This window comes from Argopecten irradians, chromosome 4, assembly GCF_041381155.1.
Source record: "Argopecten irradians isolate NY chromosome 4, Ai_NY, whole genome shotgun sequence".
Taxonomy (NCBI): Eukaryota; Metazoa; Mollusca; class Bivalvia; order Pectinida; family Pectinidae; genus Argopecten; species Argopecten irradians.
Window position 1 is genome coordinate 3,542,100 of NC_091137.1, and position 72,089 is coordinate 3,614,188.

Below are 72,089 nucleotides of genomic sequence, written 5' to 3' on the forward strand. Positions count from 1 at the left end.
ACATTTAATTGCATTTGAATAGTAATAGTAATGTCAAGAGTGACAACAGCTCAAAAACGAGCACGGACATATGTTTTTTCTCCCATTTTCTTCTATGGTATGGACTCCTATTTCCAAAAATCTACTTAAAACAACAAATTATTCAAAATGATATTCCAATTGTATTTCTAAACAATGGTATCAGATTCATTATATCGCGATTTTACCTAAAGCACCTGAAAGTCGTCATGTGTATGATTTGCCTTGTACCTCGACGACGCTTTTATACCTTAACATAGCACATAGATAAATTTATATACGGGTTTATAGAAAAACAATATCCGGGAGATGATGCTTTCGACATACCGATTATAGATATAGCAGATAAGATACCAGAAAAACCTGACGTTTCACTGACCGACCTTTCCGTTATTGTTTATCTTTCTGTTTGGCGTATTGCCACATAATTGACTGAAATTTTTCCTTATTATAAACAAACTTTTTCTTGCGTTTGTGATATTATAATTTATTTTAATTTCTTTCATGTAATGATACATTTCATCCTAAGGTTAACGTTTTCATAATTCTGTTGGGCTAGATATCAGTGGCCATGTAGGAACCCGCGTTGGCCGAGTGGTTATGATGTCCCGACATAATATTTGGTTTTATTAGTATAACGTCCTATTAACAGCCAGGACGTGCCAGGTTTGTTGGTTAAGGAAAGTCGGAGGGCCCGAAGAAAAACCACCGACCAGCGGTGAGTACCTGGCAACTGCCCCACATGGGATTCGAACCCGCTTCCCGGAGGTGGAGAGTTACTTACCCGACCTAATACCACGAGCAATATACCTCTGGATCTCGAGTTAGAACACAACAGAATTGTATCATTTCTTTCGATGTTAGTTTGTGAAAAAATGAGAGATATATACAAATAACCCCATCAAACGTTGATCTCAATTACAACGACATCACCAAGGACAAATAAATAGGGAAAAATGACAATTGCCTGAAGCAAGAAAGACTGTAGGGTAGATATTCCAATAAATATTCCTGGTGTTGTATAAGTATAAGTGGTGCAAAGCCATTTCATTTAAGCATTGGTGTGTAACATACATTGGTTGTCATATATTTCACATGCATTGGTGTGTAACATACATTGGTTGTCATATATTTCACATGCATTGGTGTGTAACATACATTGGTTGTCATATATTTCACATGCATTGGTGTGTAACATACATTGGTTGTCATATATTTCACATGCATTGGTGTGTAACATACATTGGTTGTCATATATTTCACATGCATTGGTGTGTAACATACATTGGTTGTCATATTTTTTCACATGCTTTAGTGTGTAACATACATTGGGTGTTCTAGCATATCCAGTGGTGCGCGTTAGATAAGTATCCGTAGTAACTACAATAATGACACAAATATTAGAAGATATCTTTAGTGAACCTTATTTCAATATATATTCCATTTTTCTATTTCATTGATATACTTTCTCATAAAAACAACAGATTTAGTTTTGAGAGCAGATATGTCATCTACTTATTTTCAAGGGCTACATCACATGTATGATTATTTTTAATTACTGTTAAATAAATACTGGAATGACCTATCTATTTCTAAATATCAATTTATTAGATTGCGATTGTTTTTGTTACGCCAATGTATGTAATTAAAAAAAAGAATGCGTGTAGATCTATTTATTTCAATTTATTCTGAAATCGCAATAAATCACAAACGAAAGAATATAAAGATAATTTAGATAATTATAAGTTGTTTTATACACGTGTAATACTGTTACTTCTTAAGGTATATGACATCAGTTACAGATATTTACATTAACAATAAACAACATAATCACCGCATCCTTAATCTGTCACGGAGAAGCTGAGATACATAGTATGTCTAATGTAGCGTCAACTTACAGACACATATTAATGTTGTTGATTTATTCAGTTTGGTAGTTTCAGTTTCGTGAAAATGGTGTAAAACCCGATTATTGAAGGAATTTTCCATTACCAAAATCTCAGATGCACTTTAAAGACGTCACATGACTGTACAACTGTCATTAGCAGCCTGTCGTCGGCGTTGTCTATTCCTAGCCTCGATCTGGTTCTTCAGGGTTTCTAACGGTTCCAAGTAATATCTTCTCAGCCACGTCATTTTAAATGTCATAATCTTGTTAACGCTTCGATTGCGACCGGCGATCATGATACTTCGACTCACAGCGAATCTGTTTTGCACTGCTGTGATTTTGTAAAACTCGTTGTTACTATTTCCGCACATGGCGTCGTCCTGGAAGATACACTTGTTTATCAGGCCCCGCTTGCACAAAAATTTCTCAAACTGAGATTTTATCTCTATCTCAAATCTGGAGATTTTGGCTCACTAGAGAATTTTCTCAAATACGACTTCACGAAAGATCTCCACTCAATTCTGAGGTTGGGTCTCAACTGAGATTGTGTTTCCGGAAAGTGAAAGTAGATCCTTTAATGGGTGTAGGAGAAAAACGCTTGTCTCGCACGATTATTACCCGGAGCAATAATATTCCTCATCTGTCAAATCGGCACCCTTTCACCTGTCAAATGACGTCCCACATGTGTCAGTCTGCATCACCGTGTTTGTGCTGAAAGCGGAGCGAGGATGAAGGCAACAACAAGAGGAACCAACACTGGACGGAGCGGGAGAAGGTGGTATTGGTAGAGGAAGGTGGTTTGCGTGAGGCTGTTGTTTGTTCGCAAAGTTCCACGGAATGTCTGTCACATCTGAAACCAAAGCAGACTGCATTGGGAGGCAGTTTGCAGCTGGTGTAAATGCGTAAGTATGCACTTTGTATTTCACACAAATGAAAATGCATTGGTTTTGTCATGTCCATCATTTATTAAAAGTGTACAGAGAAGTTTGCGAGCATACGATGGTACGTAAAATGTATTGAAAGTTCCACATCTTCTCGAAGCAATCATGAGCTGTAAAAACATATGTACAAATGCTGTCCTGGCTTACATGTAGAATAATATGTTCACAATCTGTTTATCCAATGCCAACTTAGCAGCATTTTAAAATGCATGTTTTTTACAATTTCCGCATCAGTTTTTGCAGTTGTCCGTGTTTTTTTTTCGTGTTGATTTTGTCAAAACTAACGCGCAAGATTAGTTCAAAATCGGCATGTATTTAGTTTAATATATTTAGTATGTGACCCAATTAAGTGAACAATAAGTATTCTACATTCTCTTAAGTAATGGAATAATATAACTTATAGCCAATAAATGCATATGTATCATTTGTATGCCTATATCAATATGAGATCCTGTGACAGATCGATAATACTGTGCATGGGGTGTCTTCGACTACGTTCGAGCAGTTTCCTTAAAATCAGGCTAACACTAAAAGCAGGATTCGGCTCTGGATAGGAGTGAAATACTCAAATATGCCAAAAAAAAAAAAAAAAAAAAATCCTTTTCATTTGCAGTGGGACCTTGGATCCTTATATGTGTGCAATCAACACATCCAACAACATTTGGGAATCCTGTAATTGAATTCATTATTTTCATTTCTCATATCATTTAATCATTTAGTGCATGTACCATAAATGATAATTATAGTATATCAAGTTCTTATTTTAAACATACATGTAGGCTAAATACATGTATACAAATATTGTCGAGAAAAATATATATGTAAATATATACTTGAGGAGCCAATTATTATAATTTAAATGCATATAATTGTAGCTGTGATAGATTTTCAAAGGGACAATCGCAATAGTAGGTTTATTTTATTTTGATATTAATATTGTAAAGGATCATTATAAATCTATGTGTAAAAATTGTATTTTACCTACAATTAAAAAAAATGCAAAAAATTGTACATTCAGTTAAACATGTCCACATGCAGGGCCACATATCTAGATTATCAATTCTCTATCAATAAGCAATGCAAGATCCTTATATATATAAAGTGCTGAAGCGGTTTCGAGTTTCTTCTTGGTAAGATTATTAACTTTAATGAATTCTTCTGGATGCTTTATAGCAGTATAGTGGGTGCTTTTTAGGTGGACCATACAGCTGAGTTGCACCCCTTGATTGTAGGCGTGCTTGTTTGGTGTGTTCCGATGACATTTTAATGTACTAGAAATATTCCTTGGAGACGTTCGCATGAACTGCGAATGTAAGTGTATAGATAGCAACACTGGCTAAATTAAAACATATTTGGTATCTATAATAGCTTAATTTGAAGACGCATTTCATTCTTATGTCTGTCTCAATTTTAGCGTTACAAAATTCACTCGGTGAATCGATTATCGATGTCAAACAAGTGCACCTATATTTCGTTCAAGGCCGAACGTAGCCTAACGAAAGTTGTGAAAGACTTACTGCTCAAGTTGTAAAACTCCTGTTTGGTTTTCAGAAGTTGTCAATCTGTTGGAAAACTTATGTAATCGCCTCCCGATTCCCGCACAATGTGCTGATGGCCACTCTATGTACACCCCGAGACACTGTCGCCTCTTGACAGACCAACAGAATCTCCAATCAGTCGAAAGAAGGATCCAGTCGCGAAATACCGGAGAGCAACCAAAAGTTGCAATAATGGGGAGACATGCCTTGCTGCGTCTGTCCATAGTTATCAAGCTCGGACGAAAATAGATTGTAGTATTACTGAATGTTTATAAGCAAAAATCTATACCTTTCCCGGAACTCACGCACACACATAGATTCTGACATAAACCTGCACCTAAATGTTTCTTTGAACAGCATCCGACGTAATCGTCGCCCTCCTAATAGCATATCAATCGCATCTTGGAATGTAATGAGACAGCGTTGAGACAGTGTTACAGTCTCAAATATTTTCAAAGTTGAGATGAGATTTTCTGATTTAAGTACTTTGAGAAAGCCAATTTAGAAAAATCTCACTTTTTGAGATCTATCTTGAGCTCAATGCCAAGTGAGATAAATCTCAGTTTGAGAAGTTTTTGCAAGCGGGCCAGACATCAGGGGAAATAAGCAAGCAGATCATGGAAAGTTTTGAAGTCTTGCCACTTCTTTTGAAGTCTTGCAAACGCTGCCAAGTCTTGCAAACGCTGCCATACTTTGTAAGTTTAAAAGTCAAATTGTTCAAATGATATTCCAACTGTATATCCAAAAACTTTACTGAATATAACTTTTTTCTGGTTCGATCTCATCGACCTGAAGCTCGCCCAACAAATGAGTTATGCCTAGCACCAAGATAGCGCTTTTATACCAGAATATAAGGAAGTTTTAAAAAACATGTTAGGTACTCGGGTATTTACGCTACCCGACGGATTCCCAGAACACTATCGACATGTCATTAATAAATATAAATAGATCAGACTAGATACTAAGAAATGATCAATGTTTTGTTGACCGACATTTAGGTTTTCCCTTTATATCTGTTAACAAGGCGTCTGCTCGTTATAAGTAGGTGGTTATCATGTGAAACGGTATAAATTTGACATGTTTTAAGCTTTGTTACCATTCATTTAACTCAAATAGACGGAATGTCAGTAACCAAGTAGCTTACATATGTGCACGGGCCGTCTATAATTAAGGGACTTATGACCAGAAACCTAATTTATTTGCAAATGTGCTTTTGGTAGGTATGCTCTAAAACCGCCCACGAGGAAAATCGATCCTTTACCTTATGCCTTAGTAGACATCTCTCTCGTGCCACCCGTAATTCTACAATTAACTACAATTCAGGAGTTTTTATAGTATTATTTGAAGATCAAATTACATTCGCCGGTAGGTAAATAAACATAGGGTTAGCCTTGACTTGTAATGATGAAAAGTAAGGATATACAACGACAATGTACCCCTTTTTTCAGTATGATTTGAACAATGTAATTCACCTTTCATTACATATACACTAGCAAACGGATTTTCATTATTTATGAATATCTATGTTTAACCGGTATATGTACATGCACTAGACTCCCCACCGAGATACATTTGTATATTTCCATGAAAGTAGACTGCCAACTACTTTTGATATTCGTTTTCAGGACTAGATACCAGCAGTATGCAAAGAGGCAAACACTAATACCCATCTGTAAAGCAATAGTTTCAAGTTATTTCTGCTAAGAAGAACTAATTTAAATTGCAGTTTAAAAAAATGTTTATTTGTCTAAACAGAATATCTTGTTGTTTATCGATTTTGTTTAGATTATCAGCAAGTATGCCGCCGAGGTATAAGCGGTCCGTAATGTATATGAGCTATAGATTACCTCGTTATGGTATGCTGTATGATATATTATCAATAAAAATATATGTATATATTCATGATATCTTATCTTAAAAGGTGTTTATACATGTATTACAGTTCATTCGGTATTTTTGCGCTTTAGTCAAGTCATTTTCGATTAAACATCGTTGAACATGATGACTACTAGAAATAAAATAATGACATAGAATATTTCCCTACCTAGAGGTGTGACAACGAATGCCTTTAATTTACAGCAGTATACAATGTATCATCTACATCAAGTAGTATTTACATAGTGAATAATTTACGGACGACGGAAATTGACACGGAAAAGGGACCATGACTGTAAAGTTAAATTATGAAATTACAATTAGATTCAGGAAGGCTATAGAGAGATGTGTTGTTGATCATGTGGAATACACGGGTGAGGTTATTGTTGATGTGAATTCTATGCCGCTTATTTGAAGATAGAAAAATAAAAACAGAGACAAAAAAAAAAAAAAAAAAAAAAAAAACATATCTGTATCAATCTAGCGATATTAATTATTATTATTATTATTTTGACAACAGCAATATTAAATATCCCAATACGTTATTACATTGGCTTAGAGTCGAAATATATAATTTCGTTTAATTCGCAATAATTTTCCAAAAGTAAACATTGTTCCAAGGATACATTGTAATCCTAAAAAGTAGGTGCACTTCAACAACTGTCCGTCCAATGTCACTGTTTTGTATCTAGCTGATGTTTCGTTGTGTTGGAGACCTTTCACTGTCTGTATTATTCAAAATGACAGCAGAAACGACTAAGAAAAAAAAACCATTATCTGGTGCTTAAATGTTGCACCTAAACTGATGGAATAAAACAACCGCCAGGCAATAGATGCATTTAATAGATACATATTCTAACTCCTCTTTGTCCATCTCCCGGCAATGGCGGAGATGTCCCATCGCGTTTACATTGACGCATGTCTATAGGGAAGTGTTTGCCATGGCATTGCAGTTTACGGTCTATATTCGACGAAGAAAGGTTCGTAATGCCATCTGGTTCTTCAGCATCACTATAGGCTCCAAATAGTTTCGTCTTAACCATTCCATCTTAAATGTCATGATCATTTTTACACTTCGGTGTCGACCAGCGATCAGGATGCTGTTACTGACAAAGAATCTGTTTTCTGTGATCGTGTAGAACTGGTTTGTGTTATTTCCACACATAGCATCATCCTGGAAAATACACTTGTCGATCAGAATATCTGGTGGAAGGAGCGCACATATACTTATAAGTTGGTTAACTTCATTCTCAGATAAGGAAAGATAGTTTTGATAATACTTTAGCCGATTGATCCTTGTCCCAGGTTCGTTACCAATATCTAACACTGTACAGATTGAGTTGAGGTAGTACATGAGGCGAGCTTTGGGGTTGTTTGGGACGTTAACTGTGAATCCAGTCCTCCGAAAGTTCATCTGAAGTCTGCCAAATGCCGCCATCTTACTGGTTCAGTTGACGGTGGATCTATACGTCAACAGACAGCTAAAAGCTTAAAATTAAATGTTAAAGGATAGTTTTATACCCTAAAAACGTAATGTCATTTCTAAATATAGAATCACTCCACGAAAGTTTCTCAGAACTCGTAAAGTCAACGACCATAAAACAAAATATAGGTGTACCATATCAGGAAGCAATGCAATGCTTGTATTTCTCAGCTTGTTTTTTTTTCAACCATTTTATGCAGTTTTATTGATATATTGACAACAAACACCTTAACTGTTTAGTACTGTTCCTATTTTCTACAATCGTCTGTATTGCTGCTGTTGTCTGCATATTGCTTAATTGTTATGGATCTAGGCCATCAATGATGACCTAAGATAATTACTAGCCATGACTAACTATACATGTACTTAATATATTTGAATAAATCGGAAATGTAGGATTGAGAAATAATATAAATACTGAAAAATCTTGCCATGTGCTAATATGTAGATTCATCATAGAACATTCATATGTACATAATTTATGCAAGTCTTTCTTCGCTGATTTTTTTTTTCGAAAATAAACTTGTTATTATCAACAATAAATTAATAATTGCACTATTGGTCTCAGCCAGTGTCCATTTTGACCATGTTAAACAATGAATGTTCTCCAAAATAAAATCTGCTAGTTGGATAAGGGCAATATGATTCGCTAAGTTCATACTATCTCTAAGCTGTTATTATGTGTTAATAAAAATATTACTTTCAAATCAGCTTTCAATTAAATCTTGGTGTGTTTGTGGTCTATATTTATATAGTATATGATTTATGACTTTCTTCAGGAGAATTGGATTAGACCTATTTTATATATGTAGTTATTAGCAACGGGTTCCAGAACAAGCACTGTAGATTTGTAATACCGGGTATGCATGTGGTTAGCCCGAGATACTCTGGGCTTGACACCAGACTTAGACATTATGACGGATTGATGTCAAAATGTCTAAAGTCTGGTGTCAGGGCCAGAGAATCTCGGGCTAGCATGTGGTAGACAGAAATATGGCGTCAGGTATTTATGGATTGAGAAATGTCGTAGAAAGGATATATGGAGAGAATATATCCGTTGTATTGACATATATCCTTCGATACTGGTCATCAAGGTTTTATCTTGTCAGGACACTCAGATCGCAATAAACAGTGACACATAAATAAAGTTATTGAAGTTATTTTATTTTGATTCCTTTCACTAAAAACGTATTTCGAGGAATATTCAGTACATGTAAATCTGATAAGTTTATCCAATGGATCTTTCGTCGATCGGGGCTAAGTAAGCAAATACAGCCATGTAGTTATTCAAATATAAGTCAATCATTTATATTTACACGTTGATCAACCTATTGATAGACGAGGCGGGAATATAGTATTTTTTTACAATTTGCTATCATCCCGACCCACTAAATCGCTTTATACGATACGTCAATGATCATATGTCATGACATTTAGGTCGAGTTACCGGTGTTCTGTATACAGAACAGGAGTTGCCAATTACATCCATGTACAATTTGAAGCAAGTATCATTATTTGCTAGATAGTCAACTTACATCTAACTTTAATACCTGTCTATTAACTCTTGCCAATACAATTGTTCGTTACAAAAACGTATCATTTGTACGCTTTCAATGTAAATTTATATTTTCATATCCTACACAAATTCGTTTGTAAAGTAAGAATCTCGTGTTACCTGGAAGATATTAATGTATATCGTTGTCCTATATATTTACATTTATATATAAAAGTACATTCATTGACATGTTGCCATCAATGTTACAAGCTGAATCCATTGGGTAGTGAAGTTGCAGACAATACATTGAACACGCATAATAAATAAGATGCATTATTGGTTATATGTGATATAGCGTTAAATGCAACGTTTGACCAATGATCACCTTGAATTACACAGTGGATATATGGAAGTTTTTGATAATGAAATATCCACTATGATCCCATTTGAAAAGAACATATAACACCAGCCCTTCTATTTGGTTTAATTTGTGAATGTACCATGATCATGACGTCACTATTGTTGTTATGTGATTGATATACGATTGTATTGAATTGTCCTACTAGGTGGAAATAACGTTTTTTTTTTTTTTTTTTTTTTTTTTTTTTTTTGTAATATAAAGCTTTTCGGCGTAGTAACGTCAACAGGTCTTATATAGATCGTTGTATATTATTCTCATGGTTGATGTTAAATATACGTCATTTTATACATAGAATCAAGGGAGTCTTTATTTTTAAAATGAAAACTTAGTCACTGTCATTCTTGCGCAATACATAGTCATTGGAGGCATGGTAACGCTAGTATTTGTACATGCATATCGTTTATGTCGAGTAACGGGTGATTATATCTGTAGCTATTTCTTAGAACTCTCGGTAGGGTAGGTATTTGATGCCAGGAATGTGCGTTATACGAATACAATGTACCTACGCTCTAGAACATTCATATAGAAGTAAATTTACTGGCATATTGCCATCAGCATTTTTACTATGACGGTGATGTATTGGCCACTAGTGACTTCGCTGGCAATATATTGAAAAATCATTACAGTTATATGTGCAATGTTATATGTGACATAACTTGGCTTCATGTTCGGATCGTACGTACTCATTTTACTGCACCCTTGAAGTAAATATAATGATTATTGTCAGCTCGTAATTGTAAAATTTAAACCTTTGCATAGTAAGTACATTTGTATGGAAAAATGTTGGTAATTTTATGTATTTAATTTCTTGATTCGTGAGTATAACAAATTACGCACATCAAACTTTCAAACAGTGCCTATCACTGCTAATGGAGAAAAGAAATTATTGCAAACCATTATTAAACGCTTGTTTACATTTTATCTTATTTGTTTTATATCACTTACCTACTTGGCAATAAAACTGAACCGTATAAAATATCAAATTCACAGCTAGACATTATTTTGTTCACATATAAATATGATGGCTTTTTCGCAGGAAACTTACACGGCAAGTCTACAAATTATGAATTTGACTTCTTATAAGTGGTAAATTAGATATTAAGAACGGTCATTATGTTTGTTTAGGACAAAAATAACATATAAATGCATGCATACGCTTAAAATAATTGGGAACCTGCAACTAGGTATAGAAAACTGTGCCCGAGTGATTGTCTGAGGCAGTGCTCCACTACGACACATCGGCACCATTTCGTACCCGGCCGAAAGGTATAGAAGACCGGGTACGTATATTCGTTCTAGAAAATTTACAGCCTGCATGGATTATCTGTAAATTGAAACACAGTTAGCGTAAATCCCTTTGTTCTTTTTGTGTTATAGTTCATGGAATATAAAGAATGTAGCCAGAACTGGTCTATACGTGACCTGTAGCCGTTTGGACAGCTGCCCGGTTTATATGTTATCATTTTTTGACAGTCACTTATAAACCAGTTATAGGTAAATCCTGAACACAGCCAATTGTGTCAAGGCATAAATAATTCCAAAAGAGTTTTAAAACACTTTTATAAGAAATAGATGTATACATCTTGAAGACAATATTGACAATATTCAGAATTTTAAGCTAAATATAGCAATTTCATCTTCAAAATTAACCTTTTCAAAATGCATCCTGCACTGTTTTTCGATGTTAATATTTTTTTAGGGCTGAATGTACACTGTCACTTCTTCTGCAGCAAAGCATGCACACGAGCGTGGTCCATGTTGCACACACATTGTACATACATACAACATTGGGTGATCTTTAGCAATTTGCATTTCAACATTTTCCCACATTCACTCTGACACTTTGTAAGCCCCTACCAGCCACGTCTGTTAAAATAGTTGAGTATAATCCTGTAAACCCAATGAACATAATTATCGTAATAGCAAACTCTTTGTTGGGGTTAATCAATTCTCACATGTTGTTTACTTTACCAACACATAGATAAATATCCTGTTTCGAAATACTTGCAATATCCTAATACTTTAAGCACTTATTTTTTTTTATTTTTAAGGTATCCAAAAATCTTATTCATTGCCCATTACTCTGATATATTAGATTTTAACATCCAGTTTGTCATAAATACCTTATTTTTGCGAGTTTCTTTCAGGTAAAGCAAAACTGATGTTTGTTTTACCCGATCAATTTCTTGAGCATTTTTTTTTCATTTTGTTTTGTCATGTATGCAATCAAAATACTATATCTCATATTGTAAATCCCTTTCAGTTTCTAGATACAATGTTTCACTAATTATGTAATCACCAGTAAATACGTTGTTTTGGTAGAGCATGGCTATGTCCATCCTCGGAAGATATTTTAGAAATGAATAATATTCGAAGGGGTGACTATGGGTATTTTAGGCTCACCAGGTTTATATGTGATGAATGCGTTTGTATGGTTGACTGCACTCATTAACACTTGAGTGAAAATGTGCATGTTTACCTGTGATGAATAGAATGATATGGATGAATGCACATTGTTATTATTTTCAGCTACCCACCTGGTTTATAAGTGATGAATGCTTTGTATAGTAGGGTTTTATTAACACAAAGAGACAAAACTCAAACTGTACTATATGTGTGAGATGTTCCACAAACCATCCACGAATATGCCTGCTCATAAATACTTCAAATACTTCAAACCACGTAAACCGTACCCACAAACAATGCATAAAAATAGTATAGGGTTACAGTCGTACACCAGCTTAATGGGGATTGTATATTAGGAAACATCTAACAACTTTATGTAATAAAGCTATAACCAATATTGTGGGAAATAGCCTTATGATATTAACGCGTGATTGCATTGTTAGGGACACGTTGATCAATCCTACCGAGTAACCCTCGGGTCATATAATAATGATTGTAATCATTGTAATATTGAAACTTTATGGTATGTTTTGCCAAATAACGATGGAAGGTACATATTAGGTCTTCATTGTATAGTTACCACCCGGGACTTTTCATGTACGTGTATCTATAATTATATTACCAAGAACACGGGAGAGGTCCTGTTCTACTGTTGTTTATAACGTGAGGTTCCCAGAATATATGGTCAATATACTAATATGATTTAACACGTAAATTTAAAGCACCTGTTTAAGTGACGAGTCGGGGATAACAACCTAATCCAAAATAGACTAAAAACAATGTACCAATTATTTCCAAATGCTTAATTTCTGAAATGCAATACAAATGTACATTTAGAATACGTTTGGATATCGGATGCGATATAAATCTCCAGTAATTGACCTTGTGGTGTCGACATTTACATTACGACATTATCATTAATGAAGCTAATATGTTTGAGTACAGAAACTATTGATGTACCATCCCTGTGAGTGACATTGTTTTTTTATATCAGCGATGTTCATTTATTAGAGTTCTCTACAGTTATACATTTCACGATATTTATTTCTTCTGTGACATTCAAGTCCATAGTAACATTCGTATTTAATAATAAGATGTGTGACTCTCCATGTTGAACGTTTTACGTAACAATTCAGAAAAAGCAAAAGAAAGTAACACAGAAGTAGTTAGACTAACTGAGATTTCAAAAAGTGGTTGTCAAGTCACTTATGACGTGACAACAAAGAAAAGGTAGTTCGGTCAAAGTTCACCGTGTCAGCCAATCAGAATGCGTACAGAGTTTATACCACGTGTGGTATAAACAAATTGTTAATCAACAGCTGCACTATTTATTAGTTGCCCTGAGAGTTTAATAGCACCACCCATTGTAGATGAAACAAGTATAAATAGCAGACGGTTCCTGGAACACCCCACCCATTTACTTGTTATATTTGTCACAGGGCAATGTGTTCGACCAATGCGCAGATATATCGTCTGATGTTGTACAGCTATGTGATAAAGTAGTTTTTTACCTAACTATAGGGATCCTACTCTAAAGGTTTCCGATTCATTGGCAACTATGATGATATTATAAAAAATAAAACACCGTACATAAATTGTCAGCATGTATAAATCAAGTATTTATTCCTTAAAACCGACCAACTATGTAGGTCAATGACATATGTGGTCTAGAAACCAAATGAGCCTAAATGACCAACGGTCACGTAAATAAGTTTATAAGTTATATTGTTCTTCTATAGGAGTCCTTGCATAGCAGGATATCCCAATAGACCTTTAGTAAATAATGGGTAGTATTACTAATTCGGGAAATATACTATATAGTTTCAAAGATACTGATATATACAATGGTGTATTATTAGATTTAAATCGGTTTATCATTGCATTCAATGTTTTCGTATAACTCTGTCAAGTATCCAAATATGAAACTGATCCAGAATGCAGTTGACTGGTTTATAGACGACATTCTTATTCACATGTGCCTTCTTTTATTATATCATTCAAAATGCAAACATTTTTCTGGTAAAATGCCTTATAGAAAACAGCTTTTCCACCAATCTTTATTTTACTATTGTACCAAATTGGGACTTTGAGTATATTTTTTTTAATAAATTTATCGTGGTATTTAGCAGTCAGATCATACCAAGAGTTAAAGACATCTATCCAGAATCTATTTGTACACTTATTGATGCATACTTTTATATATTCTAAACCACAATTGGCAAGACGGTCTTCATCTACATAAGTTTTTACTATATGTTGCCACTTCTCATTACTTTTGAAAGCCTTCTTATCCATGTCAGCTTCAGAGAATTTATAAAAGCAGTAATATTAACCATTTTCAAACCACCATTACAGTAACTTTGAATAATTACCTCCCTTTCAATTTTGTCTGGTTTTCCGTTCCACAGAAAAATCATATATCAAAGAGTTTAGTTTCTTAACAAATTTGTCGTCTGGGTTTGGAAGAGATATAAATAGATGATTAAATTGAGATATAAATAACGATTTTATGATGTGAATTTTACCAATAGGTGTTAAAGCCCCATTATGTTTTGGGGTGAAAAAATATCGTCATAAAGTACCAAACTTTGCTGAATAGTAGAGCATATATCCTTATGAAAATATCTGCTAATAAAGAATGCCCAACATTTCCATGTTTTTAAAAAACAATAGAAAACCCCTCTTCGGAGAGGGGAAAATCCGTAGTTCCGCCCCAGAACCAAAACAATCTAGTACGCATGCGTAGGCACAAAAAAGTGGAATTTCCCTAACAAACTTCAACATCGTGCATGGCGAACGCACTGATGACTCGCCAAATACGTGTCAGCGAACACACATGGGTCCGTTCATCACCACTTGCACGTTCCTTCAAACACGACAATTTAGCGGTCAAGTTGCATTGCTCGTTCGCGATCGACTGCACGTTACGATCCCACGCATTCCACGCGTGGACCTACAAATACATGTTGTACATGCATGTATTTACATGTAGTTTCTATATAAAACTAGGCTAAAACTATTCAAAAAGTGTTTGTTCTTGAATGGAAAGCAAGCAATTAACAAAATTATATGCTGATCTTATGTATTTTGTAATAAAGATTTATATGCCTATAGGGTCTAATCTAGCTTTGTTGAAATGTACATGGAAACCGAACACACGTTTGTGTACATCGAAACCGAACACACGTACGTTTGTGTTACCTGATGAGGCCTCCCACGGGATGACTCGCCAAACTCGTAAACAAATGAAAGTAAACACAAACACGCCATGTCGTTACCTGCTATATAGATATACATACATACAGTTCTACTCCATCGCAGACCGATCGCGAGCATGTACATGAAACTTAGACCAGTGTTTGAGACAACATGTAGGGTCAACGACGATATCGGCATTATCGGATATATCAATGACAAGTGATCATGATCATGAATTACTAACATGAGTACAATCCACATAGTAGCATAAGATCATTATTATGAACTTTGTGATTACTACATGCAAAAACATATATACATAATATATTTGTTTATGCTACATGTAAAGATACATGTCATATGAACCACAGGTGTTTGGCTCTATAGACTTTTTTTCTCTATATATGATATATACATGTACAAATGTATATGTAATACTGTGTCAATATATAAAGAGAGAAAAAATGTCTATGGAGCCAAACACCAGTGCATGAACCACATATGTAGGCCAATGTGATTCATTTTATCTCAAAATTTCATTGCATGCATGGGACAGTTAAAAAAGGAATGCATGTACAAAATGTAGAATATTTTGGTTTAGATTGAATAGTACTATTAAAAAATGGAGTATAAAAAAACAGTCCGTTAATGATTTCTATACAGTTCATCAAGTGAAGAAGATCTGATGGAAAAGTATACCAAAACAGCTAAAGAAAACCTGGATCAGTCCTTCATTAAAAGCAGAGAAAATGGGGAAAAATATCCGTTTAAATAAGACTGGTAAAGTCCTAGCAGGCATCACGAACTTATTTTTTCTCACATATTTTATACAAATCGAACTTTTCCTATGAAAACAAATGGGCTGAATGCTAATAAACATAATTCACGTTCAGCGTAAAATGGAATGCACACTCGTGAAATTAGAGGAATTTCAGTTTCAATTTCCTTTTCCTTTTTACTACGTACATATAAGAATTACGTACCGACGGCAAATGATAGTCCACCAGGTAGTATCAAGGTCAAGATAATATATGTTGTGTCTTTTTAATGATGAAACTCCAATAGTCTGACAATATTTATATCCCCTTAGTTCACTCTAATCACATGTACTGAACGTTTATGTACTAATATAAATGCGGAGTCTTTGATTAGTTTAATTCCGCTCCGTTGTACATAAATTGTAGGCCTATATTTAACAAGAGCCCATGGGCCTTAACGGTCATCTGAATCATGGCACAAAACTACAAAGTCACAGTATAAAGTATTGGTTAACGATTAATATAAACAATACAAAGGAACTCCCTTAGTTGAATATGTTAAGTTTCGTGAAAAAAGGTAAATGTCATTTGTTGTTGAACAAACTTGTACCTCCTTCATCCAAATATAGGTCGAAACCGCATTCAAGGATTAATAAAAGGAGGAGTCAGATTTTAAAGCCAAATTTCAGCAAAGCTCCCATTATTTGGACCTCGGTCATACTATCCCCCATGGGTCTTACCTCGGTCCTTTATAAAATATGATTGTCCTTACCTAAAGTTCCCCCTTCTGAATCAATTTAAAAAACCCACTATAGACCAATTTTCATTAAGATCGGAGACTGAAACCTTAAAACAGGAAGTGGGCCAGCGGCCATCTTGGAATACCAAAATCTTTAAGAAATTTTTTGCATGTTTGTTCGGCATCAATTAAAACCCCTATAGACCAATTTTCATTGAGATCGGAGACTGAAACCTTAAAACAGGAAGTGGGCCAGCGGCCATCTTGGAATACCAAAATCTTTACGAAAATGTTTGCATGTTGTTCGGCAATCAATTAAAACCCTATAGACCAGTTTTCTATTGAGGTCGGAGACTGAAAACTTAAAACAGGAAGTGGGCCAGCGGCCATCTTGGAATACCAAAATCTTTACGAAAATGTTTGCATGTTGTTCGGCATCAATTTAAAACCCCTATAGACCCAATTTTTCATTGAGATCGGAGACTGAAACCTTAAAACAGGAAGTGAGCCAGCTAAAATTAAGAAAATTTGCCCTTTTGTGGCCCCACCCCTCAGCTCCTAGGGTTCAGACCAGACTCATTTTATATAAAATATAATTGTGTTTCCCCAATGATGCTTCACACCAAATATGGATAAAATTCATCCAAGGATGGAGGAGGAGTAGGATTTTAAAGCTAAAATTAAGAAAATTTGCCCTTTGGGGGCCCCACCCCTCAGCCCCTAGGGGTTGGACCACGCTCATTTATATAAAATATGATTGTCCATCCCAAATGATGTTTCACACCAAATATGGATGAAATCCATCCAAGGATGAAGGAGGAGTAGGTTTTTAAAGCTAAAATTAAGAAAATTTGCCCTTTTGGGGCCCCACCATTCAGCCCCTAGGGGTCGGACCAAGCTCATTTATATAAAATATGATTGTCCTTCATCAATAATGTTTCACACCAAATATGGATGAAATCCATCCAAGGATGAAGGAGGAGTAGGATTTTAAAGCAAAAATTAAGAAAATTTGCCCTTTTGAGGCCCTGCCCCTCTGACCCTAGGGGTCGGACCAAGCTCATTTATATAAAATATGATTGTCCTTCCCCAATGAAGTTTCACACCAAATATGGATGAAATCCATCCAAGGATGAAGGAGGAGTAGGATTTTAAAGCTAAAATTAAGAAAATTTGCCCTTTTGAGCGCCCGTGCCCCTCTGACACCTAGGGGTCGGACCAAGCTCATTTATATAAAATATGATTGTCCTCTCCCCCAATGAAGTTTCACACCAAATATGGATGAAATCCATCCAAGGATGCAGGAGGATTAGGGTTTTGAAAGCTTAAAAATAGAATAGATTTGCCCTTTTGGTGCCCCACCCCTCAGCCCCTAGGGGGTTTGACAGGACTCAATCTATATAAAATTTGATTGTCCTTCCCCTAATGACTGCTTCAAACCAAATATGGATGAAATCCATCCAAGGATGAAGGAGGAGTAGGCTTTTTGGTGATAAATTAGTCTTTACGCACGACGCAACGGCCGCCCCTGCGGGGACGGGCGGACGGCGCCACGGTGCGCACGGCGCACGACGACGGACGAAACACGATGACATTAGGTCATTTCCTGACCTTCGGTCAGATGAACCTAAAATGTCCATACGATAATTAGGACTCATGCACCTGGTAATCACTACTTGATGTATATAATGATCCTTTTCTAATACACGAAACGTAATCGAAAAACATTTAATTAGCAGTTAATTATATAGAAATGAAATCTCGACAGGTATCGGTATATAGATACAACATACAAGATGTATCTCGACTAGCGTCGATTCCAGTGATTCTTTTCATCTATATGTACATGCATGTACTATCACATATTTCATAGACGAATATCGTTATAAAATAACCCAAAGAATAAATAGAAAGCAGTTATAATACCATGTGTATATAGTAAGCTATTAGTCCACCTCTTTACGTATGTTCTAAGTATTTAGAATATACTGTGCTCTCCTTACTCTCAAATTATGAATAGATTAGTAGCATCATGGTATTTATTTATCTATATATAGTTTTGGATTAATACTGTATTTATCTCAAATTATTACACGAGAGGAAAGAAAATCAACCGATCATCACCAAAAATGACACGGCCACGTGTTTTTTATATATTGTGTACGATAAAATTACCCCATATGGTGCCCCATGTATGCATTTCACTATTTACATCCACTACTTTTTCGATTAATACGTATTTTGTATTAAGCTTTATATAAACTATATGTAACCTTTGACAGGACACATTTATAATCTTTGGAATCTAATATGTATCATATACTAAAACAATTATAGAACATTGTATTGCTCACCGTTTCCTCAAAACGTGCCCTCTGTCTCGGCCATGCGCGTTTTGTTTACTATATCCGGTGTATCGAACACATACGTATACACGAGGTATTTTTAAATATGCAAATCAACCCGTTCTATTTTAAGAATTTCTTTACTAATTGATTATTGCGTAACTGATCTTCATTGTAAAGAAACCAAATGAAAAACCTTTCATAAGGGTTGTTAATGTATATTTTAGCAAAGTTTGGTGAAAGCATAATGGGACTTTAAAGACCTCCTTTTCCAAATCTTAATTAGTGATTTGAGTTTTATTAGTTTTTTGTCATAATTAAGTCTAGGAATCTCATGAAGATTTACACTAAATTCTATTCCTAATAGTGTGAATTTCTCCTTCCCCCACTGTAAATTTAGCTCAGATAAATAACAGTCTTGACTGTACTTTTTGCTCCCAATCCAAACTACCTGAGTTTTTTCTACATTCATCTTTAATCCTGAAATTATTGCGAATTCTTTCAGTTCATTAACTGATTCCTTAAGTGACCTCTCATTTCCGTCTAGTATAAGTGATGTATCATCAGCGTATTGTGATAATAAAATAGGACAGTTTTCAATATTCATACCCTTTATATTTTCATTATTTCTTAATTTTGTGGCTAGTACTTCTGCACAGAGTATAAATAGGTATGGTGCCAATGGGTCCCCCGTCCGTCTACAGCCCCTCTTAATGTCAAAAAATGAAGATAAGTTACCCCCCTGATTTATTGTAGAGTGAACGTTTTTGTGTAAAGTTTTAAACCAATGGATAATACTTTTGCCAAAACCAAAGATAACAAGAGTTTTTTCAATAAATAGCCAAGAAACTGAATCAAACGCTTTTTCAAAATCAATCATCAGTAGCATACCCGGTATATCATTTTCTTCAGAGTATTGCATAATATCATATATCAATCTTGTGTTCACACCAATATAACGTCCTGAAATAAAACCAGTCTGATCATCATTTATCAATTTATTAAGAACAGTTTTTATTCTATTGGCTATAGATCCAGATGCAATTTTGCAAACAATATTAAGAAACGAAATTGGTCTCCAATTTTTGATAAAGTGTCTAGGTTTTTCTGCTTTAGGAATACAAGTTATAATTCCTTGTCTCTGCGTAATTGAAAGTTGCCCTGTCTGATACCCAAAATTTATCGACCTAATAATAAAATCACCTAATTTTCCCCAAAAACATTTAAAAAATTCAGTTGTGAAACCGTCCGATCCAGGGCTTTTATTGTTTTTCATATTCTTTAAAGTATTACCTGCCTCTTTAAGCGAAATTTCCCCTTCTAAATCGTCAGAATCATTTTTGGTTAGCTTTGGAACATCATAATGATTAAGATACTGATTTAAATTAACATTGTGTGCATCAGTTGTATTTGAAACATTATATAGATTTCTATAAAAAGAACAAACTTCTTCCAGTATGTTTTCCTGTTTAGATATAATGTCTCCATTATCAGTTTGTAGTTTTGGAATTATTTTTGATGTTAAGTTTCTATTTTCTAGATTGAAAAAATAACTTGTGGGTTTTTCCCCTTCTTCTGTCCATTTGGCTCTTGCTCTTATGAAACTTCCTTTAATTTTATGGGATCTTATTTTTTCTAACTCTTTCTTTTTTTCATTTAACTCATCCAAGTTCATAATTTCCTGTTCCTCAAGATCTATGATCTTTTTCCTGAGAGAATCTTCCTGAAAATTTTGCTGCTTTTTCTTAAAGGCTGAGTATGATAATGTTTTTCCTCTAATTTCCATAAGTAGTGTTTCTAGGAATAATTGATCAGTAATCGTAAATTGGATCTCAGAATTAGAAATAGTTTCAATGTTATTTAAATCATAAATAGGTAGACAGTACTGTTTCTTGACATCATCAATACAATCATTTACCATTTTCAAGTATTCTAAATCATGTGTAAGTGAGTTATTAAATTTCCAAGTTCCTTTACCTCTTTTAAAATTATTCAACTTCATTAGTATTTTTGGAAATGAATGATCCGATCTGTAGCCAGGGTCTATACCTGAATAGTTAACACTGGATAATAAACTTTCTGAAACAATAAAATAATCTAAACGTGCTTGCTTAATCGGGTTCTTTTTACTCCATGTAAATCTCTTGACATTTTCATGTTGTTCTCTAAACACATCAATAAGACCAAAATTGTCAATTATTTCCAAAATTTTATCTCTAGCTTTAGGATTATTAATATTTTTATATGTGTTGTCATAGTCAAGATCAGGGTTTAGAACAAGGTTAAAATCACCACATATAATAACATGTGCACAGTTGAATTCTTCTAATATATCAGAAATTTTTGCATAGAAGTCAGGGCTGTCCTGATTAGGACCATATATATTAACAAGTAAAATATGTGAACCTTCAATTTCTATCTCAAGTGCTAAAATATTTCCAGTCTTGTCAATCTTTTCTTTATGAACTTTAAATTCGAAGTTATTATTAAAGAGAATGGCCACACCACGAGAATTTCCACGAAAAGATGAAAAATAAGCATTATATCCCCATTCGTTTTTGATGAACTCTTCTTTATCTTCGGTGAAATGCGTGTCTTGTAAACAGAAAATATTATAATTAGAATTCCTTATGTATGAAAAAAAACATCTTTACGTTTTTCTCTACTCGATAGCCCTTGCACGTTAGCCGACATAATCATTACACCCTCCACTTATAGATGAAAATCAACAAATTCAGTTCTGCCAGTTCGCACCAAACAATAAAGAGACTTACCAGGGTAGAGAGAGGGTTTGCTAAGAAGTAGTGCACTAGTACTTCATACTCTTCGTTACAGTGAGAAAGGAAAGGGGAAAGAGTAAGAAAGAAAAACGAAAAAAAGATAAAAACGAACATTTGTGGTCAAAGTCGTACAACTACTAACTCTCACACCTTACTTTCACTTGATTCCACACCAATACCGCCGGAAGTGAATTTAGAAACAGGAAGTCGCATAGGAATATTTGAATCAAAAAGCGGTATGTGGAATCCGGAAACATTATTTACCGAAAAAAGAAAAACATTTTTTATATATCATTGCAAAAATTACAATACTACAGTAAAGTTAAATTGATGCGTTAGTTTCCTTGATATTATATCATACCTGCATATTAACTGATTAACAAAAATAATTTTATATGTACAGCCGTAACATTAGTTAAGAAAAAAAAAACAAATCACTAGTATTTGACCTTACCTGTATTAATAGGGAATATATACTCCTTTTCACACAAGTAATTCCTCGTAAAACTCACATTTACACAGAATAATGACACAAAATTTTAGCACGCACTGAGTCTCCTAAGAATGATAGGAAAAGTAGTTATCGGCGACCGGCGGATTAAACCCCGGAAAAAAGTCACTGCCGATATATTGAATAAGTCTCAGCTCTATATAGCACGTTTTTTGATAAAGTTTGAGTCATCTAAGAGGTAATCCTCATCCAAAGGCGTGTTTGGTACGATTCGGCGAATTTTGTTTTTATCGTTTTTGTTTTTTACTTTTAAAACAGCGAAAAGTTTCCCGTCTGTACTAAATGTGTTCTGTACACATTCCAGCCCATAAGCCCGTCGTAATGTGTCCTGGTTTACTTTTGTAAGGTCCTCGGATACAGTATACTGCGAGTTCTTTAGTATGGTCCTAGCTCTCAATATTTCGTGTTTTTCCTTCTGTGAGTGAATTTCGCGATGACTGCCCTAGTGGTCTTCTTAGTTGAATCAAATGTCCCGAGTCTGTGGGCGATGTCAATATCACAACTCTGTAATGGCACCTTCAACTTAGAGTTCACGAAATTCACAATCTTTTCAACACATTCTTCCACTGTTTCTTTTTTATCTATATCCTCCAGTCCATATATACGGATTGAGTTTTTCCTGCCTTGTTGTTCAAGGTCATTGTATTTGTCGTCATTTTCTGTCTGCTTTTCTTGGAGTACCAGTACCTGGTTTTCTAGGTCTCCAACCTTTTCTGTCAGGATATCGTTTTCTTCTTCCAGGTCCGCGATCCGGGTTTTAAGAGAATCGATGAGTTCTCAATTTTCCGCTCTTATATCAGCCTTTAGGGTTTCTTTGAGATTTAAAAGTTTTGTGTCTATATCCGATTTGGTGACCATGCAGGCTAGCATTTTAGAAATATCATCCAAACGCTCACTTATTGAATGTTCACTGTTACAAGCTGACGTAGACGAATTTCTCTGATTCTTGGGTCCCTTTGTGATAAGATATTACAACAACAGCAGGTAATCCACAGGTACAGAGTGCAGGTAAACCGGTTTAGCAGGTACTAGTATACAGGTGTGTCCGTTAGTAGTTGTCACCGCGGTAAGGCACTATGCCATATTATATTTTCTATGTCCAAAAGTCACTTTCCAAATAAAATCACAAAATTCTACCAAATCGTGATGACGTCTAAAGATGTTGACAATCCATGACGCAAGTTTCAGGTTTTTCAAAAAAAGTTTTTGGTAACAAAAATAAGGAAATTTAGCGGAGCTGAAAAGCTGGTCGACTAGCTCCGTCCGCGTCACCTTGACCTCATCTCTTTGGTCACTTTTTGGCCCAAAGGTCAAAGGTAAAAATGCACATGACTTAAAATAAGGATAATAATGCTATAATTATAATGTACTTTATCTTCATTCGATTGCACTTTGAGCCAAAGACTCTTCTCACATGTTGTTGAACATCTACCATGTACAATATTTACAGCATACCTGTAGTTAACTGTAAATGGAAAATTGACCTACTTGGAAATGGAAACGTGATAAAATACTGAGAAACCCATACATGGTCACATGTGCGGTACCAAACAAGGTTTCAAAAGTAGAACATGTAATATAAGACTATTTCATATGTGGATATGAAGGATAGGGATATTCTACCCGAGGGTCACAAAATGTAGTAAAACCTGAGGCTTGCCGAGTTTAAAATTATGTGATATTTTCAACAAAAATTTCGTTGTTTGCATCTTTTATAGTAAAACCAGTCAAGTTTGTGAAAAAAAAATGTTAAAATTATACCAAGGAAATAGAGATTTTGTTGACGCCGTGACGTCACGAGGCTTTATTGCATGGTTAAGTCATACAATACAGCCTCAGGCGACATGAGTGTGTTGCCCTAGACCAACCAGTATTACACCCGTAGGTATGAAAGAAATAATGATATAATATATGGCCTTTAGCACTTTTCTATAAACTGTTAACAGTTTTATTAAAAACAACCCACAACAACATTCATTTCACAATTACACACAATTCACAATCACCATGTTTGTTATTTAAGGAGAATATTGTCAGGTGCAATTGATCAAAGACAATACCGACGTCTGTATTCTTTACCGAGGTAGGGCCGGGTAATATGGAAATTGAAATCATTTATTTTTCATATATGAATGTGCAGCAATTATTTTACCTTGAAATAAATAATAATGTTATGTATATTATAATTTACAAGGATATTGTTGTTTATCACATACCATGATCGGTTTATGGCCTCAAAACAATTTTTTTCTTATACTTGATAAGATAATTTGTCAATTATTTCTTAATGTGTCGATGTAAAAGTTTCCTGCATGTTTTATTATCACCATCGTCAAATATATGAGTAAAGTTTATAAATACCTATACAGGTTTATGTTGTTGTCATAGACATTTACACTAAGTGCATGTACCAATATTGGATATAAATGCTTACACAACCTTTAGAACGTTTGCGATTAAGCTTGGCACACAACTTAATTTAACTTAGAGCACAGACATGCTGGCTGATGTGAAAGAAATGTAAGGAAGATTATTCTTTATAACAAATTGTGTCATCATGATGCATAAAAAACATGTTTTTAATGAGAGCATTTTCTTTCTCTGTTTTCATAGTCATTTATATCAGACAGATTCGACAGGGCTGTATTTTCCCGAGTCTAACGATTCCGTTTAAATTATATTTTCATCAATTATAGATTTTCCCTGCCCATTGTCTAATTTTGAAGAGGACTGTAACATGGGCTCTACTCCCCCTCGGTCCGTCTCGGTAGTGTCTGTATCACAAGACTCACTTGGTTGGCGAGGAGATTGCACGTTTCCGTAGACCATATTAGTTTGTATTTGGACACCGTCGGAATTGGGAAATACGCGATACATATTTTTACATAAAGAACAATAAGTTCTCAATAATAAACGTGCATATTCATTCCAACTTTGGTCCTTGAATGATGAAAACACACGTCTGCAATCCGAAATTTGTCCTTCGGTATTTAATTTGGTGTCCGATGTTTTCAGCAGTTCATTCTGTAGATACGAAAACGCATTCTGTCTTTGACTAGTATTACCCAACAACAAATTATGACGTAGTACACAAATCTTATTCACTGCGTCATCTGTTTTGCCATTCTGGTATTTCTCCATGGCGCGTTGGAATGACTTCCTGGCATTAGGCTTGTCTCCCATGGCTAAGTAGCAGTGCGCTATTGCATCGATAACTTTCATGTTTACGGCATGTTCAGGTGTACAGAGCTCAAGCATATTAAAAGCTTTGTTGTTATATTCCAGTGCAACAGGATAGTTACCCCTGAAAAAATAGCGGATTAAGATTTTAGTCATGCGGTACAAATACAAGACAATTCAATTTGCTAGATTACATTATCAATAATTACACCAGAATTAAACTTAAACTGTAAATATAGACTAAACCGATAGCTATAAAAGTTGGATCTGTCATTCTTGGTTAGCCAAAACTACTATTCGTCCAAATGGTATCTTTTGATACAATATGTAGATTTTATGATTAACAATAATTATTTGAATTCTTTACGATTTAATGCGACTGTTAGTAAGATCTACATAGCCAAACCTACATGCGTACATGCAATACTTTACTGTTCTCACATTTGCATTTGGACTACACCGATGTAATAGAGAGTGACTGCCGTGAAGTGATTCACCCAGCCGAATTCTTTACGGATATCGAGGGCTTCCTGGAGCGTATCAAGTGCTGCACCTGTACCAAGAAAACAACTCAAATATGACCAGTTTCGTCCAAATACGACATTACAATGCTTATTGGAAATTTTTGCAATAACACATCGATTGTCGTTAAGAACGTAAATACCTACAGCATTTGCCAGTCCGTACGAGCTGTAGAGACACGTTTAGGAGAGCTGGTACAAGGTTCTCCTCTCTGAAGTAGGAATGCCTCCGTCTCTCAGACAGTGACCATTTGTAATACCGCATGGCGTACAATTGGCTCCTCCCAGCTAAAATAGATATTAAGTGATGTTCACGTTCACATATAACAATATCATATTTCAAGAAACAAAAACCTGTTTGTGAAATCTTTATTTCTTTAAAACATGGGTACGTGTACTTGTATGATACGGATCTCGTGGTTTTGTCGTTCAATACAACTGGAATATGTAGTAGTGTTCCTGATGACGACTATTTGTGTAAAACACGTGTAAGACGTATTTAAACTTACCTGGATCTATTAAAATATCAACCTGCATAACTAAAACAGTATCTGAAACAGTTTTGTTGTGGACAATGTAACTTTTTTTTCCCGTCGTGTTGCGTATTTCAGCAATCGCCAAGTAAAAGTAATATACAAGGTTTCGGTTCCAGCCTAGCACTAGTCCATAAAAGAACAAAGTCATGAATACAAATCAACTTATGATTTATTATAATCACAAATCATCAAAGTACAGTTACTGGATACATTGAGATTTACAGAGGTTATACAAACCTTTTACACTAAATTAATTATCTAGATTCTGTATACATTATTAGAATATTGAGCATTTCCACAGACAGAGGTGCTTCCATCTATACTTCGGACCATCGGACAACACGCATATTCTTAGAAATTTGTAACTTAACTCTATAAGAGTTATTCCCCTTGGAGCGTTTAGTTCCCTTTACGGAGAAGATCTCGAACATCCTGAGCCACTATATATTAGATCAGTGGTTGCGAGATGACTCAATGCTTTCCAAAGTTTATGGCCAGAAGAGGCGACCATTCGTTTGGAAGCCCAAATAATTTCTCCTTCCCATCCGATTTCACTCCTTTTATCGCCTGCGCTGATGATCACCCGACGAGTTCAAGCCAATCAAAACGCTTGTTACATAGCGCGAGTGGAATCCGCGAAATCCAACCATAACAAATGGCGAAATACACGGAAAGCAAGCTGTCGTTAACAGAGACATGATTTGTCTGGAATATGACGTTTTATGACATATCAACCTCGCAGCATAGTTCAGGTGACTTGAGGTTATTGAGAGACTTCTCGGATAATGATTCAAAACACCCAGGAACGTTATAAAATATATGATAAGTGCAAACCATACCTTTGGGGTCATTTACAGGGGTGTTGTGTCGAAGCTTAATGCTAGGCTAGCTGTCAAATCTCCTGTTATATGGAGAATACTTGACTCTCAACGTCTACGTTCAACATCTCTCTAGACTATGCATATTTAAAAGCTCGTCAGTGAGAATTTCGCAATACAGTTATTCATGTCACTTGGCAGAGGAGAAATTCATAAGTAATTGGCCTCAAATAATAAAATGATGTCCATTCAATCATTATATTATGTCAATATCAGTAAATGAATAAATTAAATGCCAGGAGTCATTTTCCTTTGCATTCGGTCTTTGAAATTCACTGTGTACATAAAATCTCTTTACAACACGTATGTTATCGCTGAGTATGAGAGGTTATAACCATTCTGACCCTGTCCTTGATCATCAGAACAGCCTCCGTTGTTCTGATATTGAAAATATGACGATGTCATGAATTTATATCCCTGTGTATAATATCCGCCGTTACGGATAGTAACAATATTTGTTAAGTATATGGACTACATACCATCTGAGAAGAACTGTTCTATAAATTGCCTAGGAAGTTCTTTTATAGACTGCCTAGTGTAAAAACAGCAAGACATATGTCCAGAGTCTGCACACTAGCAGGAGTGATTGTGATTTTTAATATTTATCTCATTTTTTTTGCGATCCAAGGCGTATTTACCATCTGTTTTATCAGATAGTCTGAAAAACTTATAGTCATAGGTAAAGGGAGACAACTGCGTTTAATTTATTTAAATATAATTGCTTTGCATACGTACAGTTCTCCCAGATAAGGCCCATCGTGTTCAGCATGACGGCGATCGCAGGGTGATAGGGGGTATTACGGTTGGCTACCAGCATTCCTCGGTCAACGGTAAGTTCTGAGTCGCTATGGTTACCTGAATGTAAATAACACATTTAAGGGACTTTACTGTTTCCACAAAGATGTTGTAATCAGAGAAAATGATTTAGCCAGGAAAATTAACACCGCTGTTTAGATAGAATAATTATTGAACAAAATATATCAAATCTTACCTAGAACCACTTCGGAGATAGCCAGATGGGAGAGTAGAGTTACCTCCCTTCGGATGGTCGTCATTGAACGTTCCAAGCTAGACAGCATGTGAAGAGCCTCCAACAGCAGCCTGAAACGGTGTATAATGTTAAGCTGAGTCAATGTTAGTTACCTTAATTAAGCTCTAAATCTTTTGATTACATATTTGCAAGCTTACAGCAATCGGTATAACACACGCACGGACGGAGTTTTGCGTTGCAAAAAAATGCATTTACCTTTTTAAAGTTATAATTTCCCGCACACTTTTGCAGCAATACACAACGTTTTGATGATATTCAATATTAACTTTTTGACCAACTCATTCAATAGTCTATGTTCAAAGTCCAATTCCAACGTGGTTCTAAAGTCATACATAATATACTTTATTCTTTACTAAATTAAATGATTCTGTATCATAAATTACTTATAACATACAACTATAATCTTATCGTTGTGGATAAGGCAGATTTTATTATATAGATTATGATTGTCATTAAATGATATGGATGCCAGCATTCTGACCTTTTTGCGTGTTTAGAGTTTCCCCGTCTATTGTGTGTTTGCCCCATCAGTCCTTTTATGGCCGCTAAGTGGTAGGAGGGTCCGCCAGTCTCTAACACATTGTGAGCGGCCTGGCATAGTTCTAATACATCAACCTGTTGTGAGGCACCTGATGAAATATTTTCAAAAGAAATCGAAATCAATAATAAGTTATCACATCATTTAAGAGTATTTTTTGAACCAAAAATAAAATCATTTAAATTCTTATTTCATATGCTATCACATCAAAATAGACTGACAATAAGAGGGTTTTACGAGATACCAAATTGGCATAAAGGTAAAGTCGATCAGTCCCACCAACTATCACGTCAAAATAAGACGTCACTCTCACACATTCTCACCGGAAGGTAAATCGTAGTTCACCCACATGAAGTAATACAGTACAAAACGACACGAGAAGATATATTCATAATCTAGATGTCATAACCTTTTACATAAGGATTGCTATTCTGTGCTATGAGCCATTGGATGAGTGCTCTATCCTTGTCAGTGCCATATACTGAAGCTGCCTTCATCAGGCTGTCATAAAAGGTCTTCACCTCCTGGTTGGGAAAACAGGTCGTAAACAGTTCTTCTGCCGATACGACAGTCTGAATAAAAAAGCAGTGAGTATATAGTCATAATCTGAAAAGCATTTCATCTAACGTCATCCTAGTATTTGATCAAAGTAAATTATCCAAATGTTATATAACATATAGTCCATTTTAGTTCTAGTCATTGCTATGTAATGCTATGCATAGCAATGTAGTCATAACCTAATAAGCATTTAATATAACGTCACATACAAATCACTGTTATAGTATCAGAACTATTATCTGATCAAAAGCAGCAACATGTTTTAGAACATAGCCCGTGTTAGTCCCAGCAAAGTAATTGTAATGTCTGTATGCATGTGGCATACACTTGTGTCATACCTGTATCAGCAGAGGAAACATGTCTTCTGTACAATGCATGGTCTGCTGCATTAACTCGCGAATATTTTCAAAGTCGCCATGAAGATGACCAATAACCCTTTCACGACCGTGTGTATACACCTTCTCATCAACGTTCTGTAATGTTCGGCAGAAGAACTTCGTAAACTGCAATCGGCCTGGATCAAAGTCAGCAATATTCTGTATTTTCTCAGCGAGGAACTCACGGAGAAAGGTTGGCACTGTGTACCTATCAGAGCCACTGCTGCATCTTGACACTAAAGAGTGGTCGCACATTTCGACTAGTGAAACACCATCACTTTCTGTTTTATTTTCTGTCGCCGAAAGGACTTCCGTTGCTGCTGATTTAGAAAACGATCCCTTGAATAATGTTAGCAACATAGCCCCTTTCTTTGCGCTGTCTGACATTCGTTCAAAGAATCGTTGAAGCTTTTGCTTTTGAAAGGATAATATTCTCATGAGTGATCCTGGACTCTGAACGATCTTAACAAGATCATCAATATTAACCACGTGATTAGGATGGTCCAATAACATAGCGGCTTCTTTAACTAACCCTGGGAGATACCAACACCCGCGAACAATATCCGAGACACGTTCCATCGAGCCATGAATGTGATGTTTCGCTACACTTTCAAATAACACACACCCTTCGGTTTCTGATACCCCGGTTAGGAAGGTGGCACGCGCTGATATGGAAGACGGCAAAACTACCCGCTTTTGGCTCGTTACCAAGAAGAAGATTTTTGCTGAATACCGGATGAGATTTTTACAAAAATCTAACGAATTGGTCCTGCTGATCGGGTTTAGATAAAATGGTATCTATCTTTGTGAACAAAAACAGGAGGCGAAGTGATTTGTTTTTGGTCACTATCTGTTTGACATGTTTTACTATACCGTGTTCGATATCATCATCATCGTCACTTTGAATACCCAAAGCACTCAGAAATTCTTCTAGCCATTCGTTCCAATTCCTCGTGAACTCGCCCAATATTTCAATGCACTTCAAAGGTATTTGCCTGTATCTACATTCTGGATGTATTTCTTTCAGTATCTGCAAATTAAAACATATGTTCATTATTGGCAATGTGAACTGTAAGGAAGAAGATATCACCTAAAATATTGACAAAAATTGAAAATAAAAAATTAACTATATCGTCAATTTTAGACAGATTGCAACCTAAGAGGAACGGGTTGTGTTTGAAACTCTAAATACAATACTTTCCCTTGACTTTTTCTCCCTTCAACCTACGATGGTTTTACATGAGGCTATATTTAACAGCAGTTTAGTTAAAAGTATGAACCATGACTTAAGTCAAAGTGGTAGTGGTAATAAACTTTGAACTTTATTTCCAAACATACTATCTAACTCCATGAGCTATATACGTAACAGTCCCATAATTAGTCGTGTTTCTTCAAACTGTATGGAGCAGTCAGTGCATATTACCTTGAATGACTTTAACCTAAAATGAAGTACAGTTAACACTTTTTATTAAACAGATATGAACCCTCAGAATCCGGGAATGCTCTTTGCGAATGGCATGTCATTGTTACCCGTATTGATAATGGGAATAGCTGTATACAATGTGTTTATGTTTCCTATGGTACAATCATTGCATTTCGGTTTGTGGGAGTCATTTGTTATTGTAGAAAGTCGACTAGTAGTTCATAGCTACGTTTGTTTTACAAATTACATGAACAGCAAATGTACGTTAAACCAATGTGTCCTAGATGTGATGTTGTAAACTCTGCATATATTATTTTATTCCGTGCTTTCCTACCTGTGAATGTCGCCTACATATATCATGATATGGGCGTTCGTTTGAGACGTAATATGATGCAGCAGTACATCCCATACACTAAGCAAGTGATAAACCCCACATAAAGCACGAGGATTGTGTACCATCCTATGGTGTATGTTGTACTTATCACTATAATTAACCGTGATATGCCCTTGCGTCAGATAAAGAGTCGTGAATATGATCGCTATGTACATGTATCTCAATATGCACATGTTGTTGATACATTAATGAGCCGTGTCTTTTACAGTATATTGCAGTAAAAGCTAGCTGTTACATAATTTGTATAGCGAATATGTTCACATAACATTTAGACATTTTTTTTATACCTACCCATGCGTTTTATTAAAAACTTAAGACAGTAGGTAATGAAAACCATTTATGAATAGATTTACGAATCCGAAAAAAGATTCCTTGGATATCTTGTAAAATGAGTATACATTATTTTTGAGAGAAATCCAGACAACAGTCGTTGTTTTCACTAGCCAAAGATATTTTTTTGTAATATTAAGATACAGTTGTTCATAGATGTAAATATCGCATAGAGTGCCAGATAGCGGCTTGTCTTTGTTAATCTTTAACACTGAATTATCAACAGTGAGCTGAAGTGTTTGAAAGAAGAATGTTTAAAGAGAAAAAACGTAATAAAACATCGAATATGTAATACTGTACTCATAAAACAACTTTCGTATCCTGGTGGATATACATTTGCGACAACTTGTGTATAGGTGGGATAGACGTAAAGTGACACTTATTTATTGGGGACAAAGGTATATATACGTTCATGATGAATAACGCTTCAACGAAAACCTCGGCAGTATATCACATAAGTAGAAATCGATGTACCAGCGATAGTCGTGACAGCTAGTTAATGATCCAGTGGTGACATTACCTTTTAAAGTGAGGGGGAAGCTCGTGAAGACAGGAAGTGGCTTAAAGGGTCGTATAATTCCCCAGTGTACCCAGATAACAGGGGATCAACGCACATAAAAAGCTTCGAGTTAGCAGACTTGTTGACTTGATGACAGATAGTGTAAATGTGAAACTGGTGATATTGAATATCTGATGTGAAAGAATAACCCTAGGCATTTTCCACTCTAAACGAAAGATCTTCTGTAGACATATATTTAGTATTTTGATAAGTATCCATGGTTGATCATTAACTTCCTTGAATAAACATTTGTCATTGGTGCTTTGGGAACAAGAATGGTGTAGTTCGAACTCTGATCAGCGCCGCTACACCACGTGGTACTACGTGTTAAGTACAAGCTATGGTAGTTTGGTTTTGACCTGGGACATTCAATATAGTAACTAACACAGATGTATCAACAATAGGCATGAGAATCAACTGGCATTGGTGAAACGAACAGAATTATAAATTTACCATGCATAAAGAATTTGAGAATGTAAATAATGTAGACCTGTGTTATTCTGCACTGCATGCTTCACTCTGTTTCCGTCACCTTACCTGGATACACACTTTTAATACATATGTAGATATCATAAATGGTACATTCGTCAATACTAGATTGCGATATCTATCTATAACCATCAATGTATTATGTTTAGCGAGGATATATCTGATTGCAGGGTAACTTTATGTTTATTAGAATGAATTGTAGTTATCGCGACACACCACATACATATATTATAAAGTTTTTAAACCTTCACAACAAAAAGCAAACTCTTCCTAAAACGTGTATCACTCACCTGTTTAGCAAGTCTTTGCTTGCCCGTGAATGGCGGTCCGTAGATTTGTACAAGACGATGTCGTCCGACACGGAGCCAGGCTTTGATCTCCTCCACCTCTCTCCTCCTCCCGACGAAAGGAATTTTCTCATCGACATCGCCATTACCCTCAAACATATCCATAGCTCACGATTACATCATGTAAGGGTGTTAACTTCGCCGAACGTTGTACAGTTTTTGTTTAAACTTCACAGGCATTCTTCCGGCAAAATTAATCGTTTATTGAGACTCCTTTCGATTAATGCAATTAAATAATATATCCCACAGAGATTTAATCAACATCACTATAAACTTTACACACGGTTTACTTCTCGATACACATAATACGTGACGGTTGAAGTATCGTAACACACGGTGTATACTCTTGTGTAACCGGAAGTAAAATCTCCCTTGAGAGGTAACACTTAGCATGCTTGTTCACTATGTAAATATCAATGCATGCTCTCTGTACTTTAAATGATATCATATGATTGGGTAATCGGAAAAGACTAGAATGACGAGGATAGTGGTTATTGGGAGGTTTAAGATCAACTCGTGATCTTAGCCAGCATATCGATATTGCTCTCTTCGAATTAAATACTGTGACTGGTATATGAAATATAAAAAAAATGATAACTAGATTTTATCGCGATCAAAACTCGGGATTTCCATCCAGCAAATAATCATGTTACCGATCAGACGATTCCTATAATATTTTTTTCTTCGTATAAAATCGAACTATCTGTAATGAACAAACGAGAGCCCGAAAGAAGAAGAAAAACAATAACTATCGAACGAAAAGAGCAAACGAACAAAAAAACAAACACGAAAACATGAATTAATGGATAGACTGACGAACAGATGGAAGGACAGGCAGATACGCATGATATGATGTTCACAATTTGCACACATGGACGAACAAACAGCGCTGAAAAAGTTGAAAGTAAGAACGCATTACGATGAAATTGATATGCACATAAATAACACATAAATAAAATGGCATATTTTTTGCCTACTGTACATGTAAAGATACAGTAAAATCTCAAGTAGTCGAAGATGAAGGGACTATCGTACAAAGTTCTACACATCTGGACTTCAACGCATAAACTTTCTAGACAGCGCACATACTTGTGGTTTAGTTAATGTTATCACTTACAAGATTTTTAAGTTTTTAAGTTTTGTTTTCAAATTATATTTTAATGGAACCGATGCAATAAAATCAACTGAATGGATCGCTGCCTGTCGTGTGAAACATACATATGTATTGAAATGAAATGAAATGAAATCTCAACTTTTTGTGTAATTAATGTGAAATGAAGACACCACTTAAAACTAATTTTGTTTTTATGTAGTTATTAACACGCAACACTGCGCGTCTTAGTGCGCTTTTAGAGTGATTTTTTGCCTAATATATAGTCAGCTCGCGATACAGTGTGTACCTCTTAAAAACGTGAAATCGTATGAAAGATTTGGCCTACGCTTCGTCAGCGGCAAATTTCAAATACATCGTCCATACAATGCCGGGAAAACATTGGTATATGTACCCCACTGCCCTCATATTATATCTCATTTGTGAAATTAAACAACTCTGCATAATGAAATACTTCTGGACCCTTTTATTTCACACATTTGTTATGGCCGCCGACTACACATTTAGTTTAGTAAACGGCAGCAAATCACCATCACCATCGCTTCCGTTTTTTTAAAAGCCACGTGTAGTTGAGAGGTAAACAAAATGCTAGCCACGTGTATGCTACATGATATACAACGTGGATATCGCGAATGTGATGCGGTACCAGCGATGTTCGTGTTCAATTTGATATATTTGACAAAATGTCGTGTATGTTGACAATGATTCCACTATAACAACTTTAGGTGGCTGGCATTTTGTTTACCTCTCAATAGACAGTTTATTAATATGTCAGCCTTTTGTACTTGTGTGCCGTCAGACTTTCCGGAACTCTTTAGTTCCTCCGGCTCCGCTCTTACGAACTACTACCTACTTCCGGCTTATGAAAAAACAACAACACATGTTTGACAGAAATCTGTTTCTGGTGTCTTTGGAGACATTATAGGGTAACTATTTCATAAATAGGATTGTGACATTGCGAACTGACTTATAACTTGTTGAACATATATTGTAAGAATTCTAGTCAAATTTGAATTATACTGTTAGAACTTCCATCCACGTGGTAGCTAATCGCGCTTACAATTACATGTACATTATATTTGTATTTTGTTGTATGTTGTAGTCTTTACTCTACCTCAAGGAGAGGTAGCGTTTGCAAGCAATAAAAAGAAAAGAAACGAAAACCTAGAATGTTGTTTGCACAGTAAAGACCTACAGAATCCCCAGACAGCAGAACAGGACAAAACAGAAAGATGACAGAAAATACGGAAACCAGAGTCAGAAATCTTACCACTGAAGGTAAGGAGTTATACAAAACTAGGTTCGAAAGATATATATCACGCCTTCTGGTAATGAGGAGTACCCTCGACACCCTTCTCAACGACACCACTTCCTCCGTTGAAAAAATCCAAGAAAGTTTTACAGAATATGAAACCCTCTCCACAGAGCTCATGCACTTCCTGAAAAGAACTCGTACAGAAGAAAGCTATCGCGAACTTAGTGCCTATAGGTATATATTTGAAACAATGAGAGCCAGAAAGGAGTTAATCCTGCAAGAGAAATCGTCATTGAAACCCTATTTGGACAAACCCCTACAAAAGAAATGCCCCGAAACACCCCTACAACGAAATGATAAAGAATCTATATGTTCATCGCACAAATCCACTCAAAGAACACACAGATCACATAGATCACAGATATCAAACCGATCAGACGTAAGCTCCACATACCTTCGTACAAAGGTGAAAGCTGAAGCCGCAAAGGTCAGACTCGAGTTCGCCGAGAAAGAGGCCCTAATAGAAAGAGAAGCAGCCGAGAAACATGCCCAACTCAAAATAATTAAAACAGAAAGAGAATACACAGAGGCCGCCGCCGAGCTAAGAGTAATGGATGAATATTTTCAGGAAAACCAGTCCTCACCAAGCATTGACGTTCCTTCAGAAGAGCTTTCATCGCACCATAAAGTTGAACAATTTCTCGACAACCACATGCCGTTAAATCCTACACCACTTCACTATGTTCAGACCCCTCGTCCTAATCCAAACCTCAGAAATAAGCTAGTACCCACTGTAAGTTCGTTGAATGACTTTCCTCACAATGAACGTTCTATACCAAGTCTACGACCTCAGGCCCCAGAGTTTACGCCTTGTTATATCCCTCCCCCAGATATGTTTGCTGATCATGACACCCCAAATGAAACCCAACAAAACCACCAGCGTAGTGTATATAGGAACGACAAGGGACCCAACTCCAATGATCCTATAGAGCCTCATACACCTGCATCAAAGTACCAGGAGTACTGTAATCCAGTTAATGGGACACCGCTCGGAGATAACACTCTGAAAGATATCAGCAGGTTTTTGATGAAAAAGGATCTTCTGTTACACCGACTATCCAGCTTTAATGACAAAGCAGAAACCTACCTAACCTGGAAGGCCTCCTTTAAAAATATAACAGAGGACATGAACCTTAGTGCCGATGAAGAAATCGACCTCTTAGTAAAATACCTAGGAGCTGATTCACGACGTCATGCAGAGAGCCTGCGTATAGCCAATGCTACGAACCCAAACCTTGCACTGACCAAGATATGGTCTAGACTGGAACAGCGTTATGGAGCCCCTGAACTCGTTGAACTATCCCTCAGGCAGAAACTCGTTGCTATGCCTAAAATAGCAAGTAATGACTCGAAGCGACTGTACGAACTAGCGGACCTCCTGGGAGAGATCCAGTCTATCAAGGAACAGGATAGTTATAGGAGCCTCATGGCATTTTATGACTCTTCAGCTGGAGTTAATCCCATCGTCGCAAAACTGCCCACCTATTTACAGAACAAATGGACAGCACATGCCAGCAAGTATAAGAAGCAGAAAGGTGTGTTATACCCCCCGTTTTCCACATTTGTTGACTATATTTGCGATCAAGCCTTCAGAGCTAATGACCCGAGCTTTGATTATTCAATGAAGCCAGAAAACAAGACCACAGTTATTCCAGAGAAGAAAAAGAACCCCCCAACATCCTACCAGTCGAAAACCATCACGGTTCACAAGACAGAGGTCAGTCAAAAGGCAGAAGTACTCTGTCCTCTTCACAATACATCACATAGCCTTAACGACTGTAAAGCTTTTCAGAAGAAACCCATAGAAGAGCGGAAGAAGTTTATGAAGACGAAAGGCATATGCTTCAGATGTTGCGCTGTTAACTCACATATTGCTAAGGACTGCACGGAGTCATCAGTAACCTGTCAGAAGTGCCAGAGCAAGAGACACTGTACGGCCCTGCATTGTACAGAGGCCATGTCTGCCAGCATATCCACTACAGCTGCCAAACCTACCAGTCCTACGGAAGTCCATACTAATTGTACCACTGTGAACTGTGAAGAATTCTCCGGAAGATCTTGCGCAAAAATAGTGCTTATAAAGGTTTACCATCGTACGTCACCTGAAGACTCCAAATACTTCTATGCAATAGTTGATGACCAGAGCAATAAGACTCTCGCCACTTCAGAGTTCTTTGACTGTTTCTGCGAGAAAGGAACCGAGATCGAGTATACCCTATCGTCATGCGCAGGAGCGTTCACAATGTCCGGAAGAAGAGCTGGAGGCTACGTGGCCGAATCTGTGGACGGCCACACCAAAATGGATCTCCCCTCCCTCATCGAATGTAACGATATACCCAACAACAAAGAAGAAATCCCTATCCCGGATATTGCCGAGCACTACAGCCACTTACTCGACATAGCAAGCCAGATTCCATGCCTCCACGATGATGTGCCTATCTCAATTCTTATTGGCAGGGATATGATCGACGCCCACCGGGTGCTGGATCAACGCTTAGGCCCCAAGAACACCCCATTTGCACAGAAGTTAGGCCTGGGTTGGATACTTATCGGACAACCATGTGGGGGAGAAACGCATGGGTCAAATGTAATTAACGTCAACAAAACCAGATTACTCGTCAACGGTCGTGCGTCTGTCTTCAAACCATGTTCCAACTTCTTCAAAGCGAAGGAAACAGCCCAGTTAGAAAACTGCCTTTTTGAGAGGACTATTGAAGATGATTCAAGAGGACTATCGATAGAGGACCATCAATTCCTCAATATCATGGACAAAGAAATGACGAAGAACGAAAATGGACACTGGGAGGCTCCACTTCCCTTACGACCTCAGCACCAAGCTCTTCCAAATAATCGTAACGAAGCCATGAAGAGAGCGAAGTCCTTAACCGCCAGCCTTAGAAAGAACACCAGAAAGAAAGATCACTTCGTACAGTTCATGGCCAAAATACTGGAAAAGGGACACGCGGAACTGGCGCCAAACACAAATCCTACCAAAGAAAGATGGTACCTGCCAATCTTTGGCATATACCACGCCAAGAAACCAGATTCTCTTCGGGTTGTCTTCGATTCTTCAGCCAAATACCAAGGCGTCTCCTTAAATGACTCGCTTCTGAAAGGACCCGACCTTGCGAACAGCCTTCTTGCTATCCTCATGAGATTCCGCAGGGAACCCATTGCATTTATGGCCGACATTCAGCAAATGTTCCATTGCTTCTACGTGAAAGAAGATGACAGGGACTTACTCAGATTCTTGTGGCACAAGGATAACGACCTCGATGAGGACATAGTCGAGTACCGCATGAAAGTCCACACTTTCGGAAACTCCCCATCACCAGCTATTGCAACCTACGGTCTACGCAAGGCGGCTGATTCCGTAAAGAAAGAACACGGGGAAGATGTCTCGGACTTTGTTCGCGAAAACTTTTACGTAGACGACGGTCTTTTGTCTTTGCCAGATGCGAAATCTGCAACTGATATCCTAAAGAGGACCCAGAAAGCCTTATGGGAAGGAGGACGTTTACGTCTACACAAAATCTCTTCGAACAGCCCCGAATTGATGAAGTCTTTCCCATCTGAAGACCTCGCTGAGAACCTTAAGGACCTTAGCTCTCTGACTGATAATGCCCCACTTCAACGTAGCCTGGGCATCTTCTGGAACGTCACCTTGGATTCATTCACATGCAAGGTGTCAGACGAAGAGAAGCCATTTACCAAAAGAGGAGTTCTGTCGTCTATTGGAGGTCTTTATGACCCACTCGGTCTACTGGCGCCTATCACGATCAAAGGCAAGATGTTCTTCAGGCACATAATGGATCTCACCATTTCCTGGGACGACCCTTTACCTTCGAACCTGGAGAAGGAATGGCTACAATGGAGGTCTTCCTTAAAGGACCTTGAGGCCTTGAACATTCCTCGATGCTACGGAACTGGTGTCACGGGAACGTTGACAAAGGAGCTACATGTATTCTCCGATGCGTCGTCAGAAGCTGTCGCAGCCGCAGCCTTTATGCGTAGCTTCACTCAGGATGGAAAAATCGAAGTTTCTTTCTTGCTTGGAAAGGCCAATCTTGCACCATCTGGAGGACAAACGATTCCCCGTCTCGAACTGTGCGCAGCGGTACTTGCCACACAACTGAAGAACACCGTTATTGCGAACCTTGGTATTGACTTCGACAAGGTGAGGATGTACACTGATAGCCAGATAGTCCTTGGCTACATCTGTAATTCGACAAGGAGATTTTATGTGTATGTGGCAAACCGCGTCCAGAAGATAAGAAGCTCTACTGAACCGGAGCAGTGGACATATGTCAACACGAATGTCAACCCAGCGGACGATGGAACTCGTTCAATCCCGGCTTACAAGCTGTCAAAGAGCCTTTGGTTGAACGGCCCAAAATTTCTTCACCAGAACTCCGATGAGATCACTACCGATGAAAAGGAAACATTCCCGCTCGTCAACCCCGAGTCTGATAAAGATGTCCGACCGGAGATACAAGTGGCTAAAGGTTCTGTAACACTCAATCAACCGTTTAACCTTACTTCTCTCTTCGAGAAATACTCAGAATGGGATTCACTTCTCAGAAGTTTCTCCTACCTCATTCACCTTGCCAGATCATTCAAGCAACCCCGCAAATCGTGCAATGGCTGGCACCAGTGCTCTAAGCACAAAGAATCGAACTTTAAGGAAGAGGCGAAACGACTCATTCTTATCCATGTCCAAAGAAACCACTTCTCCAAGGAGATCAAACGCCTTCAAGCAGGAAATTCTCTTCCTCGCGATAGCCCTATACTCACCTTGACTCCGTATCTTGACGAAGATGGACTCCTTCGCGTTGGAGGCCGGTTGAACAAAATCACCGAGTCGACCGCGTTAGTCGAACCCAATCCACTCATCATCCCTAAAGGGTGCCATGTCGGTCTTCTCATCGTACGCCACTGTCATCAAAAGGTACAACATCAGGGCAGACATCTTACCGAGGGCGCCGTTAGGTCCTCCGGTTATTGGATTGTAGGAGGAAAGGGACTGGTCTCCTCGTGCATCCGCGTATGCGTTACCTGCCGTAAGCTCAGAGGAACCATGGGTACTCAGAAGATGGCGGACCTGCCGGTTAGTCGCATAACACCATCTGCGCCATTCACCTACGTTGGTGTAGATGTCTTTGGACCCTGGCATGTGATAACTAGACGCACAAGAGGAGGTGCCGCTAACTCCAAGCGCTGGGCAGCCTTATTTACTTGCCTATCTACAAGAGCAGTCCACATTGAAATCTTGGAGGACATGAGCTCGAGTTCTTTCATCAACGCACTGCGCAGATTTACCTCCACTCGCGGAGATGTGTGCCAGTTCCATTCCGACCGCGGAACCAACTTCGTCGGTTCAACAGACCACCTGAAAATCGATGCTTTCAACGTTGAGGATGGCGTTATCAAGGAACACCTCTATCAGACCGGAGTCACATGGGTCTTCAACTCCCCCCATTCTTCTCATATGGGAGGAGTCTGGGAACGCATGATCGGGATGGCCAGACGTATCCTCGATTCTATGCTTCTCCAACCGAAGAACAAGTGCCTCACCCATGATGTTCTGTCGACTCTGATGTACGAGGTAGCAGCCATAATCAACAGCAGACCTATCGCCCAAGTGTCGTCGGACCCGGAACATCCCAGTATTCTTACCCCATCCGCATTGCTTACCCTAAAGGTCGGCACCCCTCACGAGCCTTTCGGTGACTTGACTTTGAAAGACATGTACAAAGCACAGTGGTGCGCAGTCCAAGTTCTTGCCAATGACTTCTGGAAGAGGTTCTCTCGTGAGTACCTGGATCAACTGCAGGTTAGACAGAAGTGGCAACACGCGTCTGATAACCTGAAACCCGACGATGTCATTCTGCTGAAGGACGCGTGTGTCCATCGGAGACAGTGGCCCATTGGGCGTGTCGTAAAGACATTTCCAAGCAGCGATGGATTAGTCAGAAAGGTTGAAGTCATGATCATCCGGAAAGACAACCCAACGACATTTGTGAGACCAGTTTCAGAACTTGTTTACTTGTTCAGTGTTTCGTAAACGTTAAGTGGATAGATAATTCACGCTCTTGCTGATACTTGAATGTTAGATTGCTATTCGAAATGGACATCACTCATTTTCACTCGCGTTAAACTTTCGCCTGGATGGTAAGTGTGCTGATGTATGTGAATTTAGAACTATTGAACTGTTGAATTATTGATTTTATTGTCTTAATCTTTATAGTTCGAACTCTGAACTTTATATATATTGCTATGACAGCAATGGGCCGGGAGTGTGCCGTCAGACTTTCCGGAACTCTTTAGTTCCTCCGGCTCCGCTCTTACGAACTACTACCTACTTCCGGCTTATGAAAAAACAACAACACATGTTTGACAGAAATCTGTTTCTGGTGTCTTTGGAGACATTATAGGGTAACTATTTCATAAATAGGATTGTGACATTGCGAACTGACTTATAACTTGTTGAACATATATTGTAAGAATTCTAGTCAAATTTGAATTATACTGTTAGAACTTCCATCCACGTGGTAGCTAATCGCGCTTACAATTGCATGTACATTATATTTGTATTTTGTTGTATGTTGTAGTCTTTACTCTACCTCAAGGAGAGGTAGCGTTTGCAAGCAATAAAAAGAAAAGAAACGAAAACCTAGAATGTTGTTTGCACACTACTGATTGTAAAATTGACGTCTTGTATATCTTGACGATTTTACGTTTGTCAGGTATTCGGTAATTGTTAATGTATATTTATTCCCTGCAATACAAGAATACATGTATTACATATCTGCGTATGGATCGGTTATGTTGTGTTCTGCATATGGTTGTGTTGTGTTGTGTTGTTTGTTGTGTGTTGTTGTTGTGTTGTTTGTTGTGTGTTGTTGTTGTGTTGTTATGTGATGTTGTTTGATGTGGTGTTGTGTTGTTGTGTGTTGTGTTGTGTTGTTATGTGTGATTGTGTAATGTTATTGTGTTGTGTGTTATTGGTGTGTTGTGTGTTGTTGTATGCTGTGTGGCTGTGTTGTGTTGTGTGTTGTGTTGTTATTCTGTGTTTGTGTAATGTGATGTCGTGTGATGTTTTTATGATGTGTTGTTGCTTTATGTTGTGTGATGTTGTGTTGTTGTCGGGTGTTGTGTTGTTGTGTATTGTTGTGTTGTTGTTGTTAGGTGGTGTTGTATTGTTACTGTGTTGTGTGTTGTGGTGTGGTTGTGTTTTGCGTTGTGTTGTGTGATGTGTTGTTGTGTGATGTTTTGCTGTGTGATTTTGTGTTGTGTTATGTTGTGTGATGTTGTGTTGTGTGATGTTGTCGTGTGTTGTGTTGTTGTATATTATTGTATTTTATTGTTTTTTTGGTGGTGGTTTTGTATTGTTGTTGCTTGGTTGTGTGTTGTGGTTATGTTGTGTGTTGCGTTATGTGTTGTTGTGTGATGTTTTGTTGTTATGTTGTATTGTGAGGCGTGTTGTGTTGTTGCGTGTTGTTGTTAGGTGGTAATGTGTTCTTGTGTTGTGTTGTGTGATGTTGTGTTGTGTTGTTGAGTGTTATTGTGTTGTTGTTGGATGTTGTTGTATTGTTGTTACGTGTTTGTGTGTGTTGTGGTGTGGTATTGTTGTGTGTTGTTGTATTGTGTGATGTTTTGTTGAGATGTTGTGTCGTGTTGTTGTGTAATGTTGTCTTGTGTTGTGTGGTTGTGTTTTGTGTAATGTTGTGTTTAGTGTGATGCGTTGTTGTGTTGTGTGATGTGATGTTGTGTGAGATGTTGTGTTGTGTGATGTTGTGTTATTTTGTTGTGTTGTGTGATGTCTTGTTGTGTGGTGTTGTGTTGTGTAGTGTTGTTGGTGTGTTGATGTGCTGTTTGATGCTGTGTGGTTTCATGGTGTTGTGTTGTGTTGTTGTGTAAAAACGAGTTCTTATGGGGTCACTTTTCAACGGGGTCCATTTTCAACGGGTCGGTGTAAAAAGTGCGCTTAAAGTTCAGTTTTCAACGGTTTTTCGGGGTCATTTCTCAATGTTGAAAAATGACCCATTTTCAACGTTACTCCGGTACGAAATGGCAGGACACACACTGCGTACAGCACGCGCATACTTTGAGATACATTACATTAAGTCATACAGACAAACAACCAAACACACGATTCACGAACAAACGAATGATGGATGGAGGGATGTACAGGCAGACACGCACGATCAACTTCGATAGCCAAATGTATTATCCTTGGCTAGCGAAGTTGACGCACGTATGGTGGCTGATTTGTGCCATTTTCGCTTTTTCTCTTTTTCGCGTTGGAAAAAACGCGAAAAAGCGAAAATCCTATTTCACTTTTTCGCTTTTTCGCACTTTTTCCAACGCGAAAAAGCGAAAAATGCAAAGCGAAAAAGCGAAAAAGCCAAAACAACGAAAAGCGAAAATCCATTCCGTCGCTTTTTCGTGGTATTTTTTGGCTTTTTCGCTTTTTTGTGTTAAAAAAATCGCGAAAAAGCAAACATCATTTTTTGGGCATTAGATTTAAAAACGAGGTAAATGTATATAGGTTTCTGGCTCTATCTGGATCTTCAGAAGGTTTTTTGAATCTGAATTTTAATTTGACTCTTTGGCTTTGCCTTTTATGTACCTTTTGATCTTCTATACATATGTACCAAATTGCAGCTGTGTCATGGACATGAGGTTGGGTTGGAGAGCTCAGTCTACTCTTCTTTATCTTCACAACACACACAAAAAAAAACACATCTATTTGGTTCCAAGTCTACTTTCATTCTCTTTTTATATGAAGACCCAGGGGAATAACGGGTACAATTAAAGTTAAAATTATCTCCCTTTGAATCTTATCACATTCATACATACAAAACATGCCCTCACACAAAATAAAATTGGGCTTGACGTCACTTTTTAGTCCTTATTTATGAGCCCGGGTGATTCCACCTTGCAAACTGGCGTTTTGAAGGAATAAACATTCATTTGTGGTATTATGGTGGCAATTTGCACTCATATACGGCATAACATAGTTTAAAATAATAGTGTAAGTTTATCTTGAAACATTTTATCATTTAAACGTCACTTTGACAAAAAAAGGAAACAGTAGTTCTAGGCTATCTTATAGCGTTTGTGGATACAATGCTTCGTTTAGTAGATAAATTTCATGAAATATTGCACAAAAACATCATTAACATGTTTCTGAAACATATAATTAATTATTTGAATTGAATATGTTTGACATTGTGAGTAAAAAATCTAGATCTATTTTGGTTTTTCGCCGTAGAAAATCGATGAAACCGCGGTACTGGGTCGCGAGCAGTTATCGTGATTTTTTCGTGTTTTTTTTTTTTTTTTTAAAACGAAGCGATCTTTGAAGACTTAAGTGAATAGTCGGGCAAGGAAGGCTAACGTTTATGAAAATGGTATGAATGTGTCCAGTATAATTTCTTATGAAATAGAAAAATAAAATCTCTCGTTAACATCTCTCTGCATGCGAAGAAATGAATTTTAATTGTGGGAATCCTAAAACGTCCTCCCGGCTAGCTATGTCCGTGGTTACATTTCCACGGAGCCTCGCTTTTAAAGAGTTATTTTTAGAACTTTTCCATTATTTCAATGGTCAGAACTGGGCAATGTAAGCAGAACTTGACCGTCGTTTTGATATGTGAGGACTTTTGGAAGGTCAATGAACGCTTTTTGGACTGGTTTTCTTTGCCCGACTATTCACTTTAAACATTCACATGGACTATCTTTAGTCCAAAAAGTTTCGGAAATAGCATTCATTTTTTTATACTTGAGTTGAATGCATCAAACCGTCGGACCTGTTCCCGACATCGACTGTAGGCCTACCATGCACTTATCGTGATTTTTCATGCAACTTAGTAGAATTTTACGATGCATACGTAGTTGGCTCAATCGAAAGATATAATCTAGAATAGATAGTATTGTACAATTTGTCACTGCATATATCCAAGGATCTCACTTATAAATCCTTGATATAACTTTGATATTCCATGGTAAAGTATAAAATGAAAACTGTCGTTTTCTCCGTATCAACGTAACACGAGCCTGTGCTTCGTCTCCGGCGAAATCTAACTCCTTCCTCTCAGGGGTGTCTTCACCGACGTTCGAGCATTTCGAAAAAAAATCAGTAAAATAACAAATAAAGATTATCGTAAAAAACTTTGTGATTTGTGATCACTTCTCTTCATGTTGAAACAACAGCTACATGCACATTACATTTACAAAAGTTGTTTTCCTATTTGGAAATACTAAATCATACATCATTAAATATTTGCTATTAAATTCTTAATGATTCTTAATGATGTTTTCCAGCACAGGCTCCTTATAGATCCTCTTTGCTGGACTCGTAATACTATTTAGTTACCTATTATGATTATAGTCACTTCCTAGCTGATATTCTCTTTATAGTTATTGTATTTGATCTCCTGATCGTTCCAGTGATTGTCCAATCTGTTTTTGAAGGTGTCCAATGTCTTAGATGTAACGACATGGTCTGGTAGGTTATTCCATATTGAAGCAATCCTAACGGAGAATGAGTTCTTCCTGATCAATGTTTTAGTATGCTGGGGAATATTTTCAGCGAGTTTGTCCCAGTGCTAGACCTCTCTGATGTGTCGGACCACATCCTTATGAACTGGGTTGCTCCTTTGTCGTATTTCCCTGTAACTGCCTTGTAGGTTTCTATCATGTCACCTCGTACACGTCTGTAACTCAGGGTTGGGAGTTTTAACTTCTTAAGCCTCTCAGGATAAGATAGGTTATCCATTCCCGGTAGTTGTTTAGTCGCCTTTCTTTGTACTCCTTCCAACTGTTCAATGTGTTTCATTTTATATGGTCTCCAGACAACACTTGCATATTCCAGATGGGTTCTTACCAAAGATTTGTAAAGTGGAATAAATAGTTTAGAAGCTAGGAACTTAAATGTTCTTCTGATCATACCGAAAATTGAAGTTGCTTTTTGTACTTTTTCGCTAATGTGTTTGTCAAATGTAAGCTCTTTATCAAATATGACCCCAAGGTCCTTTTCTTCTTCCACTTCTTCTAATGTTGTATTATTAAGCACATATCCAGTGTTCCCTCCAGTGTGTTTCCCGACGTGTAGTGACTTGCACTTGTCCTCGTTGAATTTGAGTAGCCAAGTCTCACTCCAATGTGTGAGTTGCAGCAAATCTTCTTGTATTGACTTTTTGCTTTCTTGTGAGTTAATTATCTGGAATAGATTTGTGTCGTCCGCAAATAAGTAAACAGTTGACTTAATCATCTCAGGCAGATCATTTATATAGATGACAAACAGCAGCGGCCCCAACACCGAACCCTGAGGTATTCCCGATGTCACTCTGCCCCACTTGGATGTTTCGCCGTTGATAATAACACGTTGTTGTCTGTTTACTAGGAAGTCTTCCAACCATGTGAGGGTTTCTTTATTGATTCCATACGCTTCCAGTTTTTTCATCAGACGGTGATGGGGGACGGTGTCAAATGCCTTTCGGAAATCTAGGTATATACATTCTATATCCAGAGCTCTGTCTAGGGCTTCTTTCCATTCTTCTAGGACATTAAGGAGTTGTAATGCTGTTGATCGTCCTGACATAAATCCATACTGTTTGTTTGTGAAAAGTGAATTGGCTGACATGTGTTTGGTAATATGTGTTCGAATGATCTTTTCCATGGTTTTACATAGTATTGAAGTGAGGCTTATAGGTCTGTAATTTCCTGCAATTGAGACACTTCCTTTCTTGTCTATAGCACTGATGTTTGCCGTACGCCATGCTTTTGGGAGCTTTCCTTTTTTTAATGATTGCCTGAACAATCTTGTGATTGGGATCTTTACAGTGTCAGCTGTTTCCTTGATTAGCCGAGGGTGTATACCATCAGGACCCGGAGATTTTTCGGGATTTAAACCTTTCAGCAACTTTTCAACTTCAACTTCATTTATTTCTATACTGTTGAGTGGTGTTTGAATGTTTCTTGGTTCAATACATGGTATTTCCTCTTCTGGTTCTAATGTAAACACACTACTGAAGTACTCCTGTAAAATATTAGCCTTTTCCGTGTTGTTGTTTGTTTTTTCTGATTTTGGATCCGCAGGATCTTTGCATAGATCTCCAATCCCAGCCTTGGTCTTACTTTTTGAGTTGACATACTGCCAGATTGCTTTAGGATTAGATTTACTGTTTTTTGAAATGTTCATTTCAAAGTTTTTCCTAGCTTTACGTGTTGCCTTAACAACTTGGTTTCTCACTCTATTGTACTCTTTCCTTACATTCTCATCTTTCGTTCGGATAAATTTTCTGTTTAGGGAAGTTTTTATTTTTATTTTCTGTATGATTGTTTTATTTAGTGGGAATTTGGGTTTCCTGGGGTTACCTAGATGTACTTTCTTTACAGGTATATATCTGTCTTCGAGCTCCTTTACTTTTGACGCAAATCTATTCCAGTTATGTTCAATATCTTCAGATTCTGGTAGTTCATCTTCCCAATTAATTTCCTCAATTTCCTATTAAAGATAGGTGATTAATATAACAGAGTTATCTCCTTCTGATAAAAGAAATCACTGTACATGTATATATAAATAAGCAGGAATATGTCTTAGTGTGAAAGTGCAGATCTACTGATCTTTCGATTCTCACCACCGGCGGCAATTTTTTTTATTTTTATTTTTAATAAATCATGCAAACATGCCTATTCAAACTATTCACAAAATCTGGTGAGGGCTTCATGAACATGTAGCTATTACTACAAAATATTATTATTATTATATAGTGTTTCCCACAGCCCCGATTAGCATGGCGCCGTGCCCTTTTTACCTAACGCCATGCCCCTATGACCTAACGCCGTGCCCTGTTTGTCCCCAGTACACTTCTACTAAACTACCAAAATACCAGGTAGTGGCTTGATAATTAAGTAAACAAAAGAAGTGTGACCACTCCCTGACCCCCTGACCAACACCCCAGTGGCCCTAATTAGCAGCCTTGGGCTATTTCCACCTTGGCTTGTGGTGTCACTTTCAGGTTTGTGTATTACGTATACGTACATGTAAGCTGAAGTCAAGCAGCCGATCGGCAGCCTAGAAAACAATCAGCTGGCCTTTCAATAAGTTTTATGACTACAGCTAGTGAGCATTACTTCAAAAACAAATACTGCTTACAACTGTAAATGATTTACTCACGTTTTTAATGTTTAATAGGCCTATCTATATCGGATGGATGTCACAAGATTTGCAATCGTAATGGCCGCCATTTTGGGTGTATTGTAATAGTAGATCCGGAGGTATTGAATTTCAGGATTTTACTAATATTCACGTTTTTAAAAATGAAAACTGTATTATTTTCTCTATAATTTCGGTGTGAATTTATTTTTAGAAAAGATATCTTAATAATAATAAAATTATTAATAGCAAAGTAATTAAAATAAATCAAATTAAAAAGAAATCAACTTTTTTCTCTATCAGATTAAATTGAAATATTTTGCATACTACTCTAACACTTATCTGTATTTTCTTAATTTAGTGCTTGTAAATTTAGAACATTATTTTAATTAATTGTCCATTATTATGAAACATGTTATCTTATCTAAATCAATACAGTATTTATATTATATAATTATATCTGAGGATTTACATCAGACACACGGTCAGTATCTTATAGTAGGCCAAGGACGTATCCCTGAATAGGCCTGTTAGTTTTATTTTGGTGTCGACAAGGAAAGACGAGATTACTCCTGTCTCCTGGACATTAAAACAAATCATTTATTTCATCAAGGCAAATAGTAAATAATTTGAAAATTCCATTTACTGCCTGCAAAAAGACGTCCTAAGCCTATCGCTACCCACAATGCACTCGATCGTGGTCTTATATAATGTAACTTTTCATCGATAATTTGATCTAGATATATCTGTCTTCGACAGTTATATTTAGAATTATGAATATGTGGAAGGAACGTGTGTACAAGATAAAACTACCCATCTCAACTGCTATTCCGGGACCGTAAAATGTAATATTGGTCACCTCAGCCCAAGCACAGGGGCACGCAAATTATTCATCATGTAAAATAATTCCTATGTACATGTACGTCATGTCCACATGACTGAAAATTGCGAAAAATGAATTATATATTACGTAAATATCGGTTTGCTTGTAATAATAATAGTAAGAAGAAAAAAATAGAACGAAAACAATATCTAAAAAAATAACGCCGTTTTGGATAAGGTACATTGCATGTACCTTTAAGCTTATCACATTTTGAACAACTGATACATGTGTTTTGGAATTTCGAGTAAAAAGTTAAAAAATGACAAGCTATTTAGTCGGAATTGCAATGTTAAAGGCAAAAAGATTTTGAAACTAATTTTGAAAATGGTCATCTGGAACATTTATTCTAATTGGATGTTTGACTAATGTATATCAACTTGAAATTGAATTGATATTTTCTGGAACATAAGTCAGGTATGCCAACTTTCGAAATTTAAAACTTGATTTTCGAGATATCACGATATCCTCATTGCCGGACGGTACGTTATACAGAGATCTGCTGTTTTATTAAGTACAGGCTATTCCACTTGTTGTGTATAAAACACATTAAGTATGAGGATGCAAACCTACCTGTCGTCATGTCTAACATCTCGTGGAACACTACACTTGTCGTAGGACACTAAGGCGTGCAATACGAAACGGCCGAAACGAAGGGTAATTATTTAGGGTATTATCGTTGTATTGTCTGGTTCTTCTGGTAATATACAATATAGAGCTTTTAGTTTAAGTTATATGTACATAATGTATATTCATAATACTATCAATCGTTTATATCGAGGAATATTCATGTTAATATATAGGAGCAAAAGGGGATTGTTTTTGGTTCAGTCAATCTGTTCAGCGTTGAAAGACCGTTTAACTATAATTATGATGACCTTAAGCACTTCATATAAACACAAAAAATAGACGACCATTTAGGCCTGATCCATTACCTATCTATGTAAACTGCATTATAATTTCGGCCGGTTTAGAGAGGGTTCGGTGTGGAGAAGTGAACCGAATACCGATCATCACGATCCGGATTTAATCGATCGGAAGTTACCGCTTATAAAACGTAGTTTAGTTATATATAATTAGTTAGTTGGGTGAATGTTCTTGGGGATGTTCTCGTCTGCAACCTAAATGTACATACGACCGATCGCTTCGGCCGGTTACGTCAAGAATCAAATTATATGGTCTAATTACACGATGATCAGTTGATGCCGGTCATTATATGACATAGTCCATTTTCTAAAACAATACATGGCTTCGGCTTCTTCATACAGATAATTGACGTTATCCGACAACTACATATGTAAATAAAAAAAACCCGTGTGATTTGAATACGAAACTTTCTCTTTATTACTAGCTCTGCTTGTTTTCCTTCAGTAAACAAACCGCGTGCACATGGTAGACCTTCGTCAGATATCTAAACAATAGGCATGATTAAATAATTACACCAGCATCTCGGGTATAATTAATTACTGTGTACCTATAGCCTTCCCATCGGTATACATGTCCAATGACATGGCATGCAACAACTATGGTACAGGTATGTGTGTATTTCACGGTCGGTTGATCAGAGCTAGACCTCAATGCAATCTATCGGTGTCGCTCAGGTAAGGCCGGTTTTCAGAAGTGTATTTTAGTTACATTTGACAATATATTCCGATATCAAAATCGGTCCGGTATTCGGAATTGGGAGGGATCGGTTTTGGGAAGTTTTATTTACTATCAATAAAGAGGAATTCATTCCGTACATGACATCCATGTTCGGTTTCCAGAGGTGATCGGTTTTGAGAAGGTTCGGTTTTGGGAGGTTCCACTGTATATGTTTCTAATTGAGAGAAGGGACAGAGGGATAAGGGTTGAAAATAGAGGTGCAATTGAACTAAAGCAGCAAGGCAATGATAAATTGTTACTACAGATGATTTTTATCGCTGGTATACTGATTTCGTGGCGGAATTACCACAACCGGTTTTTGTTGTTTTTATTTAATTTTGACACCCACCTAGCCGAACATTTGACTCTGCCACCATGCTTTTTTGTCGATGCGCATAGAGCTTAAACGTTTTGGACCGGTTTTCCAACATTCCCCATTCATGAAGTTAGCAGCAACAGTGTAAAATCATCAGATTTTGTTTGTTCAGTAATTTAGATTTATAATCTGGTATAACGTTACATATCATCCCAAATGGTCCTTAAGCAAACATTAAAAACGTCACAAAAATCGCATGTCTCGGGGAAATACCTGCATCTACCTGCCGTTAACGTAAGTGATTTTGGGAAGGAAAAATTTTGGGAAGCGTTGCCCAAAATTAATTAAGGGCTTCCTATTTGATATCATATGAAATAATTTTGTGTTTATTTAGTGATTTATTTCATTAATTTATTTTGTCATTCAAATCGAATTGTTTATATTACACAAAGGAAATGTACATGAAAATGAAAATAACATACAGAATGTTTGCATTTTCTGATTAATCGCATCTGTTCTTTCGAAGCAGGTTATGTTTTCTAACCGACATGGAGAAAAGTAAATTATATAAATCAAATGTGTTTTCATATTTCTGGACACAATAACTATGATATATAGATTAAATTGGCGTCATAACATCATTTCCGGTAGGGGTGATCACTATCACACACATACGAAATAAAATGTTGACCTTTGAAGTAGGACGATTTATTTTCATATAAATAACGCTTCTTTCAGATTGAGACACAAAATGTCACATAGAAGTGATGTTACTCGCATATCTACATCATTCATACGTCCTTTCTCTCTATGGATACTATAAGTGTTCCCTACTCCACCTCTATCGACAGGTCATGACCACGGACTGGTTACTATCTGACATTAAACACCAAAAAGCAAGGAAATTAACATTGCCCTGCCAATGTTTGTTTTCAAACAAAGAACTTGAATTGATATGAGACATATAGTCAACAGAGGTAGTGTGCATAGACAACGACAAGTCAAAGAGATCGTCTATAGGCGAAGGATAAAAACTACTGTAGTTTTATGTGTTCAATGTAAAACACTATTTGGCTCATTTTTTCTGCCATTGGATTTTAATTTGGGATAAGGTATATTGGTATAGGCTTTTGGTTGTATCTTTTATGATATATTATTGCTTTACATTGATGTTTATTATAACTGATACTTCATCGCCAACGAATTGTAATTTTTATTTTTATTTTAAAACAGGAGCAGATATATTAGTATTTTTCTTCAGTTACAAAAATTGCTTACTTTACACTATTACCATCATTTAAAATTTTGAGTTTTTTTTTACTTTAATATAAAAGCAATATCCGTATTCGTCTTAATTTTAGCATGATTCACAAGAATTTTGAAAACAAAATCATGTTGTAAATCTAAATCGAAGCAAAGATGAGCGATAATGATTCGAAAAACTTTCAATAAAAAATCAAATAGGGGGGTCCCATATAGTCAAACAAGCCGAAGTTAGCCGATATTGTAACGCCGCGAACGTCATGTGACTACCGTAACTAGGTAACGTCTGTCCGAGAACGGGTCATCAACTTTCCGACTTCCGTTCGGCAATAATCTTATTTCTACGGTGGCTGATTTGTGCCATTCCGTCTTTTCGTCTTTTCGGGACGAAAAGACGAGAATTAAGAAACCTTTACTTTCGTCTTTTCGTCTTTTCGCCCCGAAAAGACGAAATTTAACAAATTTAAATTTCGTCTTTTCGCGGCGAAAAGACGAAAAGACGAAAAGTCAAACACGAAAAGACGAAAGTGATACACGCTAATTAGCGACTTTGATTCTCGTCTTTTCGCCTTCAAAATTCTCGTCTTTTCGTCTTTTCGCCCTGAAAAGACGAAATTTAACAAACCTTAATTTTCGTCTTTTCGTCTTTTCGCCCCGAAAAGACGAAAATTAACAAACCTTAATTTTTTTCTCGCCCCGAAAAGACGAAAATTAACAAACCTTCAATTTCGTCTTTTCGCCCCGAAAAGACGAAAATTAACAAACCTTAATTTTCGTCTTTTCGTCTTTTCGCCTTCCGGTCCGGTGTGGAAGTCATTTTGAAATCTTTTTATCTTAAATACTGACTTAATTGTTCAATATGGAAGCATCAAATTGAAGTTTATGATAACAATCGATTTATTAAATTGATAGTATTACAAGTATCTTCATCAATAACTAAGAACAGAAGTCAACATGTTTGTTTACAGCAGTTACGTAGATTTCTCACACGTGGCATATGCCACGTGCCACTAAACAGATTCATCATTCCGCAAATCCTTTAGCGTGATTGATACATTTTTTTAAAATTCATTAATATCTTATTTTTTTGTGTTCTAATCGCCCTCTTTAGCAATTACGCTTATCAAAACATTGGCGTGTATTTATTTAGGACCATAATGAACTTAAGATGCTAAACAAGCACTTAGAGGAGTTGCCTCCCCCTACAACACAACTTTAAAAAAAGTTTTGTCGGCGGGTAAATATTTGAAAGCGTTTGAAACCAAGGATAAACTTGTTTACAAAAATAATTTTATGAAAAGACAACTCGTGAAACACTTGAAGTTTAAGGAAGGAACGTGTACCAAGAAATTGCTCAAAATACAGTAATTAGAACAGTCAATCAGTAGGTACAATGTACTGTGTATTATTTGAAAAGACATTTTGACTACATACACGACATGGTCTTCATCATAATTGTACATTAGAAATTACATTATAATCTTCGTCGTATATGATAGATGACAAAGTATATCTGTAATTTGTATTTTTTCGGGGCGAAAAGACGAAAAGACGAAAATTAAGGTTTGTTATTTTTCGTCTTTTCGGGGCGAAAAGACGAAAATTAAGGTTTGTTGTTTTTCGTCTTTTCGGGGCGAAAGGACGAAAAGACGAAAATTAAGGTTTGTTAATTTTCGTCTTTTCGGGGCGAAAAGACGAAAAGACGAGAATTAAGATATTTAATTTTCGTCTTTTCGGGGCGAAAAGACGAAAAGACGAAAAGACGAAATGGCATAAATCAGCCAACGTATATTTCTATGGTGACCATTTTATAATGAAGTAATGTTTCAAAGTATCGACTTTCAACAAATGCTTTACCAAAGTTACTACGAAATTTTCCTAATATTATTTGATATAAATTAATTTTAACTACATCTACAAATATTAACAATATCGGGGTCGAATCTAACTTGACTTTCTGTTGATATTCATATTACGTATAGTGTGACTTTAAAATAATTTATTGCGTCCCGGCAAACTCCATGACAAAATGCTTTATACGGATTCAGATAATGCTTGCACAGATAACAGATGGAAAACAAAGTATTTTACATACAATTTTGTATCAATTACACATAGATACACGATTTAACATCAATCATTGTCTAAAGGATAATTATCATCCATGTTATGTTGGCGGTGGATTATCTTTAAAGTAACTACTGTACGTGTCTCAACCGAACCGTTTGTTTCGAACTGGTACTTTTGATTGCATTTAAATCTACAATATAGTCTTAGAAATGGTCACATAAGATATTCACTTTTTTTATGAAACATCTAGTCGACCTTAAAAAATATGAAAATTGTACATAATCCTTTCATATAAACTTATATTTAAAGACATCTTCAAAAGTTGAATGCTGTTACCTTATGAAGTACTAGAGATGTGAAACTCATCTTACAATACGTGGGTCATGCTCTGTTGATAATTTATCAACCTTATCTATTTTTTATTCAGGCCACAAGGTCTCCAGCGAGGCCCATCTTTATCATAGTTCGGGTCTTTTCTTTGTATCAGAGAAGAAGGTTTTTGAGAATCGGTGAATCGCTGCGGCATCTCCAGGTAAGACCACGAGAAATGAAATTGATTATAATACCTCAATTGTCTGCAAATGATATATTTTATTTTATTATTTTTATTTCACTGGTGACGAGTTAAAGTATAAAAAAACATATGATTTATATTGCATGGCCTTTGTTGCTCAAAAATCGTATTGTCTACCTTTATGTGTTGTATCACGTTACAGAGTGTCGTTTAAAGTTGTTTTATGTCTGTACCATTAACCAAAGGAATATTTCGGTACATGTATAATTCTGCCGTTTCATATTACGATTTATATGGGAGTCTACACCGTGGCTAGTCTGTTAGGTTTACTCAAAATCTCTGTAAGATGACGGGACAGGGTGTATTCTGTATAATATACATGTATAGTAGGAGCTATAGACATCTGTAGCAAAGGCATCGAGGTCATTTACAGTGACCACAAGTTTCATTTCTGAACAAAGAAACCCCAAACACCTATATTAGTTGTGTATGAAACATTTTACAGTGAACATAAGTTCTATTTATGAACAAAGAAGACCCAAACACCTATATTCGCTGTGTATGAAACATTTACAGTGACAGAAAGTTTTATTTCTGAACAAAGAAGCCTCTAACACCTATATTCGCTGTGTATGAAACATTTACAGTGACCACAAGTTTTATTTCTGAACAAAGAAGCCCCAAATACCTGTATTATTTGTATATGAAATATTTACAGTGACAAAGCCAGCCAATTTTAACAAACAAAGCACTGGGCAAAATGTTGCTGCATGAGATGACTGTGATATCTAACGTGTCTTCAAAACACGCTGTTCCTTATAAGCTTTAGGATGATCGTCATAACAATGTTACTGAAAAACTATAGTCATAATGTCATACCAAAGATCACCTAACCAAAGACGTATAGTTAATTTGATTAGATTTTCGAAGTTTTGACTGATTTGACTTTTTGGTAAATTGTAATGTACTGTAAGTGTATGTTGATGATATCTAATACATTATGTGTTAATTAAAATCAATCAAAATAATGGACGTACACAAACCATTGGTTGGGAAAAATACAAGTAATATAAATGTTTTGGGGTTATTTGGTTGATAAAAGGAAATTTGTTGATTGCTTAACTTTTACCAGTCAATCATGTAGCTCCTCTTGAAAATAAGACAAAGTGACATATGATTACAAAATTGCGTTCGAGTATTACATAGTAGCAGTAATACAGAGGATATATAAATATTCATTTCTCATATTGTAAATCTTTGTCGGATAACTTCCTAAAGGCATTCATGCTATGTTATAATTCAGTAGTATTAACCACCTTATTGCATGCGACTTAATCTCGACTAGTTAAAATTAGCATAAAATAAGACACCAAGAACCCGTTTTAATACAGGACAAACAGACCTGTTCAACAATAACACGCGAAATTAAATTGCCATGAGAAAATCTGAAAAGAACGTTAAATACATTGTACGTTGATTTAGGGTATATGATGCTATCTGTTACAGTGGCGCATTAAGAAGAGTTGTGTTTTATATCACGTACATCATGGTCAAGGGTCTTACTCACTGGGCGGACATCCTCATCGTGGTCAGCTACTTTATCATAGTAATCGGAGTTGGCCTGTGGGTAAGTGTCCAAGCATGACATATAGTGTTGTCCACAATGAAATGTTCAGCTCACTAAACAACATGATTGTCTGCATTTGTCGTCGGGTTTTAACAAGTGCCGAATGGTTAACTACATGTGTAGGTCAACTGCTCACGAAAATAAAATAGTCTGCAGTACATTTAACGTACAAACACCAGAATAACATTGACCTTCGTCTTGACAATCCATGATTTGAGGACAATGATAATTTCCTAGACGAGGATTTTAGTCCTCAACATCTATTTAATAATATACATGTTATATATACAACGCATTGGTTTTCAAAGTAAATTATCCTGTCAAATTAAAATTGCCGAGTGAATTTTTTGACCCGCATTTTGGTCCTATTCTTACTGCAAATTGCATAATGAAAAATATTCAGCACCATTGCGTAAACCTGATTGATGCCTTGTTGACAATGATAATTATGTTTGTGAGTATTTTGCCGTTATCTATTACAGTCGCTCCGTAGACCTAACAGGGGGAATGTGAAGAGCTACTTTCTAGCCGGGAGGTCAATGCCATGGGTTCGCTGTAAGTACTAGCAGGGTATGGAATATAAACACGACCTCTTAAGATTTTCAGATTAAACTTGAAAATCTATATGTATGTAAACTTGTGTATTACTGATCAAGGTCTTCGTGAGAAATCAGAACTGCCTGTTTGATAATGATAAAATTTACCAAGCACAATACATCTCCAGTTATTCTTAATAATAAGAACAAATGTAATTTACATATATCAGCGCCACATAAAAAAACACTTATTTTACTCCTCTTACAAGATTTGAAGGGAAATATGTACTGCTCTGCGTCATTTAAAATCAGAAAATCTTAACGAAAGACATTTCATAAAAAATTATATATTATATAAAATTAATTATAGAATCTATTGTTTATGATGTATAATGTAAAACAATGTGAGACCATTTTAGTACGGAGTCATATTTGTTGTATCGTTCTGATATTACATAACTTGCAACACACTTCGTCACAGCAGATTTCACCCATCGTGTCATAACATGTACACTCTTGCTTCTTTTAAGATGGAGCCTCGCTGTTCTCCAGTAACATTGGTAGTGAACACTTCGTTGGACTGGCGGGGGCAGGAGCCTCCTCTGGAATATCTATGGTCCTATACGAATGGTTTGTACGTATAGTTTTGGTTTATTTTGTCGTTAACGGGGACACGAAGAAATACCTACATATTTGATTTTTGAATTGTTCGTTGGTGATACAATACTTATATTCGCCTATAGGACGTGAATACATATGGGTCACCTGTGCGAGGTTTCTCTAGGTTTTTTTTTGTGGTTTTCACACATTGATATTGTTACGGAAATAACTGTTTTACTTTTAGGTGATATTCCTGATCCTACTCTGTGCCTGGCTGTTCCTCCCTGTCTACATATCGGCTGGGGTAGGTGGACAAATACATGTAAACATTTACTCTGGATTTCATTTATCGCCCATCATTTTCTTATATTTTAAAGCCGACAATGCAAGTTAAAAAGTTCTTGATTGAAATTTAAAAAATAAGCACACCTGTATTTCAAGAATCGTTTATGAGACAACCCCCTGTCGAGGTCAGCCATTTTTGTTTTTCTCTCTAACCTGTATCCGGTGCTCTAAAAAAAAACCTATACAAAGCGCGTGAATCGACACACGAGTGGTCAGTCTATACACATACATACACACCAAGCAGTTGTCCAAAACAATTTCCTATAAAGGTATATGGTAACGGTGGCTGATTTATGCCATTTCGTCTTTTCGTCTTTTCGTCTCATCGCCCCGAAAAGACGAAAATTAACGAAAATTAAATATCTTTAATTCTCGTCTTTTCGTCTTTTCGCCCCGAAAAGACGAAAATTAACAAATTTAAATTTCATCTTTTCGCGGCGAAAAGACGAAAGACACGAAAAGTCAAACACAAAAAGACGAAAGTGAAGCACGCTAATTAGCGCCTTTAATTTTCGTCTTTTCGCCTTCGAAAAATCGCCCCGAAAAGACGTCTTTTCGTCTTTTCGTCTTTTCGCGAAAAAGGGCCGAAAAGACGAAAATTACAAACCTTTAAATTTCGTCTTTTTCGTCTCTTTTCGCCCGAAAAGACGAATAATTAAACAAACCCTTAAAATTTCGTCGTCTTTTCGTCTTTTCGGGGCGACAAAAGACGAAAATTAACAAACCTTAAATTTCGTCTTTTCGGGGCGAAAAGACGAAAAATAACAAACCTTAATTTTCGTCTTTTCGTCTTTCCGCCTTTTCGCCCCGAAAAAAAATTTTACAAATAACAAAATTACAGATATACTTTGTCATCTATCATATACGACGGAGATTATAATGTAATTTCTTAATGTAACACATTATGATGAAGACCATGTCATGTATGTCTTTTCAAATAATGCACAGTACATATGTACCTACTGATTGACTGTTATAATTAACTGTATTTTAGCAATTTCTTGGTACAAGTCCTTCCTTTAAACTCAAAGTCTTCACGAGTTGTTCTTTCATAAATTATTTTGTTAAGCAAGTTTATCCGTGGTTCAAACGCTTTCAAATAGTACCCGCCGTGTAGGGTGGAGGCAACTCCTGTAAGTGCTATGTTTTAGCATCTTAAGTTCATTATGGTCCTTACATTTACACAGCGATGTTTTGATAAGCGTAATTGCTAAAGAGGGCGATTAGAACACAAAAATAAGATATTAATGAACTTCAAAAAATGTATCAATCACGCTAAAGGATTTGCGGAATGATGAATCTGTTAGTAGCACGTGGCATATGCCACGTGTGAGAAATCTACGTAACTGCTGTAAACAAACATGTTGACTTCTGTTTGAAAACTTCTGATCTTAGTTATTGATGAAGATACTTGTAATACTATCAATTTAATAAATCGATTTGTTATCATAAACTACTTTGATGCTTCCATATTGAACAATTAAGTCAATATTAAGATAAAAAGATTTCAAAATGACTTCCACACCAGACCGGAAGGCGAAAAGACGAAATTTAAGGTTTGTTAATTTTCGTCTTTTCGCCCCGAAAAGACGAAAAGACGAAATCTAAGGTTTGTTAATTTTCGTCTTTTCGGGGCGAAAAGACGAAAAGACGAAAAGACGAAAGGACGAAAAATTAAGGTTTGTTAATTTTCGTCTTTTCCATAGGCGAAAAGAAGGAAAAGACGAAATTTAAGGTTTGTTAATTTTTCGTCTTTTTCGCCCCCCGAAAAGACGAAATTTAAGGTTTTGTTAATTTTCGTCTTTTCGCCCCGAAAAGACGAAAAGACGAAATTTAAGGTTTGTTAATTTCGTCTTTTCGGGGCGAAAAGACGAAAGACGAAAATTAAGGTTTTTAATTTTTTGTCTTTTCGGGGCGAAAAGACGAAAAGACGAAATTAAGGTTTGTTAATTTTCGTCTTTTCGCCCCCGAAAAGACGAAAAGACGAAATTTAAGGTTTGTTAATATTTTCGTCTTTTCGCCCCGAAAAGACGAAATTTAAGGTTTGTTAATTTTTCGTCTTTTTCGCCCCGAAAAGACGAAAAGACGAAATTTAAGGTATGTAATTTTCGTCTTTTCGGGGCGAAAAGACAAAAAGACGAAAAGACGAAAATTTAAGGTTTGTTAATTTTCGTCTTTTCGGGGCGAAAAGACGAAAAGACGAAAATTAAGGTTTGTTAATTTTCGTCTTTTCGGGGCTAAAAGACGATTTTCGGGGCTAAAAGACGAAAAGAAGTTTTTGAAAGCGAAAAGACGAGAATCAAAGTCGCTAATTAGCGTGTATCACTTTCGTCTTTTCGTGTTTGACTTTTCGTCTTTTAGTCTTTTCGGGGCGAAAAGACGAAAAGACGAAAATGAAGGTTTCTTAATTCTCGTCTTTTCGGGGCGAAAAGACGAAAAGACGAAATGGCACAAATCAGCCACCGTAATATGGGGCTTGTTTTGGCAACAAAATACGTCAACTCATCTAAGCTGTCATTTACATGTTTGTCAAAATAATTTTTCCACATAAGTGACAAACGATAAACCGTACACATATCTGCAAGTATATTATTTCAATGAGAACCTTGTCAGGCGAGTGCAGTGTTTTTATTTTCAGTTTGACATTGTTATTTGCAATATCGGGACAAGCTATGTTTGGAATGAAGCAGGTGGGTCAAGTCCCGTACTTTATAAAGGGGGTTGGCCAGTGTGAAGGTAACTAAGCAGAGCAAAAAGAAAAATGGCTGCCACTTTCTTGGATACGACACTGTCATAACTGGGAAATATCTCTTAAACTTTTCAAAGAAAAATTCATTTTTCTTCCAAATCAAATGCATGCTTTTTAACTTGCACTGTCAGCTTTAGGTTTCATTTGCGATAAAAAAAACTATTAAATTAAATCTATTGCTAATTTCTGATTATTTATTTGAGCAGGTATATACACTTCCTGAGTACATTGAGAAAACGCCACGGTGGCCGGAAGTTGAGGACGTACCTTTGTTGTATCGCTCTAGTGCTATATGTAGTCTCCAAGCTAGCTGTAAGATTTTATAGCCAAACTTTATCTATTAATTTGATACTATAATTGCCCATTTGATAACCTTTTATAAGGTTATGGTTATCATATCAAAACCCCCATTTTTTATGGTGTTCTATTACATATGAAGTTAAGATTTCTTTTTCATGTAGTGCAATGGAATCGGATGTTTTGCTAAATAGTTGCGACTCTTGTAATTCTATTAATATTTGGTACATACTCCACGTGCTCTGATTCCTAAAACAGTCACGGTCACTGTAATTACCCGTATTTAGGAACCCCTATTAAACGGTGCGTGTGCATATTCTTTCGGTATCCAAAAGATACACTGTAAAACAAATTCAAAACTCAAAGCTGCAAACGAGATCATGAATTGCAAAAAGGTCAAAAGTTTCAAGGAAAATAATCATCACTTACCTACTAGTTCCAAGAAATCTTGCAGTTCGTGCGGCTGAACACCATTACGACGGTAAAAACACACTGGAAACGGTTTTCTCTACATAATCGATGCATTTTGTCACAAAAAAAAAAAAAATTTCCAGACCGTACTAAAATATAATTACAAGAAGATGACATATGTAAGCAACGATTATTTCGTTATCTTGATTTAAATTTGGTGTGTAATACTGTCCTTTACTTTATTGTTGAAGGGTGTGGCTTCGTCGTTTCAGGTAAGCATCTTCGCCGGGTCCATGTTTATCCAGATGACCTTGGGATGGGGACATGTACCTGTCAATCATTGTACTGCTGGTGATTACTGGAGTGTACACTATCCTTGGTGAGCAGTGTAAAATACACTGTGTTATGATTCATCGTATAATATCACTAACGATTTTTTATGATATAGTTCTCTACATAATACGCAATACATAAACACATGCTTCGGTAATTATCCACATACTAAAGATTCATCTCACCAATCCAACCCTCAAGTATGGCAACCTACTTTTATGTCAATGTCAAATAAGTGCCTGAAAATTAGAGTAGAAATTTTATTTCCGAAATGTGCATATCTTACATTTTAATATATAAAGACTTTTATATGTACAACGAATTTGTCTTACATAGTTTGTTACTTACTTTGACGTCGGATTATTTGACCTGTTAAAAGCTTTTAAACAGTACTTGCTTACGTTTTCAAACTTTTCCCTGTCGAGGACATCCTGCAGTTTTGTTCCTTTCTCTGCATGTGTCAGAGCCGCATTGCTGACTTGCTTGCCAGATTTAAATTGAGTACTTGTAGTACTTGTATTGCATTGCCTATCTACAGGTGGATTGACTGCCGTAATGTACACTGATACCTTCCAAACCACAGTCATGATTCTGGGCTCTCTTTCCATCACAGTTATAGGTGAGGTACTGAGTGAAGTACATTAGTCATTAAAATATCCGCCTAAGTTAAGCAATCTTCGCACGAGTGAGGAAATTAATAATTTTGTCATAACTGAAATCAAATATATACTTCATTTGCTTTCGAAAACGGTAAGCATCAAATAATTCATCATTATCATTAATGGACCTGCATACACTGGTGTTTTGATTTTGAGTTTATTCGCATTTTCAAAATAAAGTTTTGAAAGTCATGATACCTAATTAGTACATGTCACTCAGTTTGCGATGCCAACATGGCAACGCTCTCTTACGCTATGTCGGGTTTACAAAATACAAAATTTGTTTATCCATTTTTCAGGGTTTCAGAAGTTTGGTGGCTTAGAATCTTTGAAAACTGAGTATATGGAAGCAATCCCAAAGATCCGAAATAACGCAACAACATGTGGAATTCCCAAAGACGACGCTTTCCAAGTGTTCCTCGACCCAGTCAGTGGGGACTATCCCTGGCCTGGCCTTGTGTCCTCCAAAGCTCACTAGGATGTCTGTGGTTTGGTGCTGTGACCAGGTATGGTCAATAAGGTGATGGTATCAGATATCATAAAGTGAAGTCATAAGGCCTCCGATAAGGTAGGGAGTAAGGAATTGATTAATAGCTTTCGTGACTGCAAATACATATTCAGAGAGCAATGTGGAATCAAAATTCATTTACAATAGAATCAACAATATCCTTTACAAATGCAATGCAGCTATTTGAAAACTTACGTTTTGCTTTGTCAAAGATAATTGATTTTATGATGTATGCGTATAAGCTATTGCATTGATAATAAGTACCACACATGTCCGAAGTATATATATTAAATAGGATCCACATTTCATATCAAATAGGAATGTTTAGTGTAACGAAAATTACTTAAATTATATACTCATCACGATGTTGGCAGGTAATTGTTCAACGATCTTTAGGGGGCTAAAGAACCTGTCTCACGCAAAAGCGGCTCTATCTTAGCAGGTTTACCTGAAGACTCTCTGCCCCTCTTCCTAATTGTCTTCCCTGGTATGATCAGCAGGGTGTTATATATCCAGGTAATTATCATCTCATCATTTATACTAAATTCATGCGACTTGACGAAAATGTCTAATGACATTAAAAAGTATGAAAGAGAAAATTACCAATAGTACTTTAACTAGCCGTGTCCCCCATTGTGATGAAAACTGGATTCTTCATTAAAATATTTAATTTATTACTGATTATTGTGTCCTGTTATATTTATCAAAATATGAAAATTCTTTAATAAGGGCGGTGTGGATCGTTTTATTATGATATAACTATTTATTTTTGATTATTAAAATATAAAATTCTTATAAAGGGCGATATGTATAGTTTTTATTTGAGTGATACTTTTGCCTTTGTACGATGAGGTTGGGTGCGTTGATCCTGAAGAATGTTCTCGGATATGTGATAACCCGGTCGGTTGCTCTAATATTGCATATCCCAAATTGGGTGCTGGAACTACTTCCGGTCGGTAGGTTACAGTAAGAAATGTGTTTACAAAAACGTCATGGCTAATACATTGTTGTCAAATCGTACAGGTATATAGTTATGTTTTTCATGTTTTAATCATTTGAAATAATTATTTATAGTAATTCAATTTCCTAACCGAGTTAAACGTATGAATACATTGTGTTCATTATCCACATTCCTTGAACTTTCTTTCTAATTCTGATGTTTTATTCCTATTTCTATTTTACTTTAGTCCGTACGCAACACTATTATCTGTATGTGTCATGATGCCGTTACTTTGTACTTTAGGAGTGAGACATGACTCAAATTCAATCATGTTAAATATATACCATAATTATGTTTTATGTCGTTGAGCATGCCTTCTGCACATTCATGTGAAATTACAAGCCAATTTCTGTTTATTTGTAGGTCTGCGATGGTCTCTTGATGGCCGTCATGGTGTCCGCCATTTATGAGTTCCCTGCCGTCAATATTTAACAGTTCTAGTACTGTATTTACCATGGACATATGGCGACGGATAAGAGTAAAGGCATCGCACACGGGAACTACTCATTGTGGGCAGGTCAGGATAAAATAACTGCATATTCCCCAATATTCCGTGGTGACAATGACCATTAATAACATGCCCATAGATTAGAGTGAAATAAGACAGTTGCCATGTTTGTTTTAATGTACTGAAAACATGTATTTTTATTGAAACCTTAGGAATCTTACCGTTGAAATGACATTTCTCTCATTCTGTAGATATTATAATTTCATTAAGACACCATACATAGATAATGGCTCTGTTTTGGGGTTCAGTTAATGTTAGTATAGTAACTGTATTAATTACTCATCCGACAGGTTTATTTGTAGCTAATCAATGTGTGTTGTGAGTGTTCTATGGATCCCTCTGGTCAAAGTCGTCCCAGGGCGGGAAGTTGTTCCAGTACCATGACGGCAATGGAAAGCCTACCTAGGGGCACCTACTGGTATCCTCTTCCTGTTCTCTATATTCTGGAAGGGATTACCACAGAGAACGTATGATCAATTTGTACTATTGAGTCGTTGATTAATGGTTTCACCAACATTTCTAATGATTTGTTTATATTATCAGAATTTGGGGGCAAAGAAGTTATCAAGTGATCAAAAAATATAACGTTAAATTCTCAAGATTATCTTCTACAAGGACTAGACGCGATACAAAAAATACGGTCCACATGGTGGAATATATAATAGGAAAAAAAGGAAATCAATATCATAATATAAGAAAGTATTAACACCACTTGATGATTAGAGTTTAAAAATGCTACGCTCATGCGCATATATCCTTATAGAGATATTCTGATTGTTAAACCCTAGTATGTCATAGTATCTAACACTTTGGTACGTGCTGATACAAGTTGTATTTGAAGAGCATAGGATATCAGTTAAATTAAATATCGAATTGTGTAATTGGTTGTAGTGGAGCGTTCTGGGGTTTTAGATTGTACGGTCACGTGTGTGGGGGGGTGTGTGGTATAGTTCTGCCCTTGTCTTTGGAGTTCGTTTTTATCCACAAACCGACTGTGGTGTGCGAGGAAGGACACCCGTCCAGTCTGTCTGACCATCAACTATCTCTATTTTGGTGTTGTAATGATCCTCGCCATAACAGCAGTGGCTACAGTTTTCGTCATCAGCAACTGTTCATCCAGTAAAACGGACGGAGGATGAGGCCAGTATGAGGACTGGCATAAAAGGAAAGATTAGATTTCTGCTAATAATTTAGTGAAAATATGAAAACATTGAGAATTGATCTTTCATAAACATTTTGTGTCTTCTTGTGGCAAAGGAAACCAAATGTGGGTCTTACTTAGGTGACACGCACATATTATGTGATTGCTACCAGACGCAGGTGACATCTGTATGCCGCTATGTTCTCTGTGGTGGTGTGTTTTATTTCTATAGTTGTTGAATATCATGCAATGCTCATTTATTTCAAAATTTGCTGGACCCCCCCCCCCCCCCCCCCCCGCATGCCAGAGTGATTGCCTAGGATTTCTTTATTAACATTGTATCTAAGAAAATAGTAAATAAGTAAATAATTTTGACTAACATGTAATTAGTAAATGTACAGATTTAGTTTTAGGAAAGAACGAACATTTATGCTTAAAATGCAAAACAAAACTGTTTTCTTAAGTTCATTCCTATATTCACGTCACTACAATTGACTTGCCGCTTAATCATTAAAATATATCCAATAATCTTATATCTCTATAAATCTTACATCTATATCTTACAGCTAATTGGTGTAACATGGTGGACCAAAATACAAGGCAGGGGGACAACGCAACAGCAAGCCACAGGTCTTGGATGAAAGAAAGCAAAGTGACACTCACGTGTCCTGACCAAGAATCTAATGTCGCCAATGCCACGGAAAAGACGACTTTAGGTCAGCCAATATTTTTATTGACTTTTATACGGCGAGTTTAAGCACAGGCTATAGTGACCGTAGTGAAACTATAGCGTGGAATCGAGAAACTACTTTAGTAACATGATGTGCGATTGGCGTGTGCACAGGATATTTTAAGAATGTAATGCGCATGTCTTTATCAACAAAAGCTCAACAAACGGTTCTTTAAGTCGTTCCACAGTAACTAGACTTCCTTCCTTTGCGCATGCCTATACGGTCGTGTAATATCAATAAATAGAACAGCTTGGCTTTATATAGTCATTAGTCAGCGATGGAACTCTCCGATACAACAACTAGATTGCGGTGAATATGAATTGGCTTCAAGTGAAACTCTTTATAAGACCCCTAATAGTTAATATTTCTCTTAATGTTTATAACATGATATATTCTTATCTTAGAATTTTTTCTTCTTTACAGAAGACGAGCATTCGACTATCAATGAATCGTCTCCTTGGTACAAGCGCTTTGTTGCAGTTGTGTGCGGAAGCTCAGAAGACCAGGTTGCAGAAATAAACTATTGATCACCGAAGGGAAGAATTTGTACACCAAACAAAATGTGCCAAACAACTTCTTAATATATAATGCAGCCATCCTTTGTCATGGTTGTTGCATTTTTGTCTGGTTATTTCAATTGAATGGAGAGGGAAATCAAGGAACCAATGCAGTAAAACATGATAAATACTGATCGGCATCCAAATCCAAAAATGCATCTGATGTCTATTTGCAATAGTGTTTTGAAAAAACAATTCGTTTCCGAATGGTATGCTTACACTTTGTATCGGTTTTACTAGTTTTAGTGCACATATTGACCTCATGGGTATGGCATATGTGAAAGTTTACGCAAAACTTGATCTTCAGAGAACAGAACCTTCAACATCAAATTATATCATCTGCGTTTCGTGTGTTTTTTTGAGTCTATTTTCTTGAGATTTGTATATTCAGAATTATGTTGTAAACGCTTTAGAAGACAATTTTATATCTGTGACATTTGAAGTTTGCAATTTACGAGGATTGTTTTACCTTACCTCATTTTTACCAAAACTATATCCCCACAAGTTAGGTGCAAAAATGAAGGCTAACATGAAGGCTACATATTTCTTTTGAGAACGAAACAGGTATATTCATGTCAACATCTATTCTAATAGACTAATGATGGTTTGACATGTACATAACTTTTTTTTAAATGCAAATCACAATGGTTTGTCAGGGATTTTTTTGGCTGCAAAGGATAGTTTTGTATACACTTGTAAGACAACTTTGAAAATTTTGTTATTTTGACCTATTTTTTTTTTTAATTTTTATCTACATCATAGAGCGCTTCCTTGAGAAAACCTTATATTTCACCTAAAAAGTATCGGTATGTATTAAGATTGTTTTCTATTGCACTCTATATGGTTTTTACTTGGTCAAAAAAGGGATCAGTAGTAAGATCGTAAAGTACTCAAAATATATTCACAATTTATTGATATTTTAAATCGGACTTTGACGATACGCGTTTTTTTTTTTAATTTTTTTGTTAATGACTTAATTGAATATTGTTTTATTGTTTGTTTTCGTTTTGTTGATTTTTTTTGAGATTTTTTAGTGATGTGTCATTTTAATTAGATAAGATGCGGCGGAAGGAGTGATTTGATAAGAGGAAGGAGGACAATAAGAGGAAGGAGGGATGATAGGGATGATGATGATGTGATTGATATGAGGAAGGAGGACAATGAGGATGATAGATGATGTGATTTTGATAAGAGGAAGGAGGAGGACATATGAGGATGATAGATGATGTGATTTGATAAGAGGAAGGAGGGGACAATGAGGATGATAGATGATGTGATTGATTAAGAGGAAGAATGGAGGACAGTGAGGATGATAGATGATGTGGATTGATAAAGAGGAAGGAAGGATTGAGGATGATAGATGACATTGATGAGGGAGGATGATATGAGATGATGTGTGTGATTGATAAGAGGAAGAAGGACAAATGATGACGTGAGGCTGAAATATATGATGTGATTGATAAGAGGAAGGAGGAGGACAATGAGGATGATAGATTTGATGCGATTGATAATGTGGAAGGAAGGATGACACATTGAGGATTGATAGATGATGTGATTGATCAAGAGGAAGGAGGAGGACAATGAGGATGATAGATTGATGTGATTGATAAGAGGACAGTGAGATGGATAGATGATGTGATTGAAGGAGGACAATGATGATGATGATTGATGATGTGATTGAGATGATAGAGATTGATAAGAGAAGGAGGACATTGAGGATGATAGATGATGTGATTGATAAGGAGGAGAAGGACATGGAGGATGATTGATTGATTGGATTGATGAGGATGATAGATGATGTGATTGATAAGAGGAAGGAGCGAGGGACAAAATTGAGGTGATAGATGATGTGATTGATAAGAGGAAGGAGGGCAATGAGGATGATAGATGATGTGATTGATAAGATGGAAGCGAGGAGGACAATGAGGGATATATGAGTGATTGATAAGAGATGAGGACAATGTGATTGATGAAGAAGGGAGGAAGGAGGACAATGAGGATGATAGATGATGAATGATTGATAAGTGAGGATGATAGAGAAGTTGATAAGGAGGAGGACAATGAGGATGATAGATGATGTGATTGATAAGAGGAAGAGAGTGAGGACACATGAGGATGATAGATGATGTGGATTGGATAAGAGGAAAGAGGATTGACAATGAGGATGATAGGATGATGTGATTGATAAGAGGAAGGAGGACATGGATGTGAGGATGATAGATGATGATGTGATTGATAAGAAAGGAATGGAGGAGGATGATGGATGAATGTGATTGATGAGGATGATAGATGATGTGATTGATAAGAGGAAGGAGGACAATGAGGATGATAGATGATGTGATTGATAAGAGGAAGGGAGGAGGACAATGAGGATGATAGATGATGTGATTGATAAGAGGAAGAAAAGGAGGACAATGAGGATGATAGATGATGTGATTGAATAAGAGGAAGGAGGAGGACAATGAGGATTGATAGATGATGTGATTGATAAGAGGAAGGAGAGAGGACAATGAGGATGATAGATGATGTGATTGATAGATGATGGAAGGAGGAAGGATGACAATGAGGATGATAGATGTTGAGATTGATAAGAGGAGGAGGAGGAAGATGATGGTGGATGATAGATGATGTGATTGAGGATGAGAGATATGAGATTGATAAGAGGAAGGACAATGAGGATGATAGATTGATGTAGATTGATAAGAGGAAGGAGGAGGACGATGAGGATGATAGATGATGTGATTGATAAGAGGAACGAAAGAGATGACAGTGAGGATGATAGATGATGTGATTGATAAGAGGAAGGAGGAGGACAATGAGGATGATAGATGATGTGATTGATAAGAGGAAGAGATTGACAGTGAGGATGATAGATGATGTGATTGATAAAGAAGGAAGGAGGAATGACAATGAGGATGATAGATGATGTGATTGATAAGAGGAAGGAGGACAATGAGGATGATAGATGATGTGATTGATAAGAGGAAGGAGGACAATGAGGTTGATGTATTGATGAGGTGTGAGGGATAAGAGATTGATGGAAGAGGACATTGAGGATGATAGCATGATGTGATTGATAAGAGGAAGGAGGAGGACAATGAGGATGATAGATTGATGTGATTGATATGAGGAAGGAGGAGGACAATGAGATGATAGATGATGTGATTGATAAGAGGAAGGAAGATTGACAATGAGGATGATAGATGAATGTGATTGATAAGAGGAAGGAGGTGACAGTGAGGATGATAGATGATGTGATTGATAAGAGAGGATGAGGGACAATGAGGATGATAGAGGATGTGATTGATAAGAGGAAGGGAGTAAAGGAAACATGAGGATGATAGATGATGTGATTGATAAGAGGAAGAAGAGGACAATGAGGATGATAGATGATGTGATTGATAAGAGGAAGGGAGAGGACAAATGAGGATGATAGATGATGTGATTGATAAGAGGAAGGAGGACAATGAGGATGATAGATGTTGTGATTGATAAGAGGAAGGACGAGGACAATGAGGATGATAGATGATGTGATTGATAAGAGGAAGGAGGACTGTGAGGATGATAGATGATGTGATTGATAAGAGGAAAGGGAGGAGGAACAATGAGGATGATAAGATGGATGCGATTGATAAGAGGAAGGAGGAGGACAATGAGGATGATATGATGATGTGATTGATAAGAGGATAGAGAATGAACAGTGAGGATGATAGGATGATGTGATTGATAAGAGGGACAATGAGGAGGATGAGGATTGATAAGAGGATGATAGATGATGTGATGATAGAGGAAAGAGGAGGAAGACAATGAGGATGATAGATGATGTGATTGAAAAGAGGAAGGAATGACAATGTGATGTGAGGATGACTAGTTGATGTGATTGATATAAGAGGAAGGAGGACAATTGAGGATGATAGATGATGTGATTGATAAGAGGAAGGAGGAACAATGAGGTATGATAGATGATGTGATGGATAAGAGGAAGGGAGGACAATGAGGATGATAGATGATGTGATTTGATATGAGGAAGAGGAGCACAATGAGGGATGATAGATGATGTGATTGATAAGAGGAAGGAGGGGAACAATGAGGATGATAGATGATGTGATTGATAAGAGGAAGGAGGAGGACAATGAGGATGATAGATGATGTGATTGATAAGAGGAAAGGAAGGATGACAGTGAGGATGATAGATGATGTGATTGACTATGAGGAGGAGGAGGACATGTATG

At 36.6% G+C, this 72,089-nt stretch overlaps 3 protein-coding genes and 1 pseudogene across 3 annotated transcripts; 2 read left to right on the forward strand and 2 right to left on the reverse strand.

Annotated features, from left to right (window-relative positions):
• Window positions 1–6,654: 6,654 nt before the first annotated feature.
• Window positions 6,655–8,477, reverse strand: LOC138320389 (uncharacterized). The gene has a single exon (XM_069263326.1). It carries the CDS (start codon window positions 7,696–7,698, stop codon window positions 7,222–7,224), a length of 477 nt encoding a protein of 158 aa, XP_069119427.1. The 5' UTR covers window positions 7,699–8,477; the 3' UTR covers window positions 6,655–7,221.
• Window positions 8,478–24,312: 15,835 nt separating this feature from the next.
• On the reverse strand, window positions 24,313–33,942 carry LOC138320390 (uncharacterized). The gene is given in 10 exon segments (XM_069263327.1): window positions 24,313–25,700; window positions 26,018–26,129; window positions 26,245–26,385; window positions 28,247–28,366; window positions 28,503–28,612; window positions 29,044–29,191; window positions 29,510–29,672; window positions 29,997–30,788; window positions 30,790–31,065; window positions 33,521–33,942. Coding segments are annotated over 10 exon segments (2,658 nt in total). The 5' UTR covers window positions 33,683–33,942; the 3' UTR covers window positions 24,313–25,066.
• Window positions 33,943–35,482: 1,540 nt separating this feature from the next.
• LOC138320391 (uncharacterized) lies at window positions 35,483–42,689 on the forward strand. The gene is made up of 2 exons (XM_069263328.1): window positions 35,483–35,614; window positions 35,791–42,689. The coding sequence occupies exon 2, from the start codon at window positions 35,921–35,923 to the stop codon at window positions 42,065–42,067; it is 6,147 nt and encodes a 2,048-aa protein (XP_069119429.1). The 5' UTR covers window positions 35,483–35,614; window positions 35,791–35,920; the 3' UTR covers window positions 42,068–42,689.
• An 11,959-nt stretch (window positions 42,690–54,648) lies between these two features.
• LOC138322047 (sodium/glucose cotransporter 4-like) lies at window positions 54,649–67,941 on the forward strand (annotated as a pseudogene).
• Window positions 67,942–72,089: the final 4,148 nt, after the last annotated feature.

Coding starts and splice junctions, on each gene's coding strand:
- LOC138320389 (XM_069263326.1), bottom strand. CDS start 7,698: ATGGCGGCATTTGGCAGACTTCAGATGAACTTTCGGAGGACTGGATTC.
- LOC138320391 (XM_069263328.1), top strand. CDS start 35,921: ATGACAGAAAATACGGAAACCAGAGTCAGAAATCTTACCACTGAAGGT.